This window comes from Mustelus asterias, chromosome 16 (genome assembly GCF_964213995.1).
Source record: "Mustelus asterias chromosome 16, sMusAst1.hap1.1, whole genome shotgun sequence".
In the NCBI taxonomy this organism is placed as follows: domain Eukaryota; kingdom Metazoa; phylum Chordata; class Chondrichthyes; order Carcharhiniformes; family Triakidae; genus Mustelus; species Mustelus asterias.
Window position 1 is genome coordinate 14,581,308 of NC_135816.1, and position 72,089 is coordinate 14,653,396.

The window sequence follows — 72,089 nt, forward strand, 5'->3', positions numbered from 1 at the left end:
CATGGTCTGGCATATCCCCCAAGCTACCAATACCTATCAAACCAGCCCTGGATCAGCAGGAGAGCATGCCAGGAGCAGCACCAACCATGCATACAGTGAGAAGCCAGACTGTGGAAGCTATAATAAGGACTAACATCGGAAGCAACATGCTACAGACAGAGCAAGCAATTCCACAAACAATAGGTCAAAGCTCTGAAATCAAAGAACAAAGAACAGTACAGCACAGGAAACAGGCCCTTCGGCCCTCCAAGCCTGTGCCGCTCCTTGGTCCAACTAGACCAATCGTTTGTATCCCTCCATTCCCAGGCTGCTCATGTGACTATCCAGGTAAGTCTTAAACGATGTCAGCGTGCCTGCCTCCACCACCCTACTTGGCAGCGCATTCCAGGCCCCCACCACCCTCTGTGTAAAAAACATCCCTCTGATATCTGAGTTATACTTCGCCCTCTCACCTTGAGCCCGTGACCCCTCGTGATCGTCACCTCCGACCTGGGAAAAAGCTTCCCACTGTTCACCCTATCTATCCCCTTCATAATCTTGTACACCTCTATTAGATCTCCCCTCACTCTCCGTCTTTCCAGGGAGAACAACCCCAGTTTACCCAATCTCTCCTCATAGCTAAGACCCTCCATACCAGGCAACATCCTGGTAAACCTTCTCTGCACTCTCTCTAACGCCTCCACATCCTTCTGGTAGTGCGGCGACCAGAACTGGACGCAGTACTCCAAATGTGGCCTAACCAGCGTTCTATACAGCTGCATCATCAGACTCCAGCTTTTATACTCTATACCCCGTCCTATAAAGGCAAGCATACTATATGCCTTCTTCACCACCTTCTCCACCTGTGTTGCCACCTTCAAGGATTTGTGGACTTGCACACCTAGGTCCCTCTGTGTTTCTATACTCCTGATGACTCTGCCATTTATTGTATAACTCCTCCCTACATTATTTCTTCCAAAATGCATCACTTCGCATTTATCCGGATTAAACTCCATCTGCCACCTCTCCGCCCAATTTTCCAGCCTATCTATATCCTGCTGTATTGCCCGACAATGCTCTTCGCTATCCGTAAGTCCAGCCAAATCCTGCTATACTCAGTTGTGAATCATAGAATCCCTACATTTCAGCATTGCAGAAGGAGGCCATTCAGCCCATTGAGTTTGCACCAACCACAATCCCACTCAGCCCCTATCCTGTAGTCCCTTGTATCTATCCTGATAGTCCCCCTGACACTTAGGGGCAATTTAGCATGGCCAATCCACCGAACCCACACATCTTTGGACTGTGGGAGGAAACCGGAGCACCCGAAGGAAACCCACGCAGACAAGGGGAGAACATGCAAACTCCACACAGATAGTGACCCGAGCCGGGAATTGAACCTGGGTCCCTGGCGCTGTGAGGTAGCAGTGCTAACCACTGTGCCACCGTGCTGTGAATGTTGGTGGACAATTAAACAACTAACCCAGAGGAGGAGGCTTCTCAAGCATCTTCCTCCTCAATAATGGGGCATTGGAAAAGCCAAGGCTGGAACATTTGCACCAAGCTTCAGTCTGAAGTGCCGAGTGGATGACCCACCTTGCTCAGCATCCCCCCATTAAAGAAGCCAGCCTTCGGCCAATTTGATTCAGTCTGCATGACATTAAGAAATGGTTGTGCGCACTGGATACAGCAAGTGTTATGGGCCCTGATAATATCCCAATGGTGCTGAAGATTTCCACTCCGGAACTAGCTCCTCGAGATAAGTTATTCAAGTCCAGTTACGGTCCAGGTATCGGTGAAGCAAAGTGGAAAACTGCTCAGTTCTGTCATGTCCGTAAAAATACAGGACAGATCCAAACTGGCAATTACCCTGGCCTATCAGTCTAGTCTCAATCACCAGCAAAATAATGGAAGGTCTCACCAGCATTGCTTTCAAGTGGCACTTACTCAGCAATAAGCCGCTCTCCGCTACTCAGCTTTTGTTCTTCCACGGGCCACTTTGCTCCAGTCAGCCTTGTTCAAACATATATAAAAAAAGAGTTGAATCTCAGAGGTGACCTGAAAGTGTCTGCCCTTGATATCAAAGCAGCACCTGACCGAATGTGCTATCAAAGAACTATAGAAAAACTGAAGTCAAGGGGAATGAGGGAGAAAACTCTCCACTGATTGGAATCATATCAGACAGAAAGAAAAGTTGTTTTGTTTGGCGATTCGCATACACGGTGACACAGTCTCAGGATACGGATCACACTAAAATTGGTGGAGTTGGGGTTAGTGAAGAGAATTAGTCAGAAGATACGGCAAGATATAGACCAGTTGGAGACTTGGGTGGAGAAGTGGCAGACGGAGTTTAATCCAGACAAGTGTGAGATAATGCATTTTGGAGGCTCCAATGCATGTAGGAATTATACAGAAAATGGTAGAACCCTTCGGAGTATTGGCAGGTAGAGAGATCTGGGCATGCATGTCCACCGATCACTGAAAGTGGCAACGCAGGTGGATAAGGTAATCAAGAAGGCCTATGGCATGCTTACCTTCATTGGTCGGGGCATTGAGTATAAAAATTCGCAGGTCATGCTGCAGCTGTACAAAACCTTAGTTCGACCTCATTTAGAATATTGTGTACAATTCTGTTCGCCACACTACCAGGAGGATGTCGATGTTTTGGAAAGGGTACAGAAGAGGTTTACCAAGATGTAGCCTGGTTTGGAGGGTATTAGCTATGAGGAGAGGTTGGATAAACTTGGTTCATTCTCACTGGAACGACGAAGGTTGAGAGGTGACCTGATACAGGTTTACAAGGTTATGAGTGGCATGGACAGAGTGGATAGTCAGATGCTCTTTCCTAGGGTAGAAAAGTAAAGTACTAGAGGAGAGAGGTTTAAGGTGCGTGGGGAAAAGTTTAGAGGAGATGTGAGAGGCATGTTTTTTTACACAGAGGGTGGTGAATATCTGGAATGCGCTGCCCAGGGAGGTGGTGGGAACAGGTAACGATAGCAGCATTTAAGGGGCAACTAGATGAATGCATGAATAGGATGGGAATGGAAGGATATGGACTCCAAAAGTGCATACGGTTTTAGTTTAGGCAGGCATCATGGTCGGTGCAGGCTTGGAGGGCTGAAGGGCTTGTTCCTGTGCTGTACTTTATTCTTTGTACTTTGATCATTTAGGACTGAGATGAAGAAGAATTTCTCCTGTTAAAATCTTGTGGATTTCTATCCCAGGGGGTGTAGCTGCTCCATTGGTGGCTATATTCAAGGCTGAGATAGACTGTGATTCTCAGTTAATCGGGCGATATGAGGAGCATGCAGAAAAGTGGAGTTGAAGCCCATTCATATGGAATGGTGGAGCAGGCTTGCTGGCCACATGGTCTACTCCTGCTCCTATCCCTTCTATTCTTGTTTTGCTGGAGGTCAATCATTTGAGCCCCAGGACATCACTGCAGGAGTTCCTCAGGGTGGGTCTGATACCCAACTATCTTTAGCTACTTCATCAATAACCAGCCCTCCATAAAGTAAAAGTGGGATCAACCACTGATAACCGCACAACGTTCAGTAACATTCACAGCCCCTCTGATAATGAAGCAGTTACTCTTTATCTCCACCAGGTCCTTCACATCCCTATGCCTGCTTAGTGTTCCTCTATCCACCCCATTGCCCATTACCCCTGTGCCAGCTTCGTGCAACTCACACCAATGCATGCCCTAACCCACCACCCTTTGCCCTTATCCCCTCCATGCCAACTCACCTAGTATCCCTGGACAGTTCCTTGACAATATTGACACTTCTGGGTAGCTTTGACAGGGTGAATACTTCCTGGAAAGCTTTGACTGCTTTGACAGATAGACAGTTCCTTGATAGCTGCACAATTCTTTGACAACGAGATAGCTCCTCGACAGCTAGAAAGCTCTTTTACTTTCCCCCTCTCACCTTGAACCTGTGCCCCCTTGTAATTGACACTTGCACCTTGGAAAAAGCCTCTGACTATCCACCCTGTCAATGCCTCTCATAATTTTGTAGACCTCTATCAGGTCTCCCCTCAGCCTCTGTTTTTCCAGTGAAAACAATCCTAGTTTATCCAACCTCTCCTCCTAGCCAACACCCTCGAGACCAGGCAACATCTTGGTGAACCTTCTTTGCCCTCTCTCCAAAGCTTCCACGTCCTTCTATGGTGACCAGAACTGCACGCAATACTCCAAATGCATCCTAACTAAGGTTTTATATAGCTGCAACATGATTTCCCAACTCTTGTACTCAGTGCCCTGGCTGATGGAGGCAAGCTTGCCAAATGCTTTCTTAATCACCTTGGCCACCTGTGTTGCCACTTTTAGGGAACTGTGGACCTGCACGCTCAGATCCCGCTATATTAACGTTCCTAAAGGTTCTGCCATTTACAGTTTAATTCACACCTGAATTTGATCCTCCAAAATGCATCATCTCGCATTTGTCCAGATTAAATTCCATCTGCCATTTCTGTGCCCAAGTCTGCAATCTATCTATATCCTGTTATATCCTCTGATAATTCCCGGCACTATCAGCAACTCCACCAATCTTCGTGTCATCCGCAAACTTACTAATCAGACCACCTACATTTTCCTCCAGATCATTTATATATACTACAAACCACAGAGGTCCCAGCGCTGACCCCTGCAGAACACCACTAACTACAGATCTCCATTCTGAAAACCACCCTTCCACTGCTACTCTCTGTCTTCTATAACCAAGCCAGTTCGTATCCATCTAGCCAGCCCACCCTGAATCCCAGGTGATTTTAGTTTTTGTACAAGTCTGTCATGTGGAACCCTGTTAAACGCCTTCCTAAAGTCGATATAAACTACATCCACAGCCCTTCCCTCTTCAATTATCTTTGTCACCGCTTCAAAAATCTCAATCAAGTTGGTGAGACATGACCTTCCCCGTACAAAACCATGCTGCCTGTCACTAACTAGTCCAGTTTCCTCCAAATGTGCATATATCCTGTCCCTCAGTATCTTCTCCAAAAGCTTCCGCACCACTGACGTCAGGCTCACCGGCCTATAATTTGCTGGATTATCACTGCTTCCTTTCTTAAACGAGGGAATAACATTGTTGTGTTTCAGGACAGGACTTAGAATTTACAACCATTTCTGGGAATTTTGCAACAGCAGAGAGCTTTGAAAGAAATTACTAATGTTGGTCAGTGTCATGTCTTTAATCAGGCAATTGAGGTGAGCCTCTTAGAATATGAGCTCCTTGATTAAGGGCACATTTTAATTTGATGTTTTAAGTTTCCTTTCCGCTTTGTCTTTTGTTTGGGGCGGTTCCCCTCCTTTTAGGGAGATGATCTTTTTGAATTGTCCTTAAGTCAGTTTGATTTTGTTTATTTGGTTCAACACAAACGATACCCCTGATTAAGGGTCCCCTAAGTTAATTTGATTTTGTTTATTTGGTTAGACAACAAAAGATGTCCCTGATTAAGGGTCAAATTGATGGATCAATCAGGGAGCCTCTTGCTTTGTACCTAACCAGGCGTGTCAGTACCTCTGGGACTCCTAGTGTAGGCTGCTAACTGAAAGCACTCTGTATGCTGTTGCCAGACTTGTAAATAAAGGGATTTTGGTGAAGGGACTTCTGCCTCCGAGGACTTATAACAGTAAGAAATTGAAGGGTTAATTCTCATTTTGTGGTTCCCCACTCGATATCAGGAGAGGGAATTGCTCTGTGTCCACAAGTTATCTTTGGCTTTGTTTGGAGCCTGGTAATTAACTGTGATTGCTTCGATTCACTATTGGCTGGGATGGAATTCCTGAATACCTGATGATTTTCAATTGAAAGAACCTAATTTCTGTTAGTTTTTGTTCAAAGAGGAGTCATTGAATATTTAATAAAAGGAACTGCATTCCTTTCAACTCGCTCCTTAGTGCTTGAACAATACCTACTCTTACAACCTCTTTAGAAAGCCTATTTTACACAAACAGTATCAAGTGCCCCCTAGTCTCTGATCAAAGTCTGCATTTCTTCCTCCTCGCCATGGCTATGCTCATGCAGGCAGCTTCCAATAACCCGATGGTGAGTCTCCGGGTGTGAGGATGGTTGATATGTCCACAAGTCTAACCCTGCAGTGGTTTTTACATGCGAATGATCTTTGTAAGCCAGCCTTTGTGACACATCAATGCAGCATGATTAAGCAGAATAAATTCCATCATCCTTATTCCCAGGAATGTGCAGACTCTCTGAAGCAATCCCCCTTTTATAAAAAGAAAATAAAGATTTGCATTTATTTAGCATCTTTCACACCAAAGAACATCCCAAATCCCTTTACAGGTGATAAAATACTTTTAAAGTGTAGCCACTGTTGCAATGTAGCCGTCAATTTGTGCACAGCAAGCTCCCACAAACAGAAATGTGATCAGATAATCTGTTCTTATCCATTGACTCTGTCTACACTTCCTGCTGCCTCGGAAAAGCAGCCAGCATAATTAAGGACCCCACGCACCCCGGACATTCTCTCTTCCACCTTCATCCGTCGGGAAAAAGATACAAAAGCCTGAGGTCATTACCAACCGATTCAAGAACAACTTCTTCCCTGCTGCTGTCAGACTTTTGAATGGGCCCACCATATATTAAGTTGATCTTTCTCTACACCCTAGCTATGACTGTAACACTACATCCTGCACTCTCTCCTTTCCTTCTCTATGAACGGTGTGCTGTGTCTCGATAGCATGCAAAAAACAATACTTCTCACTGTGTGTTAATACATGTGACAATAATAAATCAAATCAAATCAAAATCAAATCAAATTATTCAACAAAGTACTGAAGTCTTCCCTTTTTTCTGGCATTTTAATGGCTGCTTCTTTTACTAACAAATTTGTTTCATATTAGAAATGCTGGAGAGCTGGACTCTCATTTAAGACTCACACACACACACACTCTCACTCACACACACTCACACACTCTCACTCACACACTCTCACTCACACACACACACTCTCACTCACACACACACACTCTCACTCACACACACTCACACATTCTCACACACACACTCACACACTCTCACTCACACACTCTCACTCACACACACACACTCTCACTCACACACACTCACACATTCTCACACACACACTCACTCTCACTCACACACTCTCACTCACACACACACACATTCTCACACACACACTCACACACTCTCACTCTCACTCTCACACACACACACTCACACACACTCTCACACTCTCACTCTCACTCTCACTCACTCACACACACACACATTCTCACACACACACACACACACTCTCACTCACACACTCTCACTCACACACACACACATTCTCACTCACACACTCTCACACTCTCACTCTCACTCTCACTCACACACACTCACACACACACTCTCACACTCTCACTCTCACTCTCACTCACACACACACACACTCTCACTCACACACACACACTCACACTCACACTCACACATTCTCACACACACACTCTCACACTCTCACTCTCACTCTCACACACACACACTCACACACACTCTCACACACTCACACTCACACATTCTCACACACACACTCTCACACTCTCACTCTCACTCTCACACACACACACTCACACACACTCTCACACACTCACACTCACACATTCTCACACACACACTCTCACACTCTCACTCTCACTCTCACACACACACACTCTCACACACTCACACACACTCACACACATACTTTCACCTGGTTTCTGCTCTCACCCATGGCCATGCCTCACTCCGCCACCCGCTTGCCTTCGCTCTCGCCCTTGCCTGGGACGTGGAGACTCTATCTCGTCCTATCAGAGGCCAGCTTTTCAGTGCATTGGCTGGTGATAGGCTGACAAGTGCGCCTATCAGTAACCAACGCGGTATGAAAATCACCTGTGATTGGACAAGCTGGAAGGACTGCTTTTTTCCAAACTTACAACAGCTGGAGCTGCCGCTGTTCCAAACAAATAATGATAGCCTCATGGTCACCATTACTGAGAGGAGCTTCCAATTCAAGATTATTTTTAAAATGGAATTTAAATTCCACCAGCTGCCATGGCGGAATTTGAAACAATGTCCCTGGAACATTAGCATGAACATCTGGAGTAATAGCCCAGTGACAGGACTACAACTTCACCACCTACTCTCAAGAGTTAGAGACTAAAATCAGGGATTCACCAGAGGCCAGGTCTGGAGGAACACAGTGACCTCAAGAGGATGGTAGGGCTCGAGGAGGTTATTGAGTTAGGGAGAGATAATGCCATGGAAGGATTTGAATACAAGAATAGGATTTTTAAATGGAATAATTGCCAAACTGTGAGCCGATCAGAGACCAGAAGGGTAATGGCTGAACGTGATTAGTCCTAGTTAGGGTATGAGCAACACAGATTTGGATGTGTCCAAGTTAATGGTGGATGGAAGGTGGAAGGTCAGTTGGGAATGAATTGGAATATTGAGTTTCGAGGTGAGGGTTTCAGCAGGAGATGGGTTGAGGCATACCAGGTGGAGAAGTGTGTTACTTAAATATACAAGTTTCCCTGAGACTGAATGATAACTGTCAGCTGTTCAGTCTGGATGCCAGTGCGGAGGGAGAATTAGATGTCCACCAGTCTGTTTTCTAAAGAGACCAATACTATCGCTGGAGCTTTCGCTGGAGTTCAGATGAATGAGGAGGGGACCTCATAGAGACTTATAAAATTCGAACAGGACTAGACAGGGTAGATGCAGGGAGGATATTCCAGATGGTGGGGGAGTCCAGAGCCAGTCTGAGCATTTGGGGTAGACCATTTAGAATGGAGATGAGGAGACATTTCTTCACCCAAAGAGTGGTGAGCCTGTGGAATTCATTACCACAGGAAGTAGTTGATGCCAAAACATTAAATGTATTCAAGAGGCGGCTGGATATAGCACTTGGAGCGAATGGGATCAAAGTTTATGGGGAGAAAGCAGGATTAAGCTATTGAGTTGGATGATCAGCCATGAGCATGATGAATGGCAGAGCAGGCTCGAAGGGCCAAATGGCCTCCTCTGCTCCTATCTTCTATGTTTGTATGCTTCTATCCCCCCTTCCTGGGGAAAGGTTCATCCACAAGAACTGATAAAAACTGATTGTCAAGTGCCAGAAACATTGCTAACGACAAGCCCAACAACATGAATCTATTCAGTAGGCTGGCTATGTAATGTTGTTATTATGTCAGATACTAATGAGCCTAATTTTCAATTAATCTCACCAATTTATATCAATCTTCAGACACTAGTGTCTATTGTAAATTCATTATTACCAAGGAGTTACAACTGGAGTAGTCTGAAAGGACTGAATTGGCTTTGTAACATCTGTTATTTACTTCACCAATTAACCTGGAATAGAAGATTATGCTGAGAGAGTTGGATTGGTTGGCACGGCAGGAGGTTTCTATGGATTGTAGGAGCAATGGTGGTGTAGTGGTGGTGTTACTGGATGATAATTATGAGATTCAGACTCATGTTCTTCGGAGTTACGGTTCAAATCTCGCCACAGCAACCGGTGGAATTTAAATTCAGTTAATAATTTGGGATTGAAAAACTAATCCCAGTAATGCTGACCACTGTTAAAAACCCATCTGGTTCACTAATTTCCCTTTAGGAAAGGAAATCTGCCGTCCTTACCTGGCCTAGCTTATATGTGACTCCAGACCCACAGCAATGTGGCTGACTCTTGAATGGTCTTTCTGAAATGGCAAGGGCATGCGCAACAAATGCTGGTCCACCCAGCAATGCCCACGTTCCATGAATGAATAAAAACAGTGTTAACTCTGTCTTTCCCTCCAGATCCTGCCACAAGAGATATGATGAATGTTTATAAAGCTTTATTCCGGCTACATGTAGAATATTGCTGGTCACCATTTTTTGGGAAGGGTGCGAATGTCGTGGAGAGAGTGCACAGCGGATCTATTAGGATGCTTCCAGGGATCTTAGAATCGTAGAATGGCTACAACATAGAAGGAGGATTGGCCCATCACGTAGGTGCATGCCCACTGAAGGAGCAATTCACCCAGCACCTGTCTTTCCCCCATAGCCCAGCAAGGAATGCCATGATTGAATTTTCCTCCACCACGCTCTCAGGCAGCACATTCCAGATTCTAATCACTCACTGTGTGGAAATGTTTTCCTCATGTCACCATTGCTCTTTTTGCCATTAATCTTCAATCTGTGCCCTCTGGTTCTTGGTCCCCCCGCCAAATGGAACAATTTATTCCTATCTACTCTGTCCCAATCCCTCATGATTTTCTAGAATCCCTAAATGCAGAAGGGATTTGGCCCATCGAGCCTGCACCATCAACAAACCCACCCCTATCCCTATAACCCCACACATTTACCCTGCTAATCCCCCTGACACAAAGGCCAATCAACCTAACCCGCACATTTTTGGAATGTGGGAGGAAACCGGAGCACCCAGAGGAAACCCACGCAGACATGGGGAGAATGTGCAAACTCCAGACATACAGTGACCCGAGGCCAGAATCGAACCCAGGTCCCTGGGGCTATGAAGCAGCAATGCTAACCACTGTGCCACCGTGCTGCCCAATACCTCTATTAAATCTCCTCTCAACCTTACCTTCTCCAAGGAGAGCAGCCCAATCCATCTATATAAGAAAAGTTCCTCAATCCTGGAGCCATTCTCGTGAAACTTTAGCTGCAAGGTTCGGTTGGTGAAGCTGGGTTGGTTCTCCTTGGAGCAAAGGTAACTGTGTGGGAATTAGAGCTATACAAGATTGTGATAAATTCAGATAAGATAGACAAAGAAAAACTGTTCCCATTGGCTATTGGTATGAGGGCAAGAGAACACACATTTAAACTTTTGGGAAAGGGATGAAGGTGGGGGAATGTGACGGAGAAACTTCTATTATCCAGCAAGTGCTAATGAGCTGGAACTCATTGCCTGAGGGTGGTGGAAGTGGAGATGGTCAATTAAGTCAAAATGAAATTGGATGGTTCTTGAGGGGAATAAATTTGGCGGGTTAGAAGGATGGAGAAGGAATGGGACTCACTGAATTGCTCTACAGAGAGTTGCTTTGGATCTGAGGGATAAAATAGGCCTCTGTTGTGCCGTAATAAATCGATAGCTGTAAAAGAGGGAAAGGAGATATATAAATAAATATGTTATATATAGTGAGATTAATAATATATTCAATAATCTCTGTGGGGATGCATATTGTTCATTACTGGAAGATCCTGCCATCTGTTATTTGAATGAAAGATTGTGTTCAGTAATTATCATATAACATTTACAAAATGAATCAGACCAGAAAAAGGTGCAAAGGTCCGTAGAGAATCTGAGTGATTATCATCACAGCACAGCTTCCCAAGCCCTGATTGCGATTTGTACAGAATGACGCAAGGAATCGGTCTCTATTCTTTAAATTGTCCAATTTCCCATTCATCCTCTGCCCTGTAATTGAAATGAACAGAAAAGATATTTGGGGTTGAACATATCCATCAAGAGACAAAAGCTTCACTTCATTTTATCAATGGGTCTGAATCCTGTCTCTGGGATGTGAAATGACTCACCCAGCTCTGTTGTAGATGCCTCCACATTTCAGCAAGGCTCACTGGGTTGTGCTGCAGATTATTCCTTGCTCCAGATATGTTGACTGATGTAACTGCTGGATTTGACCTTGCTGTGATGCATTGGCCGCTATCATTTATTCGTGCTTCTCGGCCTTTTGGCTAAGATCAAGTGTAGTTTTTCTGTCCTGCATTTGGTCAAAGTCATGAGGTTACACTGAGGTTTCATTTGAAGCAATTTTTTTAAAGCGGCATCTAGGCCTTTTGGCTAAGATACAAATGAGATCAAGCCTTGGAGAAGGTGCAATGCCTGCTCCAATCAGGTTGGATCATGTAGACCAAGCCCAAGACAGGAAGAGGCTTGCCTGTCTTGTCAGCTTGGATCTAGAATGTCTCACTTGTTGAGACTTTGAATTGGACTTTGATTGGATATAAACAAAAAATAATTATTATTATTGATTGGGACTCATCCAGCCCAAGCTTTAGATGTAAACATCACAAAGCACAGAACAACACAGCACAGAAACAGACCATTCAGCCCATCATCCGGCATTTTACAATTCGTTGAATTCTAACGGCTCACTCCGCACCACCCCCCCCGCCGCCAACCCCCCCCCCCGCCGCCAACCTCCCCCCCCCCCCCCCAACTCCTGCCACCAAATACAAAACCATTTTCGAGATTTTCAAAATTCCTTTCTGTGATATGGGCATCACTGATTGGGCCAGTATTTGTTGCCTTTCCCAATTGGCGGCATGATGGCACCATGGTTAGCTCTGTCGCCTCACGGCAACAGGGACCCAAGTTCAATTCCGGCCTTGGGTGATTGTTGACCTTGTGTCTGCGTGGGTTTCCTCCGGGTGCTCCGGTTTCCTCCCACAGTTCAAAAGATGTGCAGGTTAGATGGATTGGCCGTGCTAAATTGACCCTTTGTCCCAAGATGTGTAGTTTAGATGGATTAGATATGGGAAATGTGTGGGGTTACCTGGATAGAGTGGGAGTGAGGGCCTGGGTGAGACACTCTGTCAAACTCGATAGGCCAAATGGACTCTTCTGCACTGTAGGGATTCTATGAATTGCCCTTGTTGTGGGTCTGGAGTCACATGTAAGCCAGAGACCAGGTAAGCACGGCAGATTTCCTTCCCTAAAGGACATTAATGAACCATTAATTAATTAGTGATGGTTGTCAGGGTGATCATTGCTAAGGCAAGCTTTACATTCCAGATTTTATTAATTGGCTTGAAATTCCACCAGTTGTCCTGGTGGGATTTGAACCCATGTCCCAAGAGCATTCGCCTGCGGCTTCTCGATTCCAAATTACTTATTCACAATATAGTTCCAGGTTAAAATTGTGTATGTCTTGCAGTGGAACGCACAGGTGGTTGTGCACGCACTGCTGTTACTGTGTACCTATGGTGGAGGGAATTAATGTTTAAGGTAGTGTATGGGGTGCCGATCAAGTTGGCTATTTTGTTCTGAATGGTGTCAGGCACTTGAGTTTTATTGGAGCTGTACTCATCCACGCAAGTGGAGAGTTATTGGCTTCAATTCTGGCTTGTGCCTTGGAGATAGTGGACAGGGTTTATGGAGTCAGGAGGTAAATTACTCAGTGCAAAATTCCCAATCTGGCATGGTGGCACTGTGGTTAGCACTGCTGCCTCACAGCGCCAGGGACCAGGGTTCAATTCCAGCCTGGGGCCACTGTCTGTGTGGAGTTTGCACATTCTCCCCGTGTCTGTGTGGGTTTCCTCTGGGTGCTCTGGTTTCCTCCCAAGTCCAAAGATGTGTGGGTTAAGTGGATTGGCCATGCTAAATTGCCCCTTAGTGTCATGGGGACTAGCTAGGGTAAATGCATGGGGTTATGGGGATAGGGCCTGGGTGGGATTGTGGTCGGTGCAGACTCGATGGGCCAAATTGCCTCCTTTTCCACTGTAGGATTCTATGATCTCTGTTCTGCTCTCATTGCCACAGCATTTATATGGCTGACCCAATTAGATTTTTGGTCAATGGTAACATCCAGGATGTTTATGGTGGAGGATTCAGCAACGGTAATACCATTGAATGTCAAGGGGAGGTTCCCTCTTGTTGCAGATGGACCTTGAGGGAAGCTAGTGTTGAGCTTGCAGGGGCCCTGGCAGACATATTTAAAATGTCAGTATTCACGGGGGAGGTGCCGGATGATTGGAGGGTGGCTCATGTTGTTCCGTTGTTTAAAAAAGGTTCCAAAAGAAATCCGGGAAATTATAGGCCAGTAAGTTTGACGTCGGTGGTGGGCAAGTTATTGGAAGGTGTGATAAGGGCTAGGATCTACAAATATTTGGATAGACAGGGACTTATTAGGGAGTCAACATGGCTTTGTGCGTGGTAGGTCATGTTTGACCAATTTATTAGAGTTTTTCGAGGAGGTTACCAGGAAAGTGGATGAAGGGAAGGCGGTGGATGTTGTCTACCTGGATTTCAGCAAGGCCTTTGACAAGGACCCTCATGGGAGGTTAGTTAGGAAGGTTCAGTCGCTAGGTATACATGGGGAGGTAGTAAATTGGATTAGACACTGGCTCAATGGAAGAAGCCAGAGAGTGGTTGTGGAGGATTGCTTCTCTGACTGGAGGCCTGTGACTAGTGGTGTGCCACAGGGATCGGTGTTGGGTCCACTGTTGTTTGTCATCTATATCAATGATCTGGATGATAATGTGGTAAATTGGATCAGCAAGTTTGCTGATGATACAAAGATTGGAGGTGTAGTGGACAGTGAGGAAGGTTTTCAAAGCTTGCAGAGGGATTTGGACCAACTAGAAAAATGGGCTCAAAAATGGCAAATGGAATTTAACGCAGACAAGTGTGAGATATTGCACATTGGAAGGACAATCCAAAGTAGAACGTACAGGGTAAATGGTAGGACTCTGAAGAGTGCAGTTGAACAGAGGGATTTGGGAATACAGGTACAGAATTCCCTAAAAGTGACGTCACAGGTGGATGGGGTCGTAAAGTGTGCCTTTGGTACATTGGCCTTTATAAATCGGAGTATCGAGTATAAAAGTTGGAGTGTTATGGTAAGGTTATATAAGACATTGGTGAGGCCAATTTTGGAGTATTGAGTACAGTTTTGGTCACCTAGTTACAGGAAGGATGTAAATAAGGTTGAAAGAGTGCAGAGAAGGTTCACAAGGATGTTGCCGGGACTTGAGAAGCTGAGTTACAGAGAGTGATTGAATAGGTTGGGACTTTATTCCCTGGAGCGTAGAAGATTGAGGGGAGATTTGATAGAGGTGTATAAGATTTTGATGGGTATAGATAGAGTGAATGCAAGTAGGCTTTTTCCGCTGAGACTAGGGGAGAAAGAAACCAGAGGGCATGGGTTAAGGGTGAAAGGAGAAAAGTTTAAAGGGAATATTAGGGGGGGCTTCTTCACGCAGAGAGTGGTGGGAGTGTGGAATGAGCTGCCGGATAAAGTGGTAAATGCTTTTAACTTTTAACATTTAAGAAAAACTTGGATGGGTTCATGGATGAGAGGGGTGTGGAGGGATATGGTCCAAGTGCAGGTCAGTGGGACTAGGCAAAAAATGGTTCGGCACAAACAAGAAGGGCCAAAAGGCCTGTTTCTGAGCTTTAATTTTCTATGGTCACTGCCTGGGACATTCATGTTAGTTGCCACTTATCAGCCCAAACTTTAATGTGTTCCAGGTGCTTCTGCATACGGACATGGCTCCTTCAGTATGTGAGGAGCTGTGAATGATACTGAGCGCTGCAATCATCAACAAATGTCCCCACTTCTGACTGGATGACGGAGGGGAGGTGATTGCTGAAGCAGCTGGAGATGGCTGGGCCTAGGACACTGCTGAGAAAAAAGACATCTCTACATCTCTGGTTCTGTGACAATTCTTTTAAATCCATGTCCTTGGTTACATGCCACCCACTCAGTAAAGACAGCTTCTTTTTATTTACTCTCTCAAAAAGCCTTTCATGATTTTGTATAGTTCTAGCAAATCCCTAATTAACATCTCCACACTGCGGAGAACAATTCCAGTTTTTTTCCAGTCTCTCAACAAAAAATTGAAGTCCCTTTCTAGTCAATCCTGTGCTTGAAATCCTTCTGAACGTTTATACTCAGATCTGGGACGCAATATAGGATTTTGCATAACTTCCTTGCTTTTGTAATTTATGCCTACATTAATATTGTTTAAAAAGCCAAGTATCTCGCATCCTTTTTTTTTGAAACAGCCTTCTCACTTGAGCTGTCACGCTCAGAGATCTATATACACACGCCCCCAGGTTTCTCTGATTTTGTACCTTTGTTAAAATTGTACCTCTTTTATTGACTGTCTTCATTCTTTCCACCGAAATGCATCATCTGATACCTCTCAGCTATAGAGATTCTTAGGAATTAAGCATTCTTTTTGGTTGTATCACAGCTTGGTATGGCTCCTGCTCTGCCCAAGACCGCAAGGAACTACCAAAGGTCGTGAATGTAGCCCAATCCATCATGCAAACCAGCCTCACATCCATTGAGTCTGTCTACACTTCCCGCTGCCTCGCAAAGCAACCAGCATAATTAAGGACCCCAAGCACCCCGGACATTCTCTCTTCCACCTTCTTCTGTTGGGAAAAAGATACAAAAGTCTGAGGTCACATACCGACCGACTCAAGAACAGCTTCTTCCCTGCTGTTGTCAGACTTTTGAATGGACCTACCTCGCATGATGTTGATCTTTCTCTACATCCTAGCTATAACTGTAACACTACATTCTGCACTCTCTCATTTCCTTCTCGATGAACGGTATGCTTTGTCTGTATAGCGCGCAAGAAACAATAATTTTTACTGTATGTTAATACATGTGACAATAATAAATCAAATCAAATCAAAGGATCTTATTCGCCATATGTCTGGTCGTTTCACCAATCTGTCCACATCCTCCTGACATCTGTTACCTCCTCAGTCTTCACTGCAGCTCCAAGTTTCTTGTCATCTGCAAACTCTGACATTCAGCGATGTGCACTCAAGTCCAGGTTATTAATATGTATCAAAAGGAGCAGCGGTGCCAATGCTGGCCCCTTGGAGGAAATATCACTGGCCTCCAGCCTGAAAAACAACCCTTCATCCCGGCTTTACGGGAGGTGACATTTCAGAGGAAGCTTCAAAGCTTCTGACTTTTTCAGAATAGTTGAGAGCATAAGAACATAAGAACTAGGAGCAGGAGTAGGCCATCTGGCCCCTCGAGCCTGCTCCATCATTCAATAAGATCATGGCTGATCTTTTTGTGGACTCAGCTCCACTTACCCGCCCACTCACCATAACCCTTAATTCCTTTACTGTTCAAAAATTTATCTATCCTTGCCTTAAAAGCATTCAATGAGGTAGCCTCAACTGCTTCACTGGGCAGGGAATTCCACAGATTCACAACCCTTTGTGTGAAGAAGTTCCTCCTCAACTCATTCCTAAATCTGCTTCCCCTCATTTTGAGGCTATGCCCCCTAGTTCTAGTTTCACCCGCCGGTGGAAATAACTTCCCTGCTTTTATCTTTTCAATTCCCTTCATAATCGTCTATGTTTCTATAAGATCTCCCCTCATTCTTCTGAATTCCAGTGAGTATAGCCCCAGTCCACTCAGTCTCTCCTCATAAACCAACCCTCTCAACTCCAGAATCTACCTAGTGAATCTCCTCTGCACCCCCTCCAGTGCCAGCATATCATTTCTCAAGTAAGGAGACCAAAACTGTACACAGTACTCCAGGTGTGGCCTCACCAGCTCCTTATACAGCTGCAACATAATCTCGCTGTTTTTAAACTCCATCCCTCTAGCAATGAAGGACAAAATTCCATTTGCCTTCTTAATTACCTGCTGCACCTGCAAACCAACTGCTTGAGATTCCTGCACAAGGACACCCAGGTCCCTCTGCATGCTGCAATTTTTTACCATTTAAATAATAGTCCATTTTGCTGTTATTCCTACCAAAATGGATGACCTCACATTTACCAACATTGTACTCCATCAGTCAGACCCTCGCCCACTCACTCAGATTATCTATATCCCTTTGCAGACTTTCAGCGTCCTCTGCACACTTTCCTCTTCCATCCATCTTAGTGTTATCTGTGAATTTTGACACTCTACACTTGGTCCCCAACTCCAAATCATCTATGTAAATCGTAAACAACTGCGGTCCCAACACTGATCCCTGAGGCACACCACTAGTCACTGATCACCAACCAGAAAAACACCCATTTACCTCCACTCTTTGCTTTCTGTTCATTAACCAATCCTCTATCCATGCTAATACATTACCCGTAACACTGTGCACCTTTATCTTATGTAGCACCTTGTCAAATCCCTTCTGGAAATCCAGATACACCACATCCACAGGTTCCCCATTGTCCACTGCACATGTAATGTTCTCAAAGAATTCCACCAAATTAGTCAAACATGACCTGCCCTTCATGAACCCATGCTGCATCTTACCAATGGGACAATTTATATCCAGATGTCTCGCTATTTCTTCCTTGATGATAGATTCAAGCATTTTCCCTACTACAGAAATTAAGCTCACCGGAATGGTAAGAGGTGACCAGATTAAGGTTTAAAGAACATTGCAATTACAATCAGTAAACAGCTGAAGGGATGGTAATGGATGGGGAGTGGACGGGATGATGGGGGGTGGTGGGAGGGAGGCGGGGGGCAGGGGGGGGTGGTGGGGAGGGAGGCGGGGGGGTGGTGGGGAGGGAGGCGGGGGGCGGGGGGGGGGGTGAGGAGGATCAGATATTTAAAGTACCATGGGTGGGATTTTCAGGCCCGTCATCCCAGCAGGACTTTCCCGTCCTGCCGAAGGCTGCCCCTCTCCTCTGACACCAAAGCTGATAAAGATGAGGGATTCTCTGAAAAACCTGTCACTGAAGCAAGTCCTTAAATGTTGCTAAAAGGGGTCCAAATATTTAGTTGAAAAAGGAATATTTTAGATTATGGAGTGAACAAGAGTGTGTGATTAGACTGGGTAGGATATTAAAGGGTGTGGGGTGGTGTTGGGGTGAGAGGGTGAGTGAGATTAGGTTGGGTGGGATATTAAAGGGTGTGGGATTGGGTTGGGATGAGAGTATGAGTAAGGTTAGGCTGGGTGGGATATTAAAGGGGGCGGGGTGGTGTTGGGGTGAGAGGGTGAGTGAGATTAGGCTGGGTGGGATATTAAAGGGTGTGGGGTGGTGTTGGGGTGAGAGGGTGAGTGTGATTAGACTGGGTGGGATTTTAAAGGGTGTGGGGTGAGAGGGTGAGGGTGATTAGACTGGGTGGGATTTTAAAGGGTGTGGGGTGGTGTTGGGGTGAGAGGGTGAGTGAGATTAGATTAGGTGGGATATTAATGGGTACGGGTGGTATTGGGGTGAGAGAGTGAGTGAGATTAGACTGGGTGGGATATTAAAGGATGTGGGTGGGGTTGGGGTGAGAGGGTGAGTGTGATTGGACTGAGTGGGATATTAAAGGGTGTGGGATTGGGTTGGGATGAGAGGGTGAGTGTGATTAGGCTGGGTGGGATATTAACGGGTGTGAGGTGGTGTTGGGATGAGAGGGTGAGTGAGATTAGGCTGGGTGGGATATTTAAGGGTGTGGGATGGGATTGGGATGAGAGGGTGAGTGTGATTGGATTGGGTGGGATATTAAAGCGTGTGGAAAGTGAGTAGGAGAGTGGATTTAGACTGGGTCTCCCATGTGAGGAAAATGTGCAGCACAGATTTAATTAAGCAAATGGACTTTACTGTTGTTCTAGAAACTTCTATAATCACATTTTTAATCTCTTTTGCGAATTTAATTTACTTACTGTACACTAATAACACATATTTTTGACCAATATTCAGTTTAATTTATTATTTCTCTACTCAATTAGCAGAAGCACGCTAAAATCCATTCCAGGTCTCTCACTGGGGATCTCCAGTCCATGTGTTGTTTCTTGTATATATTAGCATTGTTTTCCCTGGAATTTCAAAGGTCAAGGGGCGATTTCAATGGAGTTTTTAGGCTATTAAAGGGAAACAGACAGGGTGGTTTGGAGAGTCAGGGAGTAGGGGGCAGAATAGAGGCAGGTCTTCCAGGAGTGAAATAAGGAAAAACATCTACAAAGGATGATAAATGTTTGGAACTCTCCTCCACAAATGGCAATCAATGTACAACCAGTTATAAATTTTAAATTGATAGCTTTCTGTTAACCAAAGGTATAATGGGATATCGCACAAGTATATGGAGTTAGGGTGGTAGATCAGTCATGATCTTACTGAATAGTGGAACAGCTTCAAGGGGCTGAATGACATCCTCCTGTTCCTTTGTTCCAGCTCTTTGCCCAAGCCTCATATGCTACCATTGGATTCCACAGTCTTCCAATGAGGCGTCTAGTCGAAACTTCTCTTCAATTTCAAATAAGTGACCTACTTTAATCATAATGTCCTCAAGAAAGTCAAGAAGGTTGGCTTGATATATGGGAAAAGATGTTGACTATCTGACTGATCTATGCCCCTCATTATTTTATAGACCTCTATAAGATCACCCCTAAGTCTCCTACGCTCCAGGGAAAAAAGTCCCAGTCTATCCAGCCTCTCCTTATAATTTAAACCATCAAGTCCCGGTAGCATCCTAGTAAATCTTTTCTGTACAATTTCTAGTTTAATAATATCTTTTCTATAATAGTGACCAGAACTGTATACAGTATTCCAAGCGTGGCTTTACCAATGTCTTGTACAACTTCAACAAGACGTCCCAGCTCCTGTATTCAATGTTCTGACCAATGAAACCAAGCATGCCGAATGTCTTCTTCACCACTCTGTCCATCTGTGACTTGATTTTCAAAGAGCTATGAACATGTACCCCTAGATCTCTTTGTTCTATATCTCTCCCCAACACCCTACCATTAACTGAGTAAGTCCTGCCCTGGTTCAATATACCAAAATGGATCACCTCGCATTTATCTAAATTAAACTCCTTCTGCCATTCGTCAGCCCACTGGCCCAATTGATCAAGATCAAGAACTAATGTCTTTTATGGAAGGAAATCTGCCGTCCTTACCTGGTCTGGCCTACAGGTGACGGCAATGATATTGACTCTCGACTATCCTCTGGAAATGGCCCTGTAAACCATTCCCTCGCAAGGGCAATGAGGGATGGGCAATAAATGCTGGCCAGCCAGCGACACTCATGTCTCACAAATGAATTTTAAAAACTTCCTCTAAACTTCTCAGTATCCTCCCATTTATTGTGTAATCCTCTATCTTGTTTGACCTGCCCAGATACACCACCTCACACTTAGAACATAGAACATAGAATATTACAGCGCAGTACAGGCCCTTCGGCCCTCGATGTTGCGCCGACCAGTGAAACCAATCTAAAGCCCCTCTAATCTACACTATTCCAATATCATCCATATGTTTATCCAATAATCATTTAAATGCTCTTAATGTTGACGAGTCCACTACTGCTGCAGGCAGGGCATTCCACGCCCTTACTACTCCCTGAGTCAAGAACCTACCTCTAACATCTGTCCTATATCTCTCACCCCTCAATTTAAAGCTATGTCCCCTCGTGCTAGCCATCACCATCCGAGGAAAAAGGCTCTCACTATCCACCCTATCTAATCCTCTGATCATCTTGTATGCCTCTATTAAGTCACCTCTTAACCTTCTTCTCTCTAACGAAAACAACCTCAAGCCCCTCAGCCTTTCCTCATACGATTTTCCCACCAAACCAGGCAACATCCTGGTAAATCTCCTCTGCACCCTTTCCAACACTTCCACATCTTTCCTATAATACAGCGACCAGAACTGTACGCTGATGCGCGATTAAATCACTCGGGAGGCTGGATCGTACCCGGGGAAATAAAGGCTTTTATTAGTAACAAGAATGGAGCATACTATAGAACAATACAATCCCAGACTAAAGGGTCACTTGGCAGTGCAGTGACCTTTATACTCCTACAGGTAGGCGGAGCCAACCAGAGTGTACCACAGAACAATACCAACAGGTAGAACACCCCAACCCTAACAGTGACAACAGTAACATGTCCAAGTACCCATAGTGCTAATCATCTATGGTTCAGTACCCATAGTGGTAACCATCTATGGTTCACCACATACGCAATACTCCAAATGCGGCTGCACCAGAGTTTTGTACAGTTGCAGCATGACCTCCTGGCTCCGAAACTCAATCCCTCTACCAATAAAAGCTAACACACCGTACGCCTTCTTAACAACCCTATCAACCTGGGTGCCAACTTTCAGGGATCTATGCACATGGACACCCAGGTCCCTCTGTTCATCCACACTACCAAGTATCTTACTCTGTATTCCTGTTACTACTTACTTCTCTGGATTGAATTCCCTTTGCCACTTTTCTGCCCACCTGACCAGTCCAGTTTGTACAGAGGTCAAGCCACTTGTGATATAACACTAATGAGTGTTTGATGTGGACGTTCTGGTCTATACAAACCTGTCCACAGCGTCTTACAGTTTACATATTGCACATGTGGGATTTATTTCCCAGAGATACATTTTCAGTGGGTAGAACTTTCCTCATGATTATAAGGATTTTGGGAGCAGGATTCTGAGCAGTAGAGGGTCAAAGAATATGGAGTGTGAAGAGAGCTTCTATGTTTACAATTGGTTGCCAAGGGATTCCTGATCTTCTAACCCTATGACTACGTTTTAATAAGATGCCGCAGTGCTGGGAAGGCAGCTCCAGAGAGTGCCTGTAAATTCTATTTCACTGTTAGCGAAACAATAATAAGATATTGGGGTCAAACTAATTGGCTCCGCAGTGGGTCATCTGAAGACTGGATCAGCAGCCAGACCCAGACATCATTGACACTCGCTATCTTTAATAATGGGAATTGTATAGAGGTCAAGTCGTTATGTACCAGGGGGAACAAACAAATTCAAGCAAATGGCGTTATAAAATCAGCAGCCATAAACCAACCAAGCTGTTTCATTCCAAAGGAAAGCAGCAAAGTTAGATAACAAAGGGCAGCGATTCTTACCACAGAATCCTTATGTAAGAGTGCCGAGCAACACTTCAAATCATGTTGCCATGGTACCAACTGTTTTGTACTCAAGGAAAATCACTGAATAGAAAGCTCTGGAACAGAGCCAAACATACAAAAGGGTACTTTTTATAAATATATATATTATGTATACACTAAATTTACAGGCTTTTCAATTGCAGGCATTAATCTTCAGGAGAGTGCTTTGGAAACCAGATCACGCACGGCCACTGGTTTTAACGCTACCCTGGCTGAGTGTGACTAATGTGGGATATGGGTAACATGCCGACTGATTTGATCGCTCCCCTGAACTGTGGACAAATGCCCCACTGCAACTATTCCGACAAACCCATTCATGGGATCTTGCTGTGTGCAAAATGGCTGCCGTGCCTTGTTGCCAACATGCGTTTGAAGCCTGGAGAGATATTTGAGAAGCAGTGTGAGGTGCTTGATCTCAGGGTTTGGAGACTGATGGAAAGTAACTATGGTACGTACTATCTGTCCTAAGCAGGTCTATTCATAGAATCCCTACAGTGCAGATGGAAGCCATTCAGCCCATCGAATCTGCACCGACCCCACCCCCCACCCAGGCCCTATTCCCGTCCCTCCACATATTTACCCTGCTAATCCCCTGACACTAGGGTTAAGTTAGCATGGCCAATCCATCTAAACCGCACATCTTTGGACTGTGGGAGGAAAACGGAGCACCCGGAGGAAATCCACGCAAACACGGGGAGAACTTGCAAACTCCACACAGACAGTGTCCCGAAGCCAGAATAGAACCCGGGTCCCTGGCGCTGAGAGGCAGCAGTGTTAACCACTGTACCACCATGCTGCCCTTAAGCCTACTGCACCTCGTATTCCCAGGCAGTCTCCCATCCAAGTACTAACCAGGCCTGAGTCTGCTTAGCTTCCGAGATCAGACAAGATCAGGTGTTTTCAGAAGAGTATGAGACGTTTGAATGGTGCAGGATCTGTGCCTCGATCCTGTTTGGATTATAAAAGGCAGCTTCCTGCCACTGTTTGAAGTATGCTGCAGTGTTAGGGACTCTGCGTGTAATCTTGCCCAGGGGAACAATGATTGCGGAAGTCCAATCTGTAGCAGATGTCAGGAGCTCGATCCTTTCTCAGAATCATTTGTCACCAATCATCACCGATTTGTAAGAGGATTTAAAATCAGCTACTGCTGGGAAACCTTGTCCTAAAAGCAGAACCCAGAGGATTATTGACACTTTACAAAGTCCATATGAAGAATTTGCAGCTTAAAGCCATATTCGTAGTGTTTTACTTAGTAGAAATATACTCTACAGAATCGGGGCAATCCTGCAGAATCTAGCAGCCCAGTGGACAGATAACCCTCCCACCTCTGCAGTAGGAGACATGGTTGATGCTATCTGATAATTCTTGTAACAATCATAGAAACATAGAAACTAGAAGCAGGAGCAGGCCATTCGGCCCTTTGAGCCTGCTCCGCCATTCATTTTGATCATGGCTGATCATCAAATTCAATATCCTGATTCCCCCTTCCTCCCATATCCCTTTATCCTTTTAGCCCCAAGAGCTATATCTAATTTCTTCCTGAAATCACACAATGTTTTGGCCTCAGCTACATTCTGTGGTAGTGAATTCCACACATTCACCACTCTCTGGTAAAGAAATTTCTACTCACCTCAGTTCGAAAAGGTTTACTCCTTATCTTCAAGCTATGACCCCCTAGTTCTGGATTCCTCCACCATTGGGAACATTCTTTCTGAATATGCCCTGTCAAATCCTATTACAAGTTTATAAGTTTCTATGAGATCCCCTCTTACTCTTCTAAAGTCCAGTGAATATAATCCTAACCGACTTAGTCTCTCTTCATGTGACAGACCTGCCATCCCAGGAATCAGCCTGGTAAACCTTTGCTGCACTCCCTCTATAGCAAGGACATCTTTCCTCAGATAAGGAGACCAAAACTGCACACAATACTCCAGGTGTGGCCTCACCGACGGCCTATATAATTGCAGCAAAACATCCCTATCCCCTAAACTCAAATCCTCTCGCAATGAAGGCCAACACACCATTTGCCTTCTTTACTGCCCGTTGTACCTGCACGCTTACTTTCAGTGACGGATGCATGAGGACTCCATGGTCTTGTTGAGTATCCACCTCTCTCAATTTACACCCATTCAAGCATTCAATGAAATCATGGCTGACCAGTAAGCTAACTTTATGCATCCACTTTGACTCCATTGCCGGAATTCTACCGCCCCACCCACCGTGGAATCGGAGCGGGCGAGGGTCGGACAATGGAAATGTTCGTTGACCGCAGGCGGGATTTTCGAGTCTTGGGTTGAGCTAGGCTGTAAAATCCCGCCTCATAGCTCTTAAACATGGCGAGCAAAAATCCATCAGTTTATGGTTTAAAATGAGCTCGCAATTACAGCTTGTTGTGCAAGGGACTTTCTGTCATTGGATTGATGAAGTGTTTCCCAACTCCTCCCCCCGAATGCCCCCACTCTGATTTTGCTGCTATTTCCTCTTGTCCTAGACTTTCCCAGCAGCAATGAAAAAATTTCTTTACACGCTCGCCAAATCCCTTGAGTATTAAAGTTATCCCCAGCACCCAGAGCTAAAGAGGAAAGGTCACAGCCAATCCTCCAGGCCACCATCCAATGATTCTCCCCAGAAAGCACACATGAAGGGAGGTGAGGTAAGGGGTGAGAATGGGCTCAGTGCTGATGGTGGGACGAAGAACAAAAACAAAGAAAATTACAGCACAGGAACAGGCCCTTCGGCCCTCCAAGCCTGCGCGGACCATACTGCCTGTTCGAACTAAAGTCCCCTACCCTTCCGGGGGCCAAAAACCTCTATTTACATCCTATTTATGTATTTATCAAGATGCCCTTTAAAAGTCACTATCGTATCTGCTTCCACTACCTCCCCCGGCAGTGAGTTCCAGGTATCCACCACCCTCTGTGTAAAAAACTTGCCTTGTGCATCTCCTTTAAACCTTGCCCCTCGCACCTTAAACCTATGCCCCCTAGTAATTGACTTCCAAGCTGGGAAGAAGTTTCTGACTATCCACTCTGTCCATGCCCCTCATAATCTTGTAGACTTCTATCAGGTCGCCCCTCAACCTCCGTTGTTCCAGTGAGAATGAATCAAGTTTCTCCAACCTCTCCTCATAGCTAATGCCCTTCATACGAGGCAGCATCCTGGTAAATCTTTTCAGTACCCTCTCCAAAGCCTCCACATCCTTCTGATAGTGTGGTGACCAGAACACTATATTCTAAGTCCAATTCACACGGTCTCCAGGGAGAGGAAAATAATCCCAGCAAAAGATGATAGAGGAATAAGGAAGATAATAATGTGACATTAATGCCTCTTGGACTTTCCCTTGCGGTTCATTTGACCATATACATGGATCACGTGATCCGCTCACACATACCGATCAAGTGATAACTGTCCAGTGGATCAGATGATTCCAACGTGGATTACATGATTTCCCCCCTATCCCAACACAGACACAGACCAGGTGACCCTACACAGATCTTGTGACACCAGCAGTGTAGGTTGCTGTTGTGTTTGTAACTTTCCAACAAGGACACCGAGTGCAGATTGTAGGCGGCTTTGAAGACAGTTTATTAAGAATTTAAATAAAATACACAACCAACTCCAACAGACCCCCACTAATCAGAACAAAACACTGGCCAACACCGTCATAGATTGTTACAAAATAGGGGGCAGTTAACCACATGGTATAGACTCTCAAAGTGATATCTCTACACACAATTCTCCCCTACCAAATCTAAAGTTATCTTCAATTCAAATCCATGTGTCTAATACATCATTTGCATTCTGCTATTAAAACCAGTAATAAAGAAAGCTTTACAGAAGCCAAGATAAAAATAATTCTCCCAATCTCCATTAACAGCGTTGAAATGATTACATGTAATTATATAACAAAATTGTTTATGCATCTGAAATTTTGTTTATAAAGAAAGTCTAACAGGAGGTTGTCTTTTCCTATTAGATCTTTTGGCCGACCTAGGAGACTCAGTGATGGGTGAATCCTGTCTCATCTCTCTCCTATCCTGTTCCTCTAGATTCCTTAATAGCTCTCCCTCATCCAGACCTTGAGTTGACTCATTGGTAGCAAACTCTGGACTCTTATCAGATAAGGAAGCGCGAGTAGGAATAATCAGTGTCTCTCTCTTAGACCTTCACTATTGATTGGTGTGTCAAAAGCTGAGGAAATAAAAGTTCAGTTTCACTCATTGGTATGAGTTCTGACTCCTCTCACCTTTCTGACTCTGTTGACCTTCCAGATATCCTAAGTAAGAGTTGTTCTACATGACGTTTCCACATTGCTGTTTGCATTTGAACCTTATCATTAAACTAACCTTCCCAGCCAAATATGGTTCATGGGAGCCTGTTCTGTTTGTCTATGTAATTTCTAACAAGCGCCTGAGAACATTGTTGGTTTGCCAGCCCTGCTGTGCTTATCTCAATCGCCTTTGTGTTCGAACGTCCGCTCTTTATATCAAATATTAATGTTTGGTTGTATGCTCGTAGAATCATAGAATCCCGACAGTGCAGGAGGCCATTCGGGTCTGCACCAACAACAATTCCACCTGGGCCCTATCCACATATTTACCCGGCTAATCCCTCTAGCCTACATATCCTGGGACACTAAGGGGCAATTTAGCATGGCCAATGCTCCTAACGTGCACATCTTTGGAGTGTGGGAGGAAACTGGAGCACCCGGAGGAAACCCACGCAGACATGGGGAGAACACGCAAACTCCGCACAGACAGTGACCCAAGCTGGGAATCGAACCCAGGACACTGGAGCTGTGAGGCAGCAGTGCTAACCACTGTGTCACCGTGCCGCTTGTATTCTTAATAATAAATGTGCAGGTGTATGTGCAGGGATCTGTCCATGAACAAAATGGATGGAGACTCCCTGTAACAGAATGAGTAATATGTATCTATGACTCTATGAGTAGTACATCTCTACACGAACAAGAGCCTGTCTAGAATCATCTAGATTGAGCCCCTGTCTCAGGGTAGCTGCTCACACCACCTTTTTCAATGTTTGAACAAAATGGTCTACTTGTCCAGGGTTTGGATTTCACAGGGCATTGTAGGGGAAGAACGATTTCCCTGCTGTCATTTAACAGGTTTGAAAGGCAGGGGGGTGGGGGGGGGGTGGGGGTGCTGCTATGGCTGATTGTCTCCCATGGACACAGGGAAGCTGCAAAGAAGGTTTCCCAACACCAGCCCGCACGGCTCGAGCTGCAGGGATATCCGCTTGGCGCGGGCTTTCCCTGGGCATGGGTAAAATGTGGGAGGGATGAGGCATATAAGTGGCCATTAATTGGCCCAAGGGTTGGTGGGCCACCCAATACCCCCACAAACCGACAAATTTTCATGCAAGTCAGGGATGGGTGATTTGGCTGTGGGATGGCCATGCACTGGAGTTTAGGATTCATCAGCCCCCCCACCCCCCTCCATCCAGCACGTCTCCTCCTCCCCAAACCTGCCTATCAGGGAGGGTAAAATTCAGCCTTGTTGGAAGCTATAGTATGTGATTTATATGTTTTATGTGCATGAGCTGCTGAAATTCTTCCAACATGGTTTGACTATAGCTTTAAGGCATTAAAATCTGAGGTAGTCCATATCAACTGAAGAGACTACACAACATAACAATGGTGTGTCCTGCTGTCAAACCCTTCACGGTAACCACTTGGAAAAAGCATGGATAAGACACCTTCAAGCGGAAAAATCAACATGGAACTGATTGCAAGGTTTGAGATCAGGTATCTGAGGGTGTAAGCATTCCTGTGAAGGATTGTCCTGTATGTAGTGGGTTGGATCTCAAACAATGGAGTACAGGAATGAGATAGAGGATCTGGTGAACTGGTGCGGTGACAATAATCTCTCCCTCAATGTCAGTAAAATGAAGGAGATTGTCATCGACTTCAGGAAGCATAGTGGAGAACATGTCCCTGTCTACATCAATGGGAACAAAGTAGAAATGGTCGAGAGCTTCACGTTTCCAGGTGTCCAGATCACTGACAGCCTGTCCTGATCCCCTTATTCCAACACTATAGTTAAGAAAGCCCACCAACGCCTCCACCTTCCCCGAAGACTAAGGAAATTTGGCATGTCAGCTACGACTTTCACCAACCTTTACAGGTGCACCATAAAAAGCATTCTTTCTGGTTGTATCACAGCTTGGTATGGCTCCTGCTCTGCTCCAGACCGCTAAAAACTACAAAAGGTGGGAAATGTAGCATAATCCATCACGCAAACCAGCCTCCCGTCCATTGACTCTGTCTATACTTCCCGTTGCCTCAGAAAAGCAGCCAGCATAACCAAGGACCCCACGCACCCCAGACATTCTCTCTTCCATCTTCTTACATCGGGAAAAGGATACAAGAGTCTGAGGTCACATACCAACTGACTCAAGAACAGCTTCTTCCCTGCTGTCATCAGACTTTTGAAGGACCTACCTCTTATTAAGTTGATCTTTCTCTACACCCTAGCTATGACTGTAACACTACATTCTGCACTCTCTCCTTTCCTTCCCTATGAATGGTATGCCTTGTCTGTATAGCGCACAAGAAACAATACTTTTCACTGTACACTAATACATGTGTCAATAATAAAATCAAAAATCAAATCAAAAAAATCAAAACATGACACGATCCATACGTGTTAGAGCACAGTTCACGTCATCTATCTGGGGCTAACAAACATAATTTCTTGTGATGGATTTCACCTTCATGACTCCCAGATGGCCTTCATGTTGTTCCGTTTGATTGGCCTGTTTGAGTGGAATGCTAATTCTCATTCCCCACATGAGAATTCCACATCCAATCTTGCTGACGATTGTGGAAGGGTTTCACATTCCTTTCATGTTCCAAAAGCTTGTTTGGCCATCCTTTCAAGATATTGTCATACCCAGTGCAGTCAACTTTCAGTCAATTCATTGACAAGCTGTACCCAAATGTTCAAAATGTCTGCCACAAATCTTGTGATTTTTGGCATTTAGGCTGGATAATATCAAGTCTCCAATGAATGCCTAATTAAATATGGACATATGTGAGGGCACTTCACAGCTATTTGTGGAATTCACACATCTCATTGTTTAAGGATGGGTCAACACCTAAACACTGCCTGTCTCGACATTTCATAGCGGACATACATTAAGATCAAAATTAAATGGCCCCTATCAACTTCCTATTTTCTTGCAATGACCTCCTCCCTCCAAATTAGACTGGCTAGTCCTCAGAAGCATTAACCCAGTGGTCATGTAATCAAAGCTAATTCTAAAAGATTCCACCCTTATTATCCCAGGACCCAGTAGATCCGCCAGTCATCAGACAGTTAACCACAGGGATTAGCGGGTAGGGCCTGGGTGGGATTGTGGTCGGTGCAGACTCGATGGGCCGAATGGCCTCCTTCTGCACTGTAGGGTTTCTATGATTCTATGATTCTATGACATGGCCTAGGTTCTTGAAGGATACACAACAATTGCAGAACTCCCCCCACAGATCAACAAATATGTGGCTTGTGTAACAGACGCCTGATTTGCGTTTAATACCAATGTGCAGCTCAATTCATAGCCCAGTGGCCGCCCAGTTAGTGCGGAGATCCGTACACTAACCCGGCTGTGTGTTTATACCAGCAACTCTTTCCAAGAACAGCTGGATAATTGCACAGCCTGCCTACGGCACTCTCCGCTAACTTGCTCTCTGCCTGTAATGTGATCAGCTTCGTTTAAAAACGCTGATTACTTTTCTGTTGCTAAAACAAAGCATTGGAATCGGGCCTTGGGGGGATGGGGCGGGGGAGGGGAGGTAATGAATATCACATCTACAATCTGTACAGGGATGAACATCAGGCCCATTAATAGGGTCAGAAATAGGAATATTTGCCACTGGAATAGATGTCTTTGTGCATTTGCATATGTGAAATTGTTATTTGGCATAATGAGGTTCACAAAAAGAAATATGAACGTTATGAACAGTGATATTAATGAGCTCAACAGCACGCTGGAAATTCCCTTACGGATATCCAGGAGAAACAGAGCAATCATTTTAGAATTACATTAAAATGCACAGTCTGTCTGGCTCACTCTCAGATTGGCTTTACTGCTAAAACACGTATGTGAGGGAGGGGTGTTGCCCTTTTATCGCCGCCCGATCACTGGTTTGGGTAATATTTCTTGCAAGTGAGAGCGATTCAAAACCTGATGAAGATTGTTACTGTTCCAATGAGTGATCGAACCTCTCACCCCCCCCCCCGCCTCCGCTGTGGCTGCTAAATTGATGACTGGCTGGGTGTATCAACTCTCCAGGGGAATAACGAGGGTGATTCCGGGAATGGACAATTTCAGCTGAACCCAACTCTTTTCTGCAGTGAAAGATTCGATTGTCTGTAAATGCAAGTCAGACATGAGAATCACAGAGCACGTAAACTGGCCATTCAGCCCAGCTGGTCCATGCTGGCATTTATGTTCCACACAAACCTCCTCCTTCTTCTGTTCATAAGACCATAAGATATAGGAGCAGAATTAGGCCATTCAGCCCATCGAGTCTGCTCCGCCATTCAATCATGTCTGATATGATTCTCATCCCCATTCTCCTGCCTTCTCCCCGTAACCCTTGATCCCTTTATAGATCAAGAACCTATCTATCTCTTTCTTAAAGACACTCAATGAGCTGGCCTCCACAGCCCCCTGTGGCAATGAGTTCCACAGATTCACCACCCTCTGGTTGAAGAAATTCCTCCTCCTCTCAGTTTTAAAGGACCTTCACTCTGAGGTTGTGCCCTGGAGTTCAAGTCTCTCCCACTAGTGAAAACATCCTCTCCACATCCACCCTATCTAGGCCCCTTAGTCTCCTGTAAATTTCAATTAGATCCCCCCTCATCCTTCGAAACTCCATCGAGTATAGGCCCAGATTCCTCAACCACTCCACAAATGACAAACGCTTCATTCCTGGGATCATTCTTGTAAACCTCCTCTGGACCCCCTCCAAGGCCAGCACATTCTTCCTTAGGCATGGGGCCCAAAACTACTCACAATATTTCAAATGGGGTCTAACCAGAGCCTCGCCCTTTTGAATCATTTCTAGTTCATATCTTTATCCAGCTTCTCATCAGTATTATTTGTCTGAACTGCTTCATATTTAAGTATGCTTCACAGTCTTACCACTCCCACAGAAAGAAATTTTACTCTGAATTTTAGACTATCTCATATTTATGCCTGTTGTTCTAGTGTTGCCACAAGTGAATTCCTTTCCTCTACCCTATTGAACCCATGCCTTTGTTTTAATCATTCTCGGGTGGTCGGTGTCACTTGTTTAGTCTCTGAGTTAGAAATTTAGATGCCACCATTACATGGTAGCCAAACAAATACCACTTAAATGCTCCTATTTCCACTCAAAGTGCTACTAAACCTGTGGGAAAGTCAGTCATATCCAGACAAGTTTTTATTTATTTATTAGTGTCACAAGTAGGCACACATTAACACTGCTGTGAAGTTACTGTGAAAATCCCCGAGTTGCCACACTCCGGCATCTGTTCAGGTATACTGAGGGAGAATTTAGCATGGCCAATGCACCCAAACAGTGCGTCTTTTGGACTGTGGGAGGAAACCAGAGCAGACACGGGAAGAATGTGCAGTCTCTGCACAGACAGTGACCCAAGCTGGGAATCGAACCCGGGTCCCCAGCGCTGTGAGGCAGCAGTGCTAACCACCGTGCCACCGAGACACATGCAGGCGCAGAGGAAGCATGAATGCCTCAGGCTGTGGTAAAGCTCCATGTCTCACCCATGCACAGCTGGAGGGGTGATAGCAGATCTGAAGCAAGTTCAGGCATCTGGAAACCCTCGAATGTGCACATGATGGATGTGGAAATAGAAATTGATGCTATTGAGCTGGAAAATCAATAGATGTACTCTGTCAGAGAGCAAGAAAAACAGCAGCTGAAAGATGAGAGTAGAAGCGCTGAAGCTCTAATTCCAGCACCCACTGTCGAAATGTATGTCGGAATTTGCAACTTATTGTCATCACCGATACAGTTTCAGCAGTGCTTATTATCACGGCAGGAGGGTACAAGAAGTCCCAAAGTCACATTCCCTTGCACAAAACTGGTGTGAAGTGGACTGTTTAATAATAGTATTCCAGTGTAAGGTGAAGTTTGTGTTCGAGTGAAATAAGATGATGCATCCTGTTACTTACTTAGTAATAGGAGGGACACAGCCTCCCTCATAGGAAGAGATTGCCTTAAACAGGACCAAGTTATGTAAGTGCTGGTTGTATCACAGCTTGGTATGGCTCCTGCTCTGCCCAAGACTGCAAGGAATTACAAAAGGTCGTGAATGTAGCCCAATCCATCACGCAAACCAGCCTCCCATCCGTTGACTCTGTCTACTCTTCCCGCTGCCTCAGCAAAGCAGCCAGCATAATTAAGGACCCCACGCACCCTGGACATTCTCTCTTCCATCTTCTTTCATCGGGAAAAAGATACAAAGGTCTGCGGTCACGTACTAACCGACTCAAGAACAGCTTCTTCCTTGCTGCCATCAGATTTTTGAATCGACCTACCTCACATTAAGTTGACCTTTCTCTATACCCTAGCTGCAACACTACATTCTGCACCCTCTCCTTTCCTTCTCTATGAACAGTATGCTTTGTCTGTATAGCATGCAAGAAACAATACTTTTCACTGTATGTTAATACATGTGACAATAATAAATCAAATCAAACCAAAGCCAGGATCAGTAAGAGAATTTCTGGCATTGAAGGAGTGCTAAGAAAGCACAAAGTGATCTTTGAGCGAGGAGGAACAAATGATTAAATTAGATATCAATACAATATTAAACATTGTAATTCAGCAGCTCTGCAAAGGCTATGATTGAGCCCTGAAAGCACCCAGCCAGTAGTATGGCAGACTCATGCTCCAGAACTAGTCACACACCTAGCCTAGCTGTTCCAGTGCAACTGCATCGCTAGCATCTGCCCAAAAATGTGGGAAATCGGCCAGGTCCTGTCCAAAAAATGCCAGACAAATCCTATCTGGCCAATTACTGCCCATCAGTACCCTGGATCCCTGGCTCGCTCGTCCGGTGACAATACCACTATGCCACCGCCTCCCCTCAATGGTTGCGGGGCAGCCGGTATTGGCAGGGATGCATTCCATGCCAAACTCTTTGGGTAGCACTGCAAGAAACCTTGCCATACAGAAGAGCGTGCCCTAAGGATCTTCAAGGAATATGGTACAAAAGTGGGCATGTGGAGTTAGGCCATTGAACAGTGGGGCAAGTTCAAGGGCCATCCATTGACTCTGTCTACACTTCCCATTGCCTTGGAAAAGCAGCCAGCATAATCGAGGACCTCACACATCCTGAATATTCTCTCTTCCACCTTCTTCTATTGGGAAAAAGATAAAAAGGTCAGAGGACACGTACTAACCGACACAAAAACAGCTTCTTCCCTGCTGCCATCAGGCCTTTGAATGGACGTACCTCATATTAAGTTGATCTTTCTCTACACCCTAACTATGACTGTAATACTACAGTCTCCTTTCCTCCTCTATGAACGGTATGCTTTGTCTGTATAGCGCACAATAAATGATCCTTTTCACTGTATACTAATACATGTGACAATAATAAATAAAAATAAAAGTAAAGCAAGGCGTATTCCTGTTCCAATACTCTTTCTAAGATTCTATCCCCCAGTATTCCATCTTTTCAACCCCTCACATACTGGTTATTGCAATAATGTTCTCCTGGAATGTAACATGGCAGCAAAGGCTTCGTTGTCTGTGGGGGAGATCAACAATTTAAATGGAATTTCACCTCTAATTAAGTGTGAGACAGGATTCTGATATAATGACATTGTTTGCCTCTGATTTGCATGTTAATTCATCTCTTTGTCTTGACCAAGCCTCAGGCAGTTATGAAATGGGTTTCTCTCATTGTGAGCATTAAAAAGATCAACATTATAACTGTAGATTGTGAGAAAGCAACACACCCTCGAGAATTCATCCATTAACTAACTGCGGTTAAGACATCCATCAGTTAATTAGCATGGAGCCATTAGTTGGCTCTTTGGGAATTAACCACGGCTAATTCTACTTAGTCAAATGATTGTTAGCCAGCTTACCAGCACTGAACTGTGTCGGTGTGACAAGGTGAAGGGCCAAGGGTCAGAGTGGAGGGCGGGACAAAGTTTAAAATGAGTCAGCCTGATGGTGTGGTGAACTTAGAGGCAGCAATTGGGACAAAGCAAAATAGGGTAAGTCACCATCTGAAGCCTGCCTGCCACAGTGTACACAGAGGCTGGAAACTGAGTAAAACTGCTTGAGCTACATGTTTGACATGGAATGCATATTGTAAATGTCATGTCTAATTGCAGCTGTATTGAGGTACCTCAGAGCGAAACATGCTGTGCGGAAAAACAACGAATTGCTTAGCAACTTTTTGCAATGTCCAATTTGAAATGCTATGGAATATGTTCTTTAGAGATTTTATGCAGAAAATATATTTTAGAAAAAAATTGCATGGCAGGGATTAAGGAACTGCAATTTTTAGCTTTGGAAGCGAGAAGTTTATCATAGCATCAGTGAATATTTACAACACAGAAGGAAGTCATTCAGCCTATTTTGTCTATACCTGCTCTCTGCAAGAGCAAGTCAACTGGTCTCACTCCCCTACCATTTCCCCATTTGTTATACATTTAAAAGGTTTGCAGGTTGCTTTAAGAGCTGATCACATGATTTGATAGTGATGTCATTAGAGTGTTTCAGAGGCAGGTGTTTGTACTCTGTGCAGAGAACAACTCTTTCAATAAAACCTGTTGTATGTTAATTTGAATCTGTGCGCAAACCACATTCTTTTCTTTCTGTTAAAGCCCACAACCTCTAACATAGTTAGAACACTACACCATAGCCCTGCAAATATTTTCTCTGTGGATAATTGGATAATTATTGGGATGGCACGGTGGCACAGTGGTCAGCACTGCTGCCTCACAGTGCCAGGGAACCGGGTTCGATTCCCGGCTTGGGTCACTGTCCATGTGGAGTTTGCACGTTCTCCCCGTGTCTGCGTGGGTGTGCTCCAATTTCCTCCCACTGTCCGAAGACATGCTGGTTAGGTGCATTGGCCATGCTAAATTCTCGCTCAGTGTACCTGAACAGGCGCCAGAGTGTGGCGACTGGGAGATTTTCACAGTAACTTCATTGCAGTGTTAATGTAAGTCTATTTGTGACTAATAAATTACCTTTAACTTTTAATTATCCAATTCCTTTTGAAAACCACCATGGAATCTGATTCCACCACACTCTCAGGCAGTTTATTCCAAATCCTAACCACTTGCTGCATTAAAGAAACTTTGCCTCATGTCACCTTTAGTTCTTCTGCCATTCGCCTTAAATTGATGTCCTCTATTTCATGAAATGTTCACCAATAAGAACGGTTTCTCCCATCTGCTCTCGTCTCGGGCCTTCGTGGTTTTGAACACCTCTATCAAATTTCCTCACAACCTCCTCCTCTCGAAAGAATTCACCCCCCAGTATCACCAACCTATACCCGTAACTGAAATCCCTCATGCCCGGAACCACTCTGGTTAATATTTCCTGCACCCTCTCTGAAGCCTTCGCATCCTTCCCCAAGCATGGGGCCCAGAATTGGACAGCATGCTTCAGCTGAGCTGGGATCGGAGTTTTATAAATGTCCATAGTAACGTCCTTACCCTCAGTGGGAGGAAAACAGGGGGTGAGCACAAAAGATTTCTTCTGGGCTGCTTTCACCCACTGCCGTAACTTGACTGGAATGGAATCGCAGAAACAAGTTATCTGAAGCTACAATGAAGGAGCAGAAACAGTTCCAAGAAAATTCGATGCCTTTCTCTCAACAGAGACAATGCGCAGAATGGAGCATTCAGAGATCAGCGAAGGTGAAGTAAGGCCGATAATGGTGGTGTCAACAAAATAGATAAAAGAACATTCCAATGAAGGAAGAGAAAAAAAGGACACTCATCTTGTAGTGTGGGAACCATTAAAATATCTTTGTGAAAATTGGAGCAGGTTTCTGGGATGTTCTTCTGTTTTATGAAGAGCAAGGATTTGTTGTACAGGATGAAAGCATCATGTAGATATCAAAAAGTGGGATTAACCGCACTCATTCAAGCGCACCTTCCTCTTACCTAAAGACTTATTGCAAGTGTGTGAAGATGAGTCATTCATACGCCCTGATCTCAAAGCCTTGTTGCTGATGGGGTGAGGGTCTTCAGAGATAATGGTGCTTCATCAAGATCTGGAAAGGAAGTTTGGGTTTTCTCTTGCTTCAGATTGCCACTGTCTCACATTTATGGGACGTGACTGTTACTTTGGCCAGGGCTTGCTTTTGACAAAGTAATTGTGGAGATTGATTAAAGGTAGGGTTGTTCTCCTTGGAGTGAAGGTGATTGAGGGGAAATTTGATGACAAGTGCACCAGATTTGGTACAGGTTTGGATAAGGTGGACCTGATGAAACACGGTACATCGACTGGAAGATACGGGTTCAAGGCTTTAGGACTGAGATGCAGGGGGAATGTGAGGGAGATTTTTTTTTTACACAGCAAATGGTAATGAGCTGGAATTTGCTGCCCATGAGGGTGATGGAAGTGGAGATGATTGATAACTTCAATGGGAAATTGGATGGGCATTTGAAGGAAATAAACTTGCAGTGTTACGGGACAGTGCAAGGCTGACTGGAATTCTCCATGGAAAGCTGGCATGGGCATGCCAGGCTGAATGATCTCCTGTGCTGTAAGTGTCCCTATGGGATCACATTCATAGGGCAAAGTGGGGGCAATAACTGGCAACCTTCTCAGTGACACCTACATAACGGATAATCGATTTAAAAAAAACAACTTCACACGGGCCGAGTTTGACCTTTGGTATGGAAACCAAATTGATGGTTTGGTGCAGGTCCATGTTATGTACTCGCCCCCAATAATCCAGTGGCGCCAGGCATAAGGGCACAAGGGTCCAAATGGGCTCCTTCTGTGCTGTACTGATTCTATAACAGCACCAACATGACAGGGTGACTTCCCTCAGAGGAATCTGTGTGTTGGGTTGTTCAGTTATCCAGAGAATCACTGTCATCATTGGCAAATAGAGGGAAGAACATTGGTTTCCATGACAACGCTATAAGTAATTTGCATCATGTTTGCTCTGACGACTCTGAAAATTCCAATGTCAGCTCAAAACCATTGTTTTTTGTTGAAATGAACATAGGATGTGATGCCAGTGAAAAGATTTGACCCTGCCATCAACACGACCAAGATCTTGAACTCACAAGGGAGACGTGGGATAGAAAATCTTCAATCGGCTTTTCAGTCATCGCAGTCCACTCTTAAATAAAAGCAGAATTTACTCACTTGCGTTCTGTGCAAAAATTCATGTTCAGCTACCAGTAGCAAACCATATTAATAATCGACAAAAACCTTCAGTTCTACTATCTATACTCTTTGGGAGATTGAGAATAAATGAAGGGTTTCCAATGATTGTGAGAGGCTGGTTCTGATGTGCATCTCCAAATAATCAGACAACACTGTCAAAGGATTTAATAGGGATTAAACAGAAGTCTTATGGCCTCAGGCACAGTACAGAGCTGTTTATGTATTTCAGAAAACTCACAGAATTAAATCTTTCTATGGAAACAAATAACCGACTTCCCCGAACCAGAATATTCCCAAAACCACGACTATGCTGCTGTATCATGGAGTTGATTGTGTGCAAATTGGCTGCCATGGTTCGTACATTACATCCGTGATTAGACTTCAAAACAATACTGGTTGCAAAGAGCTTTAGGATGAGGTACTGGAACAGGCTATAAAAATGCAAGTGCATTTCATGAGTGTGGTGAACCATAGTTGGTTACCACTATGGGTACTGAACCATAGATGGTTAGCACTATGGGTACTGAACCATAGATGGTTAGCACTATGGGTACTTGTACATATGTTACTGTTGTCACTGTTGGGGTTGGGGTTGGGGTGTTCTACCTGTTGGTATTGTTCTGTGGTACACTCCGGTTGGCTCCGCCTACCTGTAGGAGTATAAAGGTCCCTGCACTGCCTGGTGACCCTTTAGTCTGGGATTGTATTGTTAAGCAGTATGCTCCATTCTTGTTACGAATAAAAGCCTTTATTTCCCAAGTACGATCCAGCCTCCCGAGTGATTTAATCACACATCAATTTTATTAGTAACGATTTTGGTTGAAAAAAAAACCATGGAGCAAATGTTGAAACCCGATCGGCTTACCTTAGATCCGCGTGCAGCTGGAGCGTCGAACACTTTCGACCATTGGTTGAAGTGTTTCCAAGATTATATCGACGCCTCAACAGCCATTCAAAACGACGCCGATAGATTGCGGGTCCTCCACGCAAGGGTAAGCGACACTGTGTATGCAACAATCCGCGATGCCCAAGACTACAAAGGGGCCATCGAACTACTTAAGAAACTGTACAACAAACCGCCAAACGAGATTCATGCTCGACACCTACTAGCCACTCGACGGCGGCAGCCCGGCGAAACGACGGCCCAGTACCTGCGCGAACTTCAGCACCTAGCCAGAGCCTGCAATTGCAAGTCAGTGTCGGCAGCCCAGTATACTAACGATTTGATCCAAGATGCGTTCGTGGCGGGAATCGGCTCATCCTATATTCACCTGCGGCTGCTAGAGCAAGGTAACTTAGACCTAGCTAAGACGGTGGAATTGGCTGATGCGATGGAAACTGCCTCCAGAAGTCTTGAAACTTACCCCACCGACCACGTGGGAACATCGTGGCAAGTACAGCCACCGACTCAACTCTACCCAGCGGCTCCTAGGAACTGCGCGATCGTGCTTTCAACCTCGGACCTGACGGCGGCGGCGGCTCCAGGAGGCCCGTGGTGCTATTTCTGTGGATTGGCAAAGCGCCCTCATCAGCGATGTCCGGCCAGAACGGTATTTTGCTCCGCATGTGGGAAGAAAGGGCACTCTGCTAAAGTATGCCGAGCTAAACCACCTTCGAAGCCAAGCAGTGTGGCGTGTGACTCTCCAGGATCTGTCTCCTCGTCTCCAGCTTCGGCGAGGTCTTCCACCATGTGCGATTCATGAGCGCCTCCATTCCTGAGGACGACGACGCAAGACACATGCGACTTGTGAGTGCCGCCACTTTCAATGCCATCGACCACGTGCGTTCAATGGGCGCAGCCATTTTGGTCGACACCGACCGCAGACGACCAGCAGGGGTCATCATCATCAACCATCTCAGCTGCCTGCAGTTGCACTCAAGATTCAACGGTGGCGTCAATCATCCTGGACCAGGCCAAGCCTCACAGACTCGACAAGTCCATGATGGACATAGAGGTAAACGGACGCCTGATACATTGTCTGTTTGACAGCGCGAGCACGCAGAGTTTCATTCATCCTGACACCGTGAAACGGTGCGGTCTCCGAGTACAGACTGTCAGACAGACAATTTCTATGGCGTCGAGGTCCCGATCTATTACCGTTCTTGGGAGCTGCGTGGTAAATCTAACGGTGCGGGGCACAGTTTATGAGAACTTCAGGCTCCTCGTGTTACCGCACCTTTGCGCTCCGATACTCCTGGGACTAGACTTTATGGTCCACCTGAGGAGTGTGACCCTGTAGTACGATGGGCCACTCCCTCCACTTCCAGTGGGAGAACAGCAGCCTCCAAATTGCCCAGCGCACTCCACGTGCAGTCTCTCAACACTCAGAATCACCCCGCCATCTTTATTTGAGAATCTCGTGCCAGGCTGCAAGCCCATCGCAACTAAGAGCAGGCGTTACAGCGCTGAGGATCGGATCTTTATTCGATCTGAGGTTCAGCGGCTCCTCAGGGAAGGGATCATTCAACCTAGCACTAGCCCATGGAGAGCACAAGTCGTGGTGGTTAAAACTGGAGACAAGCCCCAGATGGTCATAGACTATAGTCAGACCATTAATAGATACACGCAGCTGGATGCGTATCCTCTCCCGCGCATATCTGACATGGTCAACCAGATTGCGCAGTACCGGGTGTTCTCCACCATCGACTTGAAGTCAGCCTATCACCAGCTCCCCATTCGCCCAGAGGACCGAAGATATACGGCCTTTGAGGCGGATGGTCGGCTCTACCACTTCTTAAGGGTCCCCTTTGGTGTCACGAATGGGGTCTCGGTCTTCCAGCGTGTAATGGACCGAATGGTGGACCAAAACGGGCTACGGGCTACCTTCCCGTACCTGGACAATGTCACTATCTGCGGCCATGACCAGCAGGACCACGATGCCAACCTCCTAAAGTTTTTACGCACTGCGTCTCGCCTGAATCTGACCTATAACAGGGAGAAGTGTGTATTCAGCAAGCGCCGCCTAGAAATTCTCGGATACGTGGTGGAAAACGGGGTCCTTGGCCCTGATCCAGACCGTATGCGTCCCCTCCTTGAACTTCCCCTATCCACTAGCATCAAAGCACTGAGAAGATGCTTAGGCTTCTTTTCGTATTACGCACAGTGGGTTCTCAATTATGCAGACAAAGCCCATCCGCTCATAAAGTCTACCTCTTTTCCCCTGACAGCAGAGGCTCGCTTAAAAGGGATAAAAGCTAACATCGCGAAAGCCACAATGCACGCTGTCGATGAGTCCATCCCCTTCCAGGTGGAAAGTGATGCATCTGATTTCGCCCTGGCTGCCACACTTAACCAGGCGGGCAGGCCCGTCGCCTTTTTCTCTCGCACCCTCCAAGGCCCTGAAATTCGGCACTCCGCTGTGGAAAAAGAGGCTCAGGCCATTGTGGAGGCCATCCGGCATTGGCGCCATTACTTGGCTGGAAAACGATTCACCCTGCTCACGGACCAGCGGTCCGTGGCGTTCATGTTCAACAACACCTTCCCTAGGAAGTCTTCCTCTGGGACCTCACTGCCGTCTTGGTTGACATACTCAGGACCTGTCCTTCTGCGGCGGCATGTTAGGACCCGCAAGTCCGACCCTTTGGTTGAACAGGTCCATCTCCTCCACGCCAACCCTCAATATGCCAATGTAGCATATCCTGACGGGCGAGAGGACACGGTCTCTATTCGAGATCTGGCGCCTGCAGGGGACCTGGAAACCCCCGTTGCTCCCGCACCCCTGGTTAGGGACCCCTTGCCCTTTATCTCCCCTCCTGACACGGCGCGGGCAGTATCGGGACCACCACTTAATCCTCTTACTCCCGTGTACAGCTTGCTGAGTCCAGGAGATTGTCGCCACCTCGGGGCGTTCCTGAGTCCAGGAGATTGTCGCCACCTCGTGGTCCACCCGTCCGTGAGGAACTGGAGGAGTCACTGGACACCGCCTTGGAGAGAGGGTCATCATGGTCACCAGAACCGGCGCTACCACCAGTGTTGAGGAGGTCGCAGAGATGGTGCGGCCCTCCGATACGACTGAACTTGTGAATATATGGACAGTTCGTACTGTTTTTTTGCCCCACCGGCCTTTGTTTTAAAGGAGGGGTGAATGTGGTGAACCATAGATGGTTACCACTATGGGTACTGAACCATAGATGGTTAGCACTATGGGTACTTGTACATATGTTACTGTTGTTACTGTTGGGGTTAGGGTTGGGGTGTTCTACCTGTTGGTATTGTTCTGTGGTACACTCCGGTAGGCTCCGCCTACCTGTAGGAGTATAAAGGTCACTGCACTGCCTGGTGATCCTTTAGTCTGGGATTGTATTGCTCAGTTATGTTAGGACCCGCAAGTCCGCTGAGTTTCTGCTCAGCGACTCTGCGCTGTCGTGTGTCGTGAGGGCCGCCTTGGAGAACGCTTACCTGGGTTTAGAGATTCGCATTCTAATTAGTATTCTGTAACTTGATTTCTGTGTCTGTGCACTGTTTGAGAGCAGATATCCACTCCATCTGATGAAGGAGCAGTGCTCAGAAAGCTGATGGTATTTGCTACCAACTAAACCTGTTGGACTTTAACCTGGTGTTGTGAGACTTCTTACTGTGCCCACCCCAGTCCAACGCCGGCATCTCCACATCATTGTATTGTTAAGCAGCATGCTCCATTCTTGTTACTAATAAAAGCCTTTATTTCCCGAGTACGATCCAGCCTCCCGAGTGATTTAATCACGCATCAATGAGAAAATCTTTATCTTTCTAAAGGACTGATTCTAGTTGGGTGCAGTCCAGAGGTAGCTATGGTCTTGAGTATTGGGCTCATGTTTTGCCCTAGACTATTTCAGTAGCGAATCCTTGCTCTCCAGAATCTCTTTTGCATCCCATCCATTGACTCCGTCTACACTTCCCACTGCCTTGGAAAAGCAGCCAGCATAATCAAGGACCCCACACATAGAACATTACAGCACAGTACAGGGCCTTCGGCCCTCAATGTTGTGCCGACCTGTGAAACCAATCTAAAGCCCATCTAACCTACACTATTCCAATATCATCCATATGTTTATCCAATGACCATTTAAATGCCCTGAATGTTGGCGAGTCCACTACTGTTGCAGGCAGGGCATTCCACGCCCTTACTGCTCTCTGAGTAAAGAACCTACCTCTGACATCTGTCCTATATCTATCACCCCTCAATTTAAAGCGATGTCGCCTCATGCTAGCCATCACCTTCCGAGGAAAAAGGCTCTCACTGTCCACCCTATCTAATCATCTGATCATCTTGTATGCCTCTATTAAGTCACCTTTTAACCTTCTTCTCTCTAACGAAAACAGCCTCAAGTCCCTCAGCCTTTCCTCATAAGACCTTCCCACCATACCAGGCAACATCCTAGTAAATCTCCTCTGCACCCTTTCCAATGCTTCCACGTCCTTCCTATAATGCGGCGACCAGAACTGTACGCAATACTCCAAGTGCGGCTGCACCAGAGTTTTGTACAGCTGCAACATGACTTCATGGCTCCGAAACTCAATCCCTCTACCAATAAAAGCTAACACACCGTACGCCTTCTTAACAACCTTATCAACCTGGGTGCCAACTTTCAGGGATCTATGCACATGGACACTGAGATCTCTCTGCTCATCCACACTACCAAGTATCTTACCATTAGCCCAGTACTCTGTATTCCTGTTACTCCTTCCAAAGTGAATCACCCTCACACTTTTCCACAATAAACTCCATTTGCCACCTCTCAGCCCAGCTCTGCAGCTTATCTATGTCCCTCTGTAACCTGCAACATCCTTCCGCACTGTCCACAACTCCACCGACTTTAGTGTCATCCGCAAATTTACTAACCCATCCTTCTACGCCCTCATCCAGGTCATTTATAAAAATGACAAACAGCAGTGGCCCCAAAACAGATCCTTGCGGTACACCACTAGTAACTGAACTCCAGGATGAACATTTCCCATCAACCACCACCCTCTGTCTTCTTACAGCTAGCCAATTTCTGATCCAAACCGCTAAATCACCCTCAATCCCATGCCTCCGTATCTTCTGCAATAGCTTACCGTGGGGAACCTTATCAAACGCTTTTCTGAAATCCATATACACCACATCAACTGCTTTACCCTCATCCACCTCTTTGGTCACCTTCTCAAAGGACTCAATAAGGTTTGTGAGGCACGACCTACCCTTCACAAACCCTTGTTGACTATCACTAATCAAATTATTCCTTTCTAGATGATTATAAATCCTATCTCTTATAATCCTTTCCAAAACTTTGCCCACAACAGAAGTAAGGCTCACTGGTCTATAATTACCAGGGTTGTCTCTACTTCCCTTCTTGAACAAGGGGACAACATTTGCTATTCTCCAGTCTTCTGGCACTATTCCTATAGACAATGACGACGTAAAGATCAAAGCCAAAGACTCTGCAATCTCCTCCCCCGCCTCCCAGAGAATCCTAGGATAAACCCCATCCGGCCCAGGGGACTTATCTATTTTCACACTTTCCAGAATTGCTAACACCTCCTCCTTATGAACCTCAATCCCGTCTAGTCTAATAGCCTGTATCTCAGTATTCTCCTCAACAACATTGTCTTTTTCCTGTGTGAATACTGACGAAAAATATTCATTTAGCGCCTCTCCTATCTCTTCGGACTCCACGCACAACTTCCCACTACTGTCCTTGACTGGCCCTAATCTTACCCTAGTCATTTTTTTATTCCTGACATGCCTATAGAAAGCTTTAGGGTTTTCCTTGATCCTACCTGCCAAAGACTTCTCATGTCCCCTCCTGGCTCTTCTTAGCTCTCTCTTTAGGTCCTTCCTGGCTAACTTGTAACTCTTAAGCGCCCTAACTGAGCCTTCACGTCTCCTTATGTAAGTCTCCTTCTTCCTCTTCACAAGAAATTCGACTTCTTTAGTAAACCACGGTTCCCTCGCTCGACCACTTCCTCACTGCCTGACAGGTACATACTTATCAAGGACACACAGTAGCTGTTCCTTGAACAAGCTCCTCATTTCAATTGTGCCCATCCCCTGCAGTTTCCTTCCCCAACCTATGCATCCTAAATCTCGCCTCATCACATCATAATTTCCTTTCCCCCAGCTATAACTCTTGCCCTGCGGTATATACCTATCCCTTTCCATCGCTAAAGTAAACGTAACCGAATTGTGGTCACTATCACCAAAGTGTTCACCTACCTCCAAATCTAACACCTGGTCTGGTTCATTACCCAGTACCAAATCCAATGTGGCCTCACCTCTTGTTGGCCTATCTACATACTGTGTCAGGAAACCCTCCTGCACACATTGGACAAAAACTGACCCCTCTAAAGTACTCGAACTATAGCTTTTCCAGTCAATATTTGTAAAGTTAAAGTCCCCCATAACAACTACCCTGTTACTTTCGCTCCTATCCAGAATCATCTTTGCAATCCTTTCCTCTACATCTCTGGAACTTTCAGACGCCTTTAGAAAACTCCCAACAGGGTGACCTCTCCTTTCCTGTTTCTAACCTCAGCCCATACTACCTCAGTAGACGAGTCCTCATCAAACGTCCTTTCTGCCACCGTAATACTGTCCTTGACTAACAATGCCACACCTCCCCCTCTTTTACCACCTTCCCTGATCTTACTGAAACATCTAAACCCCGGAACCTGCAACAACCATTCCTGTCCCTGCTCTATCCATGTCTCCGAAATGGCCACAACATTGAAGCCCCAGGTACCAACCTATGCTGCAAGTTCACCCACCTTACTCTGGATGCTCCTGGCGTTGAAGTAGACACACTTCAAACCACCTTCCTGCCTGCCGGTACACTCCTGCTACCTTGAAACCTTATTCATGACCTCACTACTCTCAACCTCCTGTACACTGGAGCTACAATTCAGGTTCCCATCCCCTGCTGAATTCGTTTAAACCCTCCCGAAGAGCATTAGCAAATTTCCCCCCCCAGGATATTGGTACCCCTCTGGTTCACGTGTGGACCATCCCGTTTGTAGAGGTCCCACCTACCCCAGAATGACCTCCAATTATCCAGGTATCTGAATCTCTCCCTCCTGGACCATCCCTGTAGCCACGTGTTCAACTGCTCTCTCTCCCTATTCCTCTCCTGGCTAGCACGTGGCCTGGGTAACAAACCAGAGATAACAACTCTGTTTGCTCTAGCTCTAAGCTTCCACCCTAACTCCCTGAATTTCTGCCTTACATCCCCATCCCTTTCCCTACCTGTGTCTTTGGTGCCTATGTGGACCACGACTTAGGGCTGGTCCCCCTCCCCCTTAAGGATCCCGAAAACACGATCCAAGACATCACGGACCCCGGCACCTGAGAGGCAACACACCAGCCGCGAGTCCCTTTCATTCCCACAGAATCTCCTATCTGTCCCCCTAACTATGGAGTCCCCAATGACTAATGCTCTACTGCACTCCCCCCTTCCCTCCTGAGCAACAGGGCAGACTCTGTGCAGAGACCTGCACACCATCCTGGATATACTCTCTTCCATCTTGTTCCGTCGGGAAAAAGACACAAAGTCTGAGGACACGTACCAACCGACTCAAGAACAACTTCTTCCCTGTTGCCATCAGATTTTTGAATGGACCTACCATCTATTGAGCCGATCTTTCTCCACGCCCTAGCTATGACTGTAACACTACATTCTGCACACTCTCCTTTCCTTCTCTATGTATAGTAAGAAGTCTCAAAACACCAGGTTAGAGTCCAACAGGTTTATTTGGAATCACGAGCTTTCGGAGCACTGCTCCTTCTTCAGGTGAGTGGAGAGTTGGGTTCACAAATACATGATGTGGAGATGCCGGCGTTGGACTGGGGTAAGCACAGTAAGAAGTCTCACAACACCAGGTTCAAGTCCAACAGGTTTATTTGGTAGCAAATACCATAAGCTTTCGGAGCAATGCTCCTTCGTCAGATGGAGTGGTCTCTGTTCTCAAACAGGGCACAGACACAGAAATCAAATTACAGAATACTGATTAGAATGCAAATCTCTACAGCCAGCCAGGTCTTAAGTGTACAGACAATGTGGGTGGAGGGAGCATTCAACACAGGTTAAAGAGATGTGTATTGTCTGCAGACAGTACAGCTTGTGAAATTGTGCAAGTCCAGGAGGCAAGCTGTGGGGGTTACTGATAATGTGACATAAATCCAACATCCCGGTTTAGACCGTCCTCATGTGTGCGGAACTTGGCTATCAGTTTCTGCTCAGTGACTCTGCGCTGTCGTGTGTCGTGAAGGCCGCCTTGGAGAACGCTTACCTGAAGATCCAAGGCTGAATGCCCGTGACTGCTGAAGTGCTCCCCCACAGGAAGAGAACAGTCTTGCCTGGTGATTGTCGAGCGGTGTTCATTCATCCGTTGTCGTAGCGTCTGCATGGTTTCCCCAATGTACCATGCCTCTGGACATCCTTTCTTGCAGCGTATCAGGTAGACAACGTTGGCCGAGTTGCAAGAGTAGGTACCGTGTACCTGGTAGGTGGTGTTCTCACGTGAGATGATGGCATCCGTGTTGATGATCCGGCACGTCTTGCAGAGGTTGCTGTGGCAGGGTTGTGCCGGATCATCAACACGGATGCCATCATCTCACGTGAGAACACCATCTACCAGGTACACGGTACCTACTCTTGCAACTCGGCCAACGTTGTCTACCTGATACGCTGCAAGAAAGGATGTCCCGAGGCATGGTACATTGGGGAAACCATGCAGACGCTACGACAACGGATGAATGAACACCGCTCGACAATCACCAGGCAAGACTGTTCTCTTCCTGTGGGGGAGCACTTCAGCAGTCACGGGCATTCAGCCTTGGATCTTCAGGTAAGCGTTCTCCAAGGCGGCCTTCACGACACACGACAGCGCAGAGTCATTGAGCAGAAACTGATAGCCAAGTTCCGCACACATGAGGACGGTCTAAACCGGGATGTTGGATTTATGTCACATTATCAGTAACCCCCACAGCTTGCCTCCTGGACTTGCACAATTTCACAAGCTGTACTGTCTGGAGACAATACACATCTCTTTAACCTGTGTTGAATGCTCCCTCCGCCCACATTGTCTGTACATTTAAGACCTGGCTGGCTGTAGAGATTTGCATTCTAATCAGTATTCTGTAATTTGATTTCTGTGTCTGTGCCCTGTTTGAGAACAGAGACCACTCCATCTGACGAAGAAGCATTGCTCCGAAAGCTTATGGTATTTGCTACCAAATAAACCTGTTGGACTTGAACCTGGTGTTGTGAGACTTCTTACTGTGTTCACAAATACAGACAGAGACGCAATTGCAAGATAATGGTTGGAATGCGAGTCTTTACAGGTAATCAGACTTTACAGGTACAGACAGTGCAAGTGGCGAGAGGGATAATCACAGGTTAAAGAGATGTGAATTGTCTCAAGTCAGGACAGTTAGTAGGATTTTGCAAGCCCAGACAAAATGGTGGGGGTTACACATAGTGTGACATGAACCCAAGATCCTGGTTGGCTAGCAGTTGGCTGCAGAGCAGAAACTGATAGCCAAGTTCCACACGCATGAGGACAGCCTCAACTGGGAAATAGCCACACCTTTTATTTGGAGGAAGTGAGGTGAGTTAAAGGAGAAATTGTTGAGTGAGAGAACCAGTTCAGCCAGATGGAGGAGAGTGGTTGTGCATGGGGATTGTTCAAACATCTGCCTTTATCTCGCACCTTTAGACATTCCGCCCAGAGGAAGATCTTGGTCATGTTGATGGCAGGATTAAATCTTTTCACTGGCATCACATCCTATGTTCATTTTCACAAAAACCAATGTTTTTGAACTGACATTGGAATTTTCTGAGTTCTCAGAGCAAACATGATGCAAATTACTTATAGGGTTGTCATGGAAACCAATGTTCTTCCCTCTATTTGCCAATGATGACAGTGACTCTCTGTACAACTGAACTACCCAGCACACAGATTCCTCTGAGGGAAGTCACCCCCTCATATTGGTGATATAATAGAACCAATATAGCACAGGAGGAGGCTGTTGGGGCCATTGTGTCCGTGCCTGGTGCCACTGGATTATTGGGAGTGAGTAGATAACACAGGCCTGCATCAAACCATCAATTTCGTTTCTGTTCAAGGGATCCAACTCAGCCCATGTGAAGTTGCTTTTTTAATTTATTCCCAAACATAGAAACATAGAAATTAGGAGTGGGAGGAGGCCATTCAGCCCTTGAGCCTACTCCGCCATTCATCACAATCACGGCTGATTGTCCAACTCAATAGCTTAATCCTGCTTTCTCCCCATGAGCTTTGATCCCATTCGCCCTAAGTGCTACATCTAGTCGCCTCTTGAATATATTCAATAAGACCATAAGACCACAAGATACAGGAACAGAATTAGGCCACTCGGCCCATTGAGTCTGCTCCGCCATTCAATCATGGCTGATATTTTTCTCATTCCCATTCTCCTCCTTTTCCTTATAACCCCTGATCTCCTTATTAATCAAGAACCTATCTATCTCTGTCTTAAAGACACTCAATGACCTGGCCTCCACAGCCTTCTGCGGCAAAGAGTTCCACAGATTCACCACTCTCTGGCTGAAGAAATTCCTTCTCATCTCTGTTTTAAAGCATCGTCCCTTTGGCCTGAGGTTGTGCCCTCTGGTTCTAGTTTTTCCTACCAGTGGAAACATCCTCTCCACGTCCACTCTATCTAGGCCTCGCAGTGTCCCGTAAGTTTCAATAAGATCCCCCCTCATCCTTCTAAACACCAACGAGTACAGACCCAGAGTCCTCAACTGTTCCTCATACGACATGCTCTTCATTCCAGGGATCATTCTTGTGAACCTTCTCTGGACCCTTTCCAAGGCCAGCACATCCTTCCTTAGATATGGGGCCCAAAACTGCTCACAATACTCCAAATGGGATCTGACCAGGGCCTTATACAGCCTCAGAAGTACATCCCTGTTCTTGTATTCTAGCCTTCTCGACATGTTTTGGCATCAACTACTTCCTGTGGTAATGAATTCCACAGGTTTACAACTCTTTGGGTGAAGAAATGTCTCCTCATCTCCGTCCTAAATGGTCTACCCTGAATCCTCAGACTGCGACTCCTGGTTCTGGACTCCCCCACCATCGGGGATATCCTCCCTGCACCTATCCTGTCTAGTCCTGTTAGAATTTTATAAGTCTCTATGAGATCCTCCCTCATTCATCGGAACTCCAGAGAAATCAGTCCTAACCTAGTCAATCTCTCCTCATACATCAGTCCCACCATCCCCGGAAACAAGAGGATGAAGCTGAGGAGGCCAGCATTTACTGCTCACCATAGTTGCCTAAGAATGGGGTTATAGCATTTGAAAATACTCTCGTGTTTACTGATTATTTGAAGATTCACATTAAAACCTAGACCTCCTGAATGGTTTTGAACCCGGATATATCCAATATCTTCTAAAAAATATAAGTAGATCCGATGTATAGAGTCCAGCGGGAGAATACAAACTCTTACCTGTATTTATTTGCATTGTGTCTCCCTGTTTTAAAATGCAGTGGCATTGAATCCATTGATCTGTGGCTAGTCCACAGAACAGGATTGTTACAAGTGGCAAGGTAGAATCACAGTCTGAGGATTCAAGATAGAATCTATGGCATCTCAACAAATTAGAGAGAAGTTTGGAGAGTATCTCTCCCCCAAATAGGGGAAATAAACACCTGTATTAATCCAGCGCCTTCAGCATTGAAAAACATCCCATTCAGAGGAATGATTATCAGAAAATAATTGACCTCAAGTCAGAAAAGGAAACATTAATGCTGGTGACTAAAAGTCAAGAACTTTAGAATCACAAAATGACAGAGTAGAGAAGGAGGCCATTTTGCCCCAAGGTAAATGTGGCAACTTTGAAAGATCTATCTGGTTAGTCCCACTCCTCTGGTCCTTCCCCAAAGCTTCAGTACATTTACAAGTATCTCATGTTGATCCACCTGTCCATGGAGCTCTTTCCAGGCTGCCTCTGGCCTCACTTTCATTGCTTAATTGTTAGAGTACAGAGGTTTTAGTTTAAGTTGTAATTTAATTAAAGCTGACTAATATGGAGGTGGAAGAGAGCTACTCGGGAGTGGTGAAATCTTGTAAAAGGTCAATCTTAAGGAAAATCTCCCATTAATTCACCCCATGTCTGCAGGTTTTCATCCGGGTGCTCCGGTTTCCTCCCACACTCCACCTAGTTTGGCCAGGCTAAATTGTAAAGTTTATCTATTAGTTACAAGTAGGCTTACATTAACACTGCAATGAAATTACTGTGAAAATCCCCTAGTCGCCACACTCCGGCACCTGTTCGGGTACACTGAGGGAGGATTTAGCACGGCCAATACACCTAACCAGCACATCTTTCGCACTGTGGGAGTAAACCGGAGCACCCTGAGGAAACCCACACAGACAGGGGGGAGAACGTGCAGACTCCACACAGACAGTGACCAAGTCGGGAATCAAACCTGTGTCCCTGGCGCTCAGAGGCAGCAGTGCTAACCACTGTGCCACTGTGCACCAGGTAGTTATCACTTCCCTTAACCGAAGGAGGAATAAGATTAAGTATAGTCCTCCCTTTTCCTTTGCGGATGTTTCTTCCTTAACCTATTACTTAATAAAACACGGCTGTAATTCAGATGGATGATCCCACAGTAGAGATTTGCCAAATTGGATCCAAGCAGAATACAGGACTGAGGGCATCATCCAGGGGACTTAGTGTTTGTATCTATCATTAATGTGGGATAATAATTACACTTTGCAAATTCTTGTTATAAAATATTTAAAAACAAGTGTTTGCTTATTTGCTGCTAATGAGTAAATTATGGTGACTACAGTTTAATGGGTCTCAGCACTGTTCCTTGTAACTGTTCCTTGCCAGCACATTCCTCTAAAAGAGTATTTATTTTCTCTCCAAGGACTGGGAGAACTCGTGACTGCAGACAGTAATCACCATCTGTACCAACATACCCAGGTTAGAGCCAAGTCTGTCGAGGTGGTGAACTCCTCCACTGTGCCAGTCGCTTGAGCATCTTTCGCCATGGCAGTGAACTAGTTGTATGGATAATTTCTAAGACGGTGCAATTCCACCCAGTTCACCTCAGTGGCTGACAAGCTTTTCAATGTTCCCTGAACTTCATATCTTTCACCATAATCAGGAACATGGGAATATAACCCTGCTGTAAATTGAAATAAAAACGGAAAATGCTGGATAAACTCAGCAGATCTGGCAGCATCTGTGAAGAAACAAAATAGAGTTACCGTTTCGAGACTATATGAACCTTTCACAGAACTTTGAACGCGTTTTACTGTGTGAGTGGATTATTTTTTTCTTTTTTCATTCTTGGGATGTGGGTCAGCGTAAGTTCATAAGATATTGGAGTGGAATCAGGCCATTCGGCCCATCAAGTCCACTTCGCCATTCGATCATGGCTGATACGCTCCTCATCCCCATTTTCCTGCCTTCTCCCCATAGCCCTTCAACCCATTACCAAATAAAAATCTGTCTAACTCCTCCTTAAATTTACTCACTGCCCCAGCATCCACTGCTCTTTGGGGTAGCGAATTCCACAGATTCACAACCCTTTGGGAGAAGTAGTTTCTCCTCAACTCTATTATAAATTTTCAATTCCTTATCCTAAGACTATGACCTCTTGACCTAGAATGTCCCACAAGAGGAAGCATCCGCTCCACGTCTACTTTATCCATACCTTTTATCATCTTGTATACCTCAATTTGATCTCCCCTCATTCTTCTAAATTCCAGAGAGTATAGGCCTAAACTGTTCAATCTCTCTTCATATGACAAAACCCCTTATCTCTGGAATCAATCTAGTTATTTTGTTTTTTACTCAGTCCCTGAAGTTACAAAGCCAGTGCTCAGAGTGGACCAGGGAAACCCGAATCTATTCCTTGCTTGGTCCAAAAACCAAATTCAAAATTCAACTGAATCACTCGCGAGCAATTGATGTCCTTTTAATGGCGACCATTTTTCAGACAAGCTTGCAATTCCACATTATGTTTTCAATTCATTGAATTTAAATCCTACCAGCTGCCGTGGTGGGATTTGAACCAGGTTTAGACCATTAGCTTGGCGTCTCTGTGACATGACCGCTACGCCACACCACATGTATCACTGTATTGTTACATTGTGAGTACATCACCACATCAATCACATGTGCATCTTTCTCTGCATGAGTTAATTGCGTGTGTTTTATCATGTCAGTACTCACTCACACATGTGCCAATGCCAACATGTCTGCTTCGCCATGGCGGTGGGGGTGAATGTTTCATTATTAATTGCCCATGTTGCACCATGTCAGTCGCACATGCTCGGGGGTATTATACAATTCTGCAGCACCCCCTCCCCCTCCGCTGCCCCCCACCACCCAGCCCCCATCAATGTATTTGAAGGCAGGGAGAGCTTTATTAATAGGGGAATCGAGTATAAGATCATGAGGTTATGCTGAACTTATACAAGACACTAGTTAGATCTTAGCTGGAATATTGTGGGCAGTTCTTGGCGCCACACCGTAGGAAGGATGTGAACAGATTGGAGAGAGAGCAGAAGAAAAAATATGGTTCCAGGGATGAGAAACTTCAGTTATGAGGATAAATTGGAGAGGTTGGGACTGTTCTTCTTGGACAGAAGAATGCTGAAAGGAGATTTGATAGAAATGTTCAAAATCATGAGGGGTTTGGACAGAGTAGACAGGGTTAAACTGTTCCCACTCGTAAAAGGATTACAAACAAGAGGCACAGATTTAAAGTGATTTGCAAAAGAAGCAAGTGTGATGTGAGAAAAAACTTTATCACACAGCGAGTGGTTGGGGTCTGGAATGCACTGCCTGAAAATGAGGTGGAGGCAGGTTCAATCAAGGCATTCAAGGGGGCATTGGGTGACTATTTGAATAGAAACAATGTGTAGGGGTACGGGGAAAGGCAGGGGAATGGCACTAAGTCATAATGCTCATTGGAGAACTGGTGCAGACACAATGTGCCAAATGGCCTCTTTCTGCACCGTTACAATTGTGTGATTCTTGTGAGAGCAGGTGACCAGCCTATTGCCTTCCCACCCAACCCCGATTGTCCCAAATATTACAGGCTGAAGGTAAGGCATCAGCCAGGCCACCTGCCCTTGGACCTATTGAAGCCCTCAAGTTGCCAATTAAAGACCAGTGAAGGACCTCTGTCATTGTGGAGGGTCAAAGACAGGATGGCAGCATGCAATTTTAACAGCTCAAGCTAAAGTCTGGGGAGAAAGGTGACAATTTATCTCCCCCCCCATCCAAGAACCAAAGTGGCGCCCGCTTTGTGTCTCCTACCTTCAGCCGCCAAAGACTGACCTCCCCCAAACCTTCCTCTCCCACCCCCACCCTCCATTGCCCTCGATAATCTGGCATCCATTGTCTTGTCCTCTCTAGACTCTGTGAAGTTCCAATGGCCAATACTTGCTTCTGGATTTGCTGGAACTGCCAGCCATTCTGATTGGCCAGCAGCTCAAGGGGATAGCACTTCCTGTCCCTGGGGAGGTGTAAGTCCCACTCTCGCCTTGTTCCAGCCACCTCCAGTCTACTATCGCCACGGGTCAGCCCGCTTTACAATCAGCAAGGTGCCACTGATGTTTCAACAGGGGTGAGGGATGGTGAGGAATATGCACCCCTTAAAATTCACCCAGTTTCATCAGAACAGTATCTTCAAACTTTCACCATTAATCTCCACGAGAGGAAGTATTGAATCCATGGAGAAACAGCAACAGCAACAAGAGATCATAGAATCCGACAGTGCAGAAGAAGGCCATTCGACCCATTGAGTCTGCACTGAAAAAAATCCCACCTGGGCCTTATCTCCGTAACCCCACATATTTACCCTGCTAATCCCTCTAACCTCGGCATCCCGGGACACTAAGGGGCAATTGAGCATGGCCAATGCATCTAACCCACACATCTTTGGAGTGTGGGAGGAAACCGGAGCACCCAGAAGAAACCCACGCAGACACGGGGAGAATGTGCATACTCCACACAGACAGCGCCCCAAGCTGGGAGTTGAACCCGGGTCCCTGGCGCTGGGAGGCAGCAGTACCAACCACTGTGACACCATGCCACCCAGATAAACTCAGCATGATGCAATACCATGTGTCCGTTTGAATTTTTAACGTGTATTTTTTATTACTGGAAACGGCAGTGTGGAGGATTTTAAAAAGTGGTTTGCAAGGGTAAGATTTGTGGAGAAATGATTGAATTAATCTATATCGAGTCAAGCATGCAAAAGGATGACTATTAATAGACTGATCCACAGAAGCCTTGCTGCTCATGTCCTGTTCCAGTTGATTTATTTGGATTGATAATTGGGTCACAAGCATTTAGACTACGAGGTGCCTCCGCAGCTTACGGAGAATGGTAATCGGATTTGGATGCACAAACATTCCAGGTAATTGATAGCCTATTGATCGTGAGAGTTGCAGTTCGCTGCCACCTGTTTGCCTGAGTGTAACTTCAAAAGGGGGCCCTAGTTCACAAGTTTCAGGGTAATAGCATTCTCGCGCTGATTTGGTTAAAAAGAATATTTGAAAGGACAAAGAGAACAAAGAACAAAGAAAAGTACCATAGAATCGTAGAATCCCTACAGTGCAGAAGGAGGCTATTTGACCCATCTAGTCTGCACTGACCACAATCGCACCCAGTGCAGCACAGGAACAGGCCTTACAGGCCTCCAAGCCTGTGCCGATCACCATGTTCTAACTAAACTAAACAAAAAACGTCCTGTCCTTACTTGGTCCATATCCCTCGATTCCCTCCCTATTCATGTACCCATAAAGGTGCCTCTTAAATGTTGCTATTGTGCCCACTTCCTTAGGCAGCGCGTTCAAGGTACCCATCACTCTCTGTGTAAAAAGCTTCCCCCCCCCGCACATCTCCCTTAAACTTCCCCCCTCTCACCTGTGCCCCCTTGTAATTAACAATTCCACTGTTGGAAAAAGCCCCCAACTATCCACCCTCTCTGTACCTCTCAGAATTTTGTAGACTTTTATCAGGTCTCCCCTCAGCCTCCGTCTTTCCAGTGAAAACAATCCTAGTTTATTCAACCTCTCCTCCGAGCCAACACCCTCGAGACCAGGCAACCAAATTGGGGAGGATAGTGAAGTGCCTTACTCACCATTTTAAAGGTATACTATTCAATTATTCAATTATCAGCTTCTCATTTCTTTTAACATACCTTTCACCATTAAATCTATGGGTTTACAGCCTGAGAATTGATGGAATATGTACTCAGTCCACATTTCACAGAGGAGGATTACTTGCCTGCACATTATAACCCAATAGGGATATAGGGTAAGGAATGTTTCTCCAATCTCTCACCGCGACATTGGCCAGGAAATGGCAGACTCCAGATCATAAAGGATACAAGGAATGCTTACAAAGGTGGGGAGAAGCACAGAAAGCAGGAAAATATCTCATACAAAAGTCCCAAAACACAGTAAAAATAATCAGAGACATTCCTGCCTCAAAGAGAAAAACACGAAATGTGGGAATGCAGAGTGTATCAATGAAGTTTGAAATTTCCACTGGGAGTCTCCATCAGAACAGTTGTTAAGTTTATTTATCAGTGTCACAAGTAGGCTTACATTAACACTGCAATGAAGTTACTGTGAAAATCCCCTAGTCACCACACTCCGGCGCCTGTTCAGGAAACTGAGGGGGAATTTAGCATGGCCAATGCACCTAACCAGCGTGTCTTTCGGACTGTGGGAGGAAACCAGAGCACCTGAAGGAAGCCCATGCAGACACGGGGAGAACGTGCAAACTCCACACTGTAACTCAAGCTTGGAATCGAACCCAGGTCGCTGGCGCTGTGAGGCAGCAGTGCTAACCATTGTACCACCGTGCTATCCTAATGTGTGGGTCACAGCACAGAAAGTGATAGAGCAAGGCATGAGGTATTGTCTCTCTCTCTCTCTCCCTGGCTCAGCCTGACTTTGGAGCTGCTCCTTAACCGTAGATTTTTATAGCCAAGAAAGAGGCAATTTGGTTCATCAGTATGTGGTAGCTGGCAGAGTTATCCAAGCCACCCCTACTTCCACTTTATTTTCCAAAAATCCTTCAAATTGTTCCCGTCAGGTATTTACTCATTCCCTTTTGAGTGTTATTTTTGAACCTGCTTCCCACACCCTTTCAGGAAGTGGATTGCAGATTGTGACAGCTTGCTGTGTAAAAAAAAAGATTCTCGTGTTACCTCCGCTTTTTCTGTCCAGTAAACCCCTCTTATTACTCACTAACCTTCTGTTGGAAACAACTTCTCCCTATTTACTCGACACTATCACCATCCTGGGGGTTACCATTGACCAGAAACTGAACAGGATGAGCCATATAAATGCTGTGGATACAAGAGCAGGTCAGAGGTTAGGGATCCTGTAGTGAGTAACTCACCTCCTGACTGCCCAAAGCCTGTCCACCATCTACAAGGCATGGAGTGTGATGGAATACTCCCCCCACTTGTCTGGGGGGGTGCAGCTCCAACAACACACAAGAAGCTCAACACCATTCAGGACAAAGCAGCCCATTTGATAGGCACCCCTTCCACAAACATTAACTCCCTCCAGCACAGACGCCCAGTGGCAGCAGTGTGTACCACCTACACTATAGGAACTCACTAAGGCTCCTTAGACAGCACCTTTAAAACCCGCAACCTTGACTTGTCTACAAGAACAAGGGCAGTAGAAACACCACCACCTAGAGGTTCCCTTCCAAGTCACACACCATTCTGACTTGAAATATGCCGCTATTCCTTTACTGGTGCGGCATGGTAGCACAGTGGTTAGCACTGCTGCCTCAGAGAGCCAGGGACACAGGTTCAATTCCTGGTTTGGGTCACTGTCTGTGTGGAGTTTGCACGTCCCCCCCGCCCCCCCACACCGTATCTGCGTGGGTTTCCTCCGGGTGCTCCAGTTTCCTCCCACAGTCCAAAAGATGCAAAGGTTAGGTGCATTGGCCATGCTAAATTCTCCCTCAGTGTACCCGAACAGGTGGCGGAGTGTGGCGACTTGGGGATTTTCACAGTAACTTCATTGCAGTGTTAATGTAAGCCTACTTGTGACACTAATAAATAAACTTTAATCAGTCACTGAGGCAAAATCCTGGAGCTCCCTCCCTCACAGCACTGTGGATGTGTCTACTCCTTATGGACTGCAGCAGCTGAAGAAGGCAGCTCACCACCTCCTTGTCAAGGGCAACTAGGGATGGGCAACAAATGCTGTCCTAACCCATATCCCTTGAATGAATAGTGAATTAAAGAAAGGATGGATGTTCTCACACAGAGAACGTGCCGAATTCTATAAGGATGTTGCCAAGACGGAAGAATTTAAACCATGAAGAGAGTATGGATTAACTGGGGTGATTTTGTTTGTAACAGAGGAGGCTGAAGGGAGAGTTTTTTGAGCTATATAAAATCACAAAGGGCTAAACAGAGTGAGTTGGAAGGACCGATTTTCCCTTAGCAGAGAATTCAATAACCAAGGAGTTTAGATTTGAAGTGATTGGCTGAAAGAATAAAGAGGACTTGAGGAGTAATGTTTTCACCCAGAGGGTGGTCAGGTCTGGAATTCACCGTCTGGAAGGATGGCAAAAGCAGAAACTCTCATTGCATTTAAAAGCTTTAAGTTTATTCATTAGTGTGACAAGTAGGCTCACATTAACACCGCAATGAAGTTACTGTGAAAATTCCCCAGTCGCCACACTCCGGCACCTGTTCGGGTACACTGAGGGAGAATTTAGCATGGCCAATGCACCTAATCAGCGCGTCTTTCAGACTGTGGGAGGAAACCGGAGCACCCGGAGGAAACCCACGCAGACACGGGGAGAATGTGCAGACTCCGCACAGACAGTGACCCAATCCGGGAATCAAACCCAGGTCCTTGGCGCTGTGAGGCAGCAGTGCTAAGCACTGTGTCGCCGTGGGATATACATATAAAATGCTGTAAACTACACACCAAGAAATGTAAAGTGAGGCTAGGCTGGTTGCCAGTTCATTTATCTGCACGGGTGTTACGGATGGAATGACTCTGCGATTCTAACCCAAGTTCAAGTTTGACTTCTCTACTTTTCAATTGTACCCCTCGAGAATTGAACCCCAGTGCCTGGTCTGTTTTTTTATGACCTTATTGTCGGTGTTGCTGCTTTCTGTAACCTGTGTCTCAGTGCTGACAGATCCTTTTGTTCCTCTGTCCCATTTCGATTCTTAACTTTCATGTCATTCATACTTTCCCTTCCAAACTGGAATGCCCCACAATTATCTCTGTGGAAATTCATTTGCTAATTGTTTGCCCTTTCTGCAAGTTTATTAATATGCTCCCGTAATACATTGCAGCCATCTTGTGTTAACTGTACCCCACCCAACCCACCCACCCCACCACCCCACCCACCCCACCACCGCAACCATCCACCCACCCCACCCACCCCACCCACTCCACCCACCCCACCCACCCCACCACCCCATCCATCCCACCCACCCCACCCACTCCAACCACCCCACCCACCCCACCACCGCAACCATCCACCCACCCCACCCACCCCACCCACTCCACCCACCCCACGCACCCCACCACCCCATCCATCCCACCCACCCCACCCACTCCAACCACCCCACCCATCCCACCACCGCAACCATCCCACCCATCCCACCCACCCCACCAACCCCAACCATCCCACCCACCCCACCCACCCCACCCACCCCACCAACCCCAACCATCCCACCCACCCCACCACCCCAACCATCCCACCCATCCCGTCCACCCCACCCACCGCAACCATCCCACCCACTGCACCCACCTCACCCACCCCAACCATCCCACCCACTCCAACCATCCCACCCACCTCACCCACCCCAACTATCTCACCCACCCCACCCACTCCAACCACCCCACCCACCCCACCCACCCCAACCATCCCACCCACCCCACCCACCCCATCCACCCCCCCATCCCACCCAGCCCACCCAGCTCACCCAACCCCCACCTCCCCACCCTACCCACCCCATCCACCCCAGCACCACCTTCCCACAACCCGCTAGCGCATTTTGGCTGAATCTGTAGAAATTGTGTTTCTGATTCCAGTGTCCATATCATTGATTTAAATGAAAGCGGTGGTCCAAGCACTGTTACTGACTCCCTCTGCCCCCCCCCCACCTCCCACACGCCCCCTCCCCCCCCCCCCCCCCGCCCCCTGCACCTCCCACCGCCACTTCCAGCTTGTCCCCATGCTGCCTCACAGCGCCAGGGACCCGGGTTCAATTCCAGCCTCGCATCACCGTCTGTGTGGAGTTTGTACATTTTCCCCGTGTCTGTGTGGGTTTCCTCCGGGTGCTCCGGTTTCCTCCCACAGTCCAAAGATGTGCGAGTTAGGTTGATTAGCCATACTAAATTGTCCCTCAGTGTCAGGGGATGAGCAGGGTAAATGTGTGGGGTTACGGGAATAGGACCTGGGTAGGATTGTGGTCGGTGCAGACTTGATGGGCTGAATGGCCTCCTTCTGCACTGTCGGGGTTCTATGATTCTGAATAGTTACCCTGTACTCTCGCTCTCTGCTTTCTGCCTTGTTGCCAGCTTGGTGCCAATGCTGTTTATTTGCTTTGGCAAGTTCAGGATTGCCTACCAATGCATCTATGATCTGAACCAGTGGAAAGATCAGGAGAATGCATCAGAGTGACTGCCCTCACAATCATCGCTCTCCCTTAACAATTAAAAGATTGGAGAGTTCTTTAACGTTAACTGGCAAACCCAGGGATGTCGAGAAAAAAAGCAAGCTGTCCTTTCCTGTGAGTGCAGTTTTCTCTTTCCTGTAAGTGCAGTTCATAAGAAGACTGACAAATTATTGGGATTTTGCTGGTTCTGCGTTGCTTGAGCTTTACTCAATATTGACCCATTACCAACTTCCAGCATCTCTCGGGAGAAGCTAACCTCCACCCCCACACCAGTTAATTAAATTTCAGCTGAGGCTCTGAGCTTCTATAATTCAACATTGAAAATAATTTGCAGTGAGATCTGAGGTGGCCTAGAATGAGGTCCATGGATAGCTGGGCAAGCACGCAAACATGCGAATTAGGAACTGTTGTAGGGTGGGGCATGGGACACATGGAACTGTCGAAAACATGCAAATGCAGTGAGGCTATGGAGAAGGAGCAGCTAACTAGATAAATAGATGGCTCTTGCAAAGAGCCAGTATGGTCACAATAGGCCAAATGGCCTCCCGCCATGTTGTAAGATTCTATGGCTAATAATTCAATAAAGCCCATTCACAGACACAGGGATCTCAATCTGTGATTAGCCCATTGAAAGCAATACAGGCAGCACTCAAACTGCTTATGTCCATGTTAGCCATGTGTAGCCAAGCTCAGAAGAGGGCCTAGGTTCATGTGAGGCTGGCACCACATAAATCAAGCCTGCAATTCTTACAGTCAGCATGTATCTATTGGAAGTGAGATGCATTCTAGCAGCTGTAGCTCTTTGAACTGCCTGAAACAAACTCGAGTAACAGGGCAGAGAGGGAGAGTTGCTGTCTTCTCCAATGCAGTATTGAAGGCCTTGGTCCAGGAAAGTCAAAGGACAAGAGAAGGGGGCAGCACGGTGGCACAGTGGTTAGCACTGCTGCCTCATAGCACCAGGGACCCAGGTTCGATTCCCAGCTTGGATCACTGTGTGTGCAGAGGCTACATGTTCTCCCTGTGTCTGCGTGGGTTTCCTCCGGGTGCTCCAGTTTCCTCCCACAGTCCAAAAGACGCGCTGGTTAGGTGCATTGGCCATGCTAAATTCTCCCTCAGTGTACCTGACGCTGAAATAAAGAAAGTGTTCTATCTGCAGGGGCCAGGAGGACCTCCGGAACAAACACGTTATTGGCAGCAGAATCAGCTTTCCTTGGAGATTGGCGGTGAGGACATGGATGGAGGTGCTGGAAGATATTCATTGGCAAGTGGTCAGGATCAGTGAGTGTGTCATCAAATTCTAGATCCTAGTGATATACAAACACCTCACTGCACCATAGGTTCATCACTCACCATCAGCAACCTCCAGCATTCAGCACTCAAGTCTAACATTCATGGGCTCCCCGCTCACTCTCGCACACTTAGCACTGCTGCATGACTCACACCCAAACCTTGCAGCTTTGCACATGATACTCAGCAATGGCAGACAAATCATCTCAACACACTGGGTGACACTCAGAGACTGACACTCTTACACCTCTCTCTTTGCAGGACAAAGAAGAACAAAGAAAATTACAGCACAGGAACAGGCCGTTCGGCCCTCCGAGGCTGCACCAACTATGCTGCCCAACTTAACTAAAACCCCCTACCCTTCCGGGGACCATATCCCTCTATTCCCATCCTATTCACGTACTTGTCAAGACGTCCCTTAAAAGTCACTACCGTATCCGCTTCCACTACCTCCCCCGGCAACGAGTTCCAGGCACCCACTACTCTCTGTGTAAAAAATCTGCCTTGTACGTCTCCTTTAAACGTTGTCCCTCACACCTTAAACCTATGCCCCCTAGTAATTGACTCTTCCACCCTGGGGAAAAGCTTCTGACTATCCACTCTGTCCATGCCTCTCATAATCTTGTAGACTTCTATCAGGTCTCCCCTCAACCTCCGTTGCTCCAGTGAGAACAAACCAAGCTTCTCCAACCTCTCCTCATAGCTAATGCCCTCCATACCAGGCAACATCTTGGTAAATCTTTTCTGTACCCTCTCCAAAGCCTCCACATCCTTCTGGTAGTGTGGCGACCAGAATTGAACACTATATTCCAAGTGCGGCCTAACTATGGTTCTATAAAGCTGCAACATGCCTTGCCAATTTTTAAACTCAATACCCCGGCCGATGAAGGCAAGCATGCCGTATGCCTTCTTGACTACCTTCTCCACTTGCATTGCCACTTTCAGTGACCTGTGTACCTGTATACCCAGATCCCTCTGCCTATCAATACTCTTAAGGGTTCTGCCATTTACTATATATTTCCTATCTGCATTAGACCTTCCAAAATGCATTACATCACATTTGTCTGGATTAAACTCCATCTGCCATCTCTCTGCCCAAGTCTCCAACTGATTTATATCCTAGTGTATCCTCTGATGGTCCTCATCACTATCCGCAAATCCACCAAGCTTTGTGTCGTCCACAAACTTACTAATCAATCCAGTTACATTTTCCTCCAAATCATTTATATCTATTACAAATAGCAAAGGTCCCAGCACTGATCCCTGAGGAACACCACTTGTCACAGCCCTCCATTCAGAAACGCACCCTTCCACTGCTACCCTCTGTCTTCTTTGACCGAGCCAGTTTTGTATCTACCTTGCCAGCTCACCTCTGACCCCATGCGACTTCACCTTCTGCACCAGTCTACCATGAGGGATCTTGTCAAAGGCCTTACTGAAGTCGATGTAGACAACATCCACTGCCCTACCCTCATCAATCATCTTCGTCACTTCCTTGAAAAACTTGATCAAGTTCGTGACTTATGATCTCCCCTTCACAAAACCATGTTGCCTCTCACTAATATCTCCACTTATTTTCAAGTGGGAATAAATCCTGTCTCGAAGAATCCTCTCCGATAATTTCCCTACCACTGATGTAAGGCTCACCAGCCTGTAATTACCCGAATTATTCTTGCTACCCTTCTTAAACAAAGGAACAACATTGGCTATTCTTCAATTCTCTGGGACCTCCCCTGAGGCCAGTGAGGATACAAAGATTTCTCTCAAGGCCCCAGCAATTTCCTCCCTTGCCTTTCTCAGTATTCTGGGGTATATCCCATCAGGGACTTGTCTACCTTAATGTTTCTCAAGAACCCCAATATCTCCTTTTTGATCTCAAGTTAGCAGCCAGGGAGAGGGGGACAGGGAGGGCTGCATCTCCTCATTTTATTGGAGGGGATGTTGCTCAGTATTGTTGGAGTTGCCATTACTGAGATGTAACGAATGGCATTGCTGAAGCTATTTAGATTGGCGGTGTGTTCATACAGCATTGCACCTCTAAGATTCTACTTCACACCCACCCCCACCCTGCACCAACCCCTCACCCCCGCACCCACCGCCCCCCCCCCCCCCCCCCCCCCCGCATCACCATCCCACAATCTGGTACGATGTACAAGCTGCAGGTGGTCTGCCCGTGGATTTTTTGTTTTGACTCATAGAATCTCCACAGTGCAGAATGAGGCCATTTGGCCCATCAAGTCTGCACCGACCACAATCTCACCAAGGCCCTATCCCCATAACCTAACGTATTTACCCTGCTAATCCCCTTGACACTAAGGGGTAATTTAGCATGGCCAATCAACCTAACTTAACCCGCACATCTTTGGACTATGGGAGAAAACCGGAGCACCCGGAAGAAACCCACGAAGGCACAAGGAGAAGGTGCAGACTCCGCACGAACAGTGACCCAAGGCCGGAATCGAACCCGGATCCCTGGCGCTGTGAGACAGCAGCGCTAACCACTGTGCTGCTGTGCTGCCTCCATTGCCCTTTCCTCCTCCCCTCCTCTTGTGCGCTTCTGCATTCAGATCCACAAGAACTTTAGCCAGGCCAGCCAGTGGTAGCTGAGGATGAAAGACACGAACAGGAGCAGGTCTCTGAAGAAGAAGCTGTCACTTGATCTGACCCCTGCAGCCACCATTTCAGATATTGGCTCTGTGGGCACTTTGGAGGCTTGTATTGAAGCAGGAACAGCAGCTGGTCAGACAGCGGGCACGAGCGGCCTGCAGGAAGGAAAGGCCATGCACGCGGCAAATCATCTGCTGGAGAGGAGTCAGGGGAAGGCTGAGATGGTGTCCGGAGAAAAACCGATGAGCATGTACACCAAGACGCTAGGTGGGTTGACAGGACTGTCACAGAGCCCGTAGTCAGGAGCATGGAGGAGTCTGCCTCCAGCTTGACACAGAGCTTGCAACATGGAAACAGTGGCCAACTCCATGGGAACACTTGCAGACCCAGCCCTGATGGCGATATTTCAGCTCCCACTGCTGCAACAGCAGAAGCCACCCACCGTCTCACACTGAGGTCAAGCAAGCCCAACCTGGTGCCACGCAGGCTCAGACCGCTGCCACCATGGCTGTGTGTGCCAGAGTTCAAAGGGCAAAGGGGTTTGCAGGCTCTTATGACAGTCCAGCAATCTGGCAGTCCTGCATGGCTGTAATTAAAGACAAGACAATTAATTCCTGTTGCTTTGTACCCCTGGCCTTGGTGAGGTCTCGCTGCAACAATGGATAGCAAACTGTGATATGTTGACAACGTCACTGGATCTGCTGGTGTAGAAACTGTGAGCCACAGTGTTAGGAAATAGAGGTAGCTGAAGTAATTTGTATTTGTATTGCGCACATTAGGAATAAGGCATCAGTTTAAAGCTGTATTCCTGTGTTTGTGTGCGAAGAGAAGGTTAAAACTTCAGTTTAGTTTGATGTTAAAAAAAAACATGCCTGCAAGCCTGTCGGCATAGTTTAATTTTCAGCTTTGTCTGTCAAAGCAGGTGATCCTGTTGATCTTAACCAACTCTTGAAAGCTACTGAGGTCAGAAATTAGATACTTATCACAGATAACAAGCAATCAAAGGAAAGCCTGATTAATGTAGAAAAGCAACTTTCACTTATAAAAAAGGAGTTTGCTTATGAAAGCAGAGAATTAGTGCAAACAATTGAGAATCAACTGGGGGAAGTGGAGGAGCTGGATTGTCTAAATCATAAAATTGCAAAAACAAACTTAAACAAAGGTTGAACTTCAGTTAACACTTCATGAATTTCAAGCATCAGAAGTCTCCATGAAGTATCGGGGGAAATGATTTGAACAGGGAAAGGACTTGTTGGTAACTCAAAATAATTGGTTGACTGAAGAATTAAAAAGCAAAACTAACGAAATGTTAGAACCTTGTTAGCACAAGAGCGATGCGACTCTTGAGTTACAATGCAAACTGGGGAAATATGATGTGGTATGGATGTGAATAAAAATACATTGCCAAATTGTGATCCAGTTGAGTAGACAACTGATCCACATAACGTTCCTGTTGTATCAACCTCAGTGTTGGACAATAAGAAAATAACTGAAGTGCCTGCAAAATTGGAAATTAAGAATTGTGAATGCTGTGGGCTTTGATGTTCAGCCTTTTAATTGATTACAACTTTTTTCCCTTCAAGTAACCAGACCAAGTCACAGAGTGTTATGGTAAGGTTATATAAGGCATTGGTGAGGCCGAATTTGGAGTATTGTGTACAGTTGTGGTCACCTAGTTACAGGAAGGATGTAAATAAGATTGAAAGAGTGCAGAGAAGGTTCACAAGGATGTTGCCGGGACTTGAGAAGCTGAGTTACAGAGAGAGATTGAATAGGTTGGGACTTTATTCCCTGGAGCGTAGAAGATTGAGGGGAGATTTGATAGAGGTGTATAAGATTTTGATGGGTATAGACAGAGTGAATGCAAGCAGGCTTTTTCCGCTGAGGCTAGGGGAGAAAAAAACCAGAGGGCATGGGTTAAGGGTGAAAGGAGAAAAGTTTAAAGGGAATATTAGGGGGGGCTTCTTCACGCAGAGAGTGGTGGGGGTGTGGAATGAACTGCCAGATAAAGTGGTAAATGCGGGGTCACTTTTAACATTTAAGAAAAACTTGGACGGGTTCATGGATGAGAGGGGTGTGGAGGGATATGGTCCAAGTGCAGGTCAGTGGGACTAGGAATAAAATGGTTCGGCACAGACAAGAAGGGCCAAAGGGCCTGTTTCTGAGCTGTAATTTTCTATGGTTCTATGGTTCTAGTTCTCTCAACAGCTGTTTTAATACAAGCTATAGCAACGATCCTGGAAAGTTACAGGTCACTGTCTGTAATTAGCCAGAGTACAGAAATCAGGATTACACAGCAGATATAGTTTCAAATTTGATTACAAGTAGTTAACATTTACCAATTAAGGTATAGGAGTTATCTCTATTCATTCTTCATTACAACTATTGATGAAGGTTACATCATGCATAAGATGTTAAACACCAATCTTCAAGTTGCTTTTGCTTCTTTTGCCAGTTCTGTGCCCTCTCATTCTCCATCCTTTCCTGAACGGGAACAGCTTCTCCCCATTTACTTTGTCCAGACTCCTCATGATTTTGAACATCCCTGTCAAATCTCCTCTTGGCCCTCTTCTCTCCAAGGGAAACAGTCCCAAACTCTCCAATCTAACCTCATAAGTGAAGTTCCTCATCCCTGGAATCATTCTCATGAATCGTTTCTGCTCTATCTCCAATGCCTTCACATCCTTCCTAAAGTGCAGCTACCAGAATTGCACTCAATATTCCAGCTAAGGCTAAACTATTGTCTTACACATATTCACTAAAACCTTCTAACGTGTATACTCTATGCCCCAATGAATAAAGCCCAAGATGCTGTACGCTTTATTAACCAATCTCTCCACCTGTTCTGCCACATTCAATAATCTATATACATATACATCCAGGTCCCTCTGCTCCTGCAACCCTTTTAGAATTGTGGCCCTTTGTTTTATATTGTCTCCATATTCTTTCTACAAAAATGAATCAGTTCACATTCCTCTGCAATGAACTTCACCTGCCACCTCTCCATCCATTCTACCAAGTTATCTATGTCTTTTTGAAGTTCTGCACTGTCCTCCTCACAGTTCATAATGCTTCCAAGTTTTGTATCATTGATAAATTTTGAAATTGTGCCCTGAACACCAAGGTCCAGGACATTAACACATATCAGAATATGGGTCCAAACACTAACCCCAGGGGAACTCCATTACAAACATTCCTCCACCACTAAAAAAGATCCATTAACCAACATGGGGTGGCATCAGTGGCAGAGTGGTTAGCACTGCTGCCTCACAGCTCCAGGGATCCAGGTTCAATTTCCAGCTTGGGTCACTGTCTGTGCGGAGTCTGCACGTTCTCCCCGTGTCTACGTGGGTTTCCTCCGGGTGCCCGGGTTCAGATATTGGCACTACGACTGAAAGACGTGCTGGTTAGGTGCATTGGCCGTGCTAAATTCTCCCTCAGTGTACCCAAAGAGGCGCCGGAGTGTGGCGGTGAGGGGATTTTCACAGTCACTTCATTGCAGTGTTAATGTAAGCCTACTTCTGACACAAATAAATAAACTTAAACTTTAAACAACACTCTCTGTCCCCTGTTACTCAGCCAATTTTGCATCCATGATGCTACTGTCCCTTTTATTTCATGAGCTGTAAATTTGCTCACAAGTCTGTTGTCTAACATTGTATCAAGTGTGTTTTGGATACTGTGGAACTTGTATTTGCAATTAGTGTGAACCTCTCCCATAATGCAGAGCACAGTGCTTCCAATACCAGTGGCAGCAAAAGTCAAAGCGCCTCACCCGGACATTGGGTTATGGCGAAACCCTTGGGATGTCCCTTGGCAGTTGATTGCACGTCCAGCTGGGCATGTATCTGAAAGGTTAACAGGAGCAGTGGAAGCTGAGAATGAAAACTTGTGTCAAATTAGCGTTAGAACCGATATCACAATCTGCCGGCTCTGCATACTCCGATGCATGCACAGGAAGATCCCACTATTGCCCTTCAAAACAAACCGATTGTGCGGGCCCAGACGGATGTCATTGCACAGTAACTACTGGTGCTGGGGAGCCCAATGCTGCAACTTCTGAAACTGCATGAAAGCAGAGATATCAGTAGCATTAAAACCCAACTGGAAATGTCATTCAACTAAAGCTTCTCTTGCCTTTGCTGCTTTTAACAGGAGCCTCCTGAAATCCTCTCTGTTGAAAAAATAAAGACTTCACAACCTGCAGATCTCAAAGCACTTTGCAGCCAGTCAGGTCCTTTAGAATTGGAATATAAGAAATATGACAGCCAATTTGTACATAACAGACTGCAGTGCGATGATGCCCACTAATCTGTTTTTTGCAATGTTAATTAAGGGATAAATATTGGCCAGGACATTTTACATAACTCCCTTACTCTCCTTTGAAATACTGGCTATCGGATCTTTTACATCCATGTGAGTGAGCAAAGGGCGGCTTGACTTAAAGACTCATCTGAAAGATACAATGCAGCACTCCCTCAGTACTGACCCTCTGACAGTGCAGCACTCCCTCAGTACTGACCCTCTGACAGTGCAGCACTCCCTCAGTACTGACCCTCTGACAGTGCAGCACTCCCTCAGTACTGTCCCTCTGACAGAGCAGCACTCCTTCAATACTGCCCCTCTGACAGAGCAGCACTCCCTCAGTACTGCCCCTCTGACAGAGCAGCACTCCTTCAATACTGCCCCTCTGACAGAGCAGCACTCTCTCAGTACTGTCCCTCTGACAGAGCAGCACTCCTTCAATACTGCCCCTCTGACAGAGCAGCACTCTCTCAGTACTGTCCCTCTGACAGTGCAACACTCCCTCAGTACTGTCCCTCTGACAGTGCAACACTCCCTCAGTACTGTCCCTCTGACAGTGCACCACTCCCTCAGTACTGCCCTTCTGATAATGCAGCACTCCCTCAGTACTGACCCTCTGACAGTGCGGCACTCCCTCAGTACTGCCCCTCTGTCAGTGCGGCACTCCCAACCTTATTTTTGTGCTCAAGTTGTAGATATTGTAGAAGGAATGCCTGAATCCCTTGGCATTGAGTCAAACTACGACTGAATCATGCTTGTTCCAGTCAGAAGCCTTTCCCCATTTTGTTCCTGAACTGGTTAACCAGTACGAACCTCTGGATAGAGATTTCACAAGCGCAGCAGGAGCCTCGGTCTCCAGCCTTTGTCAGGGAGTTCCAGAACCATCCGTGCCAGCAACAAATGAACACCGATTAAAATAAATGCCATGGCAACACAGTGCAGCTTTAGAAATGCCATGGCAACCCACAGTCTCAAAAAATAAAAGAGGAAACATATACTGGACATTCCAGCTTGATATTGTGGTTAGGATGCGGTTAGACACACTCTTGCAGCAACTAACACACTCTTAACACCTCATATATCTGCAGCGGGACGCAATGCAATTGGTGCAGAAAGAGAAATTATTTCCCCCAGCTCCATCACTCACTTTACAAAGGTTCATGTGTCAGCATCGGGTTCCTGCGTGTGCTGTCTGTATAAAAACTTCAATACTTTAACTCAATGGTGAATAAGAGCCCACAGTTTAACACAAGGGGTTAATGATAATAGAAATAGCAAACACAACATCTTAACATCCCAAAAGCTTAACACAATTTATATAATCAAGCATCTAAGCACTGCTGCCTCACAGCGCCAGGGAGCCGAGTTCGATTCCTGGCTTGGGTCACTGTCTGTGCGGAGTCTGCACATTCTCTCTGTGTCTGCATGGGTTTCCTCCAGGTGCTCCGGTTTCCTCACACAGTTTGAAAGACCTGCTGGTTAGGTGCATTGGCCGTGCTAAATTCTCCCTCAGTGCACCCTTTGATTTTGATTTGATTTGATTTATTATTGTCACATGTATTAGTATACAGTGAAAAGTATTGTTTCTTGAGCGCTATACAGACAAAGCATACCGTTCACAGTGAAGGAAAAGAAGGAGTGCAGAATGTAATGTTACAGTTATAGCTGGGGTGTAGAGAAAGATCAACTTGTGCAAGCTGATTTTTCTCTACACCCGAGCTATTACCCGACAGGTGCCAGAGTGTGGCAACTGGGGGATTTTCACAGGTAACTTCATTGCAGTGTTAATGCAAGCCTACTTATTGGCTTATAATAAGTAAATATTAAGTAAATAAACTTTTCAACTGAACCATCTGACATTATCAAAATAGTGAAATGTAGGACACATATGTGTTGGAGTGATGTGTGAGAGAGAGAGAGAGAGAGAGAAATAAGAGGCAGGGAAAGATAAGTGGTGGAGAGAGGGAGATGTAATGGGTGAAAGTGAGAAATAAAGGGAAGAGTTGGGGAGAAAAATAAGGGGAAACGCAGGAAAAAGAGACAAAGAGAAGTAGGGCAGAGAGAGAATGGGAGAGAGAGAAGAGAGCTTTGACAAAGGGTAATCTGGACTCGAAACGTCAGCTCTTTTATCTCCTTACAGATGCTACCAGACCTGTTGAGATTTTCCAGTGTTTTCTCTCTTCACATCCTTCCAATAATGTGGCGACCAGAACTGTACACAGTACTCTAGCTGTGGCCTCACCAAAGTTCTATACAACTCCAACATGACTTCCCTGCTTTTGTAATCAATGCCTCGATTTATAAAGGCAAGTGTCCCATCTGCCTTTTTCACTATCCTGTTAACATACCCTTCCTCCTGCAGAGATCTGTGGACAAACACGCCAAGGTCCCTTTGTTCCACAGAACTTCCTAATGTTCGACCATTCATTGAGTACTTTCTTGCCAAATTACTCCTTCCAAAGTGTATCACTCACATTTTTCAGTGTTAAATTCCATCTGCCATTTATCTGCCGGTTTGACCATTCCATCTATATTCTCTTGTAGCCCAAGGCACTCCGCCTCACTCTTGACCAACCGCCCAATCTTTGTGTCATCCGCAACCTTACTAATCCTACTCCCCACATAGTCATCAATGTTATTGATATAAATGATGAATAAAAAGGGGCCCAATACAGATCCCTCTGGTACGCCACTGGACACTGGCTTCCAGTCACTAAAGCAGCCTTCTGTCATCACCCTCTGTCTCCTACAACTGAGCCAATTTTGAATCCAGTTTATCAAATTATCCTGTATCCCATGTGAATTTATCTTCTTTACAAGTCTCCCAAGTGGGATCTTGTCAAAGGCTTTGCTGAAATCCATATAAAGTACATTGACTGCTCTACCCTCATCTACACACCAGTCATCTCCTCAAAAAATTCAATCAAATTTGTTAGGCATGGCCTCCCTTTGACAAAGCCATACTGACTATCCCTCATCAAGCTTTGCCTCTCCAAGTGGAGATAGATGCTTTCCTTCAGAAATTTCTCTAATCGTTTCCCTACCACTGACGTGAGACTTACAGGTCTGTAGTTCTGTGGTTTATCTCTACAATCCTTCTTAAATAGCAGAACAACATTAGCTGTTGTCCAGCCATCTGGCTGGCACCTCCCCCCGTGGCCAGAGAGGAATTGAAAATTTGGGTCAGAACCCTTGCAATCTCCTCCCCTGCCTCCCACAGCAGCCTCGGGCACAATTCGTCTGGACCTGGAGATTTATCCACTTTTAATGCTGCC

General features: G+C 45.9%; 1 pseudogene; it reads right to left on the bottom strand.

Annotated features, from left to right (window-relative positions):
• Positions 1-23,355: 23,355 nt before the first annotated feature.
• Positions 23,356-23,475, bottom strand: LOC144505700 (5S ribosomal RNA; annotated as a pseudogene).
• Positions 23,476-72,089: the final 48,614 nt, after the last annotated feature.